The 71,455-nt window shown below is 41.7% G+C and overlaps 1 protein-coding gene across 1 annotated transcript; it reads left to right on the top strand.

Moving 5' to 3' along the window:
* The first annotated feature begins 23,228 nt into the window (after window positions 1-23,228).
* On the top strand, window positions 23,229-66,503 carry cdh18a (cadherin 18, type 2a). Its single transcript, XM_057333380.1, has 12 exons — window positions 23,229-23,536; window positions 29,387-29,865; window positions 45,223-45,517; window positions 46,764-46,883; window positions 52,508-52,675; window positions 52,974-53,161; window positions 53,326-53,579; window positions 54,698-54,834; window positions 55,707-55,828; window positions 57,898-58,012; window positions 61,472-61,723; window positions 65,706-66,503. Exons 2-12 carry the CDS (start codon window positions 29,626-29,628, stop codon window positions 66,188-66,190), a joined length of 2,376 nt encoding a protein of 791 aa, XP_057189363.1. The 5' UTR covers window positions 23,229-23,536; window positions 29,387-29,625; the 3' UTR covers window positions 66,191-66,503.
* The last annotated feature ends 4,952 nt before the right edge of the window (window positions 66,504-71,455 follow it).

Below are 71,455 nucleotides of genomic sequence, written 5' to 3'. Positions count from 1 at the left end.
GTGTGTGTGTGTGTCTCTGTGTCTGTGTGTGTTGGTGCGTGTGCGTGTTGTGTGTGTGGAGTGTTTTGTGTGTGGGTGTGTCTGTCTTCTGTGTTTTCAACCTTTTCTTGTTTTTGCAGGTACAACTTTGATTGTTTTGCTTGTAGTCAATGTGTCTCATGTGCAGCTGCTTTGTAACAATGAAAATTGTAAAAGCGCTATATAAATAAAGTTGAGTTGAGTTAAAATAGGGCTGCTTCATGAAATTTGCTTAATCAATTATCATAAAAAATCCTTTATTATCTTACACTGAAGCAGAATATGCATACCGTACTTATAATAGTGACCCCCGGCTGTAAGCTGTCAGCTCTTAATGTAGGTAAGTAGGTAAGTAAGTGAAGTATTCCTGTGGATATCATGAGGCTAATCATTAACAATACAACTGCAATAACCAACTTGTGGTTCTGCTTGCTCATTTATCTACATGATGGTATTGCAGGATTACCTCAAAGCATCAACCTTAATACATCATACACACCTCTGATATTTGGCCTGTGACAGCAGTCAAGATGAGAGCAGAAAGAGCATTAACATTCTCTATCAGCCCACCATCTCCTACATATCTGACAACAGCGCCTTGGGTTAGGACAAAGTGGAGTGACAATGGGTCGAAAAGGCAATTCTTTAAAAAGGAAAAAGCAGATGCACAAAACCGAGAACGGAGAAAAGGAAAGGTTTGATGCGACGAGTGAGTGCAAAGTTTCCCTGGAGATTGACATTCACAGCATCTTACTGCTGCTTTGCACATATTGTTGGGGTGCAGGCGGTGTGAGGATACGAACAGTGAAGGAAAGGGTAGCGAGAGATTGTGATGGAAACTCTCAGTGAAATAATCAGCACATGTTCGATGCTCCCAGCAACGGAGCAAGAACGTGGAGGAGAACAAAGCTTCGGAAAAAGACCTCTGTTCATGCGGAGGCAAGAGAGCAGAGAGGAAATGGAGTGGAAGAGAGGTCACTGTTGGAGTTTTCTTTTTCAAGAAGCGAGCATGCTGGGAATTGTCTCATACAGCCGCTGCTTAAACACACTTGAGTTTGAAGTGTAATGCAAGAGAAGGGCACATCCCTTGTGCCCCTTATCTCTATGTACTGAACATATACTGTTAAGCTTTTAGTGTTAGCTTATAGATAAATGTAATACTTATTATAAATTGCTGAGTTATTTTGAAACCAGTGTCAGGTCAAAAAGGGTGAAGAAAAAGCACCCAACAAATGTCTCTTTTCATTTTCTTCACACAGCAGTTAGGAAGAAGATTGCCTAGTGTGTTCAGAGATTCAAAATAGATGAAGTGTGCCTATACTGAATAAGTTTAAAGCCATTTTTTTCCTTAAAAAATTGTCATAGTTTCTTGTTATTTCATACAGTACTTTTTATGACTTAGGCTAACTCTTAATATAAACTGCGATTAACATGTACATAATAAAGTTTAATTGTTTCCATATTGGAATTGTATATTATAAATATACACATTTTTTCATGTTTGTCTGCAAAACAATAGATACATTAATATGTGTCCATAGTAAAAACATCTATACTCCATAGTTTTCTGCGAGGGTTAATCTGATCAATTACAACTCCACTGGATCTGTACAAAATAGAGCAAACTACATTCTCAGACCAACAAGAGCAATACCCTTGGAAAACAGGCAAGCAGTACAGAAATAAAGTCCTCCTTATATCCCTGTCAAAACACCTGACATTGGAATCCATCACTGTCAGCAAAATGAGTGTGAGCATCAACACAGTCCAAGGTTTAAACTCAAAATAAACAAGATATGTCAGCATATCAGTTGATAATTTCTCCTCAACTGAAGGTATTACCAGGCCCTTAGTTTGTGAATATATTATTTTAATACCTTTTATTTGACCTTACCTAAAATAGGCAAATGTCTTGCATACATTTTCATATTAAATTAGATATTTACTAAACAGATATTCAATACCTCCATTACTTTCATTCAATAAGAGTAATAGTGCACAGGAATATGTCATATCTAAAGCAGAGTTCTGCACACGGTGCTTTTAAAGGCTTGCCTATAATGAAACAATGCCATTTTAGTATATGTACATAATTAATAAGATGCTTACTGTCACGTCCTGCATTCTTGGTTCTTTATTTCTAGTCATGTGGCAGGATCGGGACGGAGCCCTTAGGTTCTATGTGAGAAAGCCATGAGTTGTTTACGTTTTTACTTCTCATGTGCTTTCTCGTGTCTTGTCTTTGGCCCCGCCCCTCTCGTTTCATGTATTGCTTCCCTGCCGTGTCTAATGCTTCCCACCTGCCCTGTGTCATTATCCCTGATTTGTCTTGCCTTTAAAATGCCCTCATGTTTCTTTGCCCTGTGCTCTTGGATTGTGTTTGTACCTGTACCTGTACCCTGTGCTTATGTGCCTGTGTTTTGTATAGCCTCGTGTTCGTGTTCGTGTTCTCGTCTTGATGTCTGTTCCCCTAAAGTGAGTTTAGTTTTGCCTTAGTTCTGTTTTGCCCCATTGCGGGAAGTTTTTCTTTTGCATTTTGTTACAATTAGTCCTGTCTGTGCTTTCCCCCATCGTGGGTGTTTTGTTTGGTTTTATTAAAGTCTTTGTGTTAACCCCTTCATTGCCGTTGCCTGCATTTGGGTTCTTCTTCACCGTGCTACCGTGACAGAATCCAAGAGCCAACTACGAACCCAGCAGGTATGGACAGTTCCCTGCGAGCCCGCCAGACCCGTTTACTGGCCGGACTTCGCCAAGGGGATCGGGGGGTACGGGAGTTTGCCCGCACCTTCCTGGATGCGGCGGCAGAGACGGGGTTCGGTGAGAAGGAACTTACCGTAATTTTTAACGGCTGTCTCACCGAACCCCTCAAGCCCAGTGAGATGAGGATGCTGAGTCCCCTGTACTTTGGTGACATGCTCAGGTACGTGGTCAACCGGGACGAACCATGGCCCACTACGCCATCCTGGGTATCCTCTCCGCTTGTTACCGTTCCAGAAGACCTCGTCCTGGCCACCGTGACCTTGGGGGACTCAGCTCCTCCATCCTCAAGCTCTGTCGTCCCACCCACCTCCAGCTCCACCGATCCATCTCCACTGCCAGTGAGCCTCCGTGGCAGGCGGGGACGCAGGGAGTCGTGGGACTCCCCGGTCGACTCCTCCTGCACGGAGCTAGCCACACCCCCTGTCGATTCCCTACAGCCGGCCACGCTTCCAGTGGGCCGGTCCAGGAAGAAGAAGCCAAGGAGGGGGAGGCTGAGCCCTGCCCAGTCACAGGTGCAGTCGGCCTCCCGTCCGGTGCAGCCGGCGTCCAGTCAGGCACAGCCGGCCTCCCGTCCGGTGCAGCCGGCGTCCAGTCCGGTGATCCCAGTCCGGTCCGGTCTTTGTCCCAGTCTGTCATGTCTTGTTTGTCAACCCCTTGGTGAACACCTAGGGGTGTTCATTAAGGCCCCTCCCCCTTAATGGCTCTTTCACGGTCCTGCATTCTTGGTTCTGTATTTCTAGTCATGTGGCAAGATCGGGACGAGCCCTTAGGTTCTATGTGAGAAAGCCATGAGTTGTTTACGTTTTTACTTCTCATGTGCTTTCTCGTGTCTTGTCTTTGGCCCCACCCCTCTCGTTTCATGTATTGCTTCCCTGCCATGTCTAATGTTTCCCTGCCGTGTCATTATCCCTCGTTTGTCTTGCCTTTAAAATGCCCTCATGTTTCTTTGTCCTGTGCTCTTGGATTGTGTTTGTACCTGTACCCTGTGCTTATGTGCCTGTGTTCTGTATAGCCTTTTGTTCGCGTTCTCGTCTTGATGTCTGTTCCCCTAAATTGAGTTTAGTTTTGCTTTAGTTCTGTTTTGCCCCATTGCGGGAAGTTTTTCTTTTGCATTTTGTTACAATTAGTCCTGTCTGTGTTTTCCCCCATCGTGGGTGTTTTGTTTGGTTTTATTAAAGTCTTTGTGTTAACCCCTTCATTGCCGCTGCCTGCATTTGGGTTCTTCTTCACCGTGCTACCGTTACAGCTTACATGCTAAACCATTAAAATAGTAATCGTTGATAAATTATTTGTCAATTACTTTTTGATTCACTTGGCTAAACCTTCTCTATGGATTTAGCTTCAAATCCTTTAATCTGTTGAAGTTAATTTATGCAACTTAGTTTAAGATCGACAATAATTGGGACCCCTACCAAACGGGACTGCAGACCCCCCCCCATTGAATTGACTCGTCAAACATAATGACAAAAAGTGGTGGCTGCTGAATCAGGTGGTGGTGAGGGATGCCTGATTATTATAATCATTTGTGCCTTTGCATTAAGTGCTTTAAAAGAATAAAAAGTGGCTTCATGCAGTGAGACATATCTTGGGTTATGCCTCATCGAACTCTAGATACATTGTCTATGAGAAAAGGCATAAATGTCTGGATGTTTTACGAGCAGGATTTAGAAGAGCATCAAGAAGACTTCTTAAAGATGAATTTGGTGAAAAAATGTAAATGCTTGTTTTTTTGGAAGCTTCATATCTTAGGAAAAGCTTGCTACTATGTATTAGTAACTGTGTTCTGATTTGTTTGTTACACCTGTAGACCAGTACACCTGTGTGTACTGTACTCTGTCATGCCACAGAGAACGCTCATTAGTGCGGTAAGCATTTGCAACTTTTCAATGGCCATTCCCTGAGTTCATTTCAAATGGAGGTTTGGTAATAAAGGATAAAGAAGCTTATGTGGGATAAAAGTTGTCATGACAATGCTGCTAACAGAACACCCAGCATCAAATGCAATCTCCCTTTGTGTTGACTGTGAATGTAAGCTGCAACCATGTTGTAATACTCCAGTAGGGGGTGAGTCACTTTTTTCCCTTGGGAAGCACGTGCCCGAATTCTGCTGCATTTCCCTCTCCAGAAGGGATTTCATTGCTCAGTGGTTTTGAATTATCTTCTCAGCTGTTGGACGTTGAATAAATGAATGGATTTCTTGAATGAATGGATTAGGTTTACTGCTAATTATTGCACCTTACTCTTGTACAACTTTAATATAAATCACATTATATGTTTGGGAAATTAAACCTTTATTGCGTGGTATATTGCTTTGGTCTTGAAGCTTTTACTAAGCGTATCTGTGCATTGTTGTCCCTTGTGTTTGTTTTGAAATGTCACGTTCAGTAAATATTGAACCTCCCCAGCTGAAAAAAACAGCATGCTGGTTTGATGTGTTGTGATGCTGGTTTGTGTTTGTTTAAGATGGTCATGTGCTTGTTTAAGCTGGTCATGTGCTGGTCCTTAGTTGGTTTAAGCTGGTCAAACCAGCATCAAAACATACCTAACCCAGCATATGCTGTTTTTTTCAACAGGGTCAGCATTTGCATAGTTTCTTTAAAGGGGGGATGCAACAGTGTTTCATGCATTCTGACTTATTTACAATGTTAAACATGCTGTCTTCTCATGCTTGACATGGTCAACTTGTCATAAAATGAGTTGGACGTATGACGTAGTATTTCTGTGCTCGATACACTCCCCCAGCGTTCGTATAGGTTTCGGAACATGAAAATCCATTTCGTAACAACTTTTCTTAGTCCCTTATTGGACAATTCTCCTGGAAAAGCACGCGGCACGCCCACACGTCAACGAAGGAGAGCGGGATAAGGAGCATGCGCACACATCTCTTTCACTTGTGTGCAGGAGAGAGAGAGCAATACGTTCACAAAGTTCAGCTGTGTTTGTGTGTTTGTTTGTTTGTTCACTGGATTTGGATATCGTTTGAAACTGATAGATGGAGAGGTCCCAGCGCTAAAAGATACTGGACATGAACCACATGCGGTAAGTCATATGTCTGTGTTTTGTTGGCAATGGGAGCACACATGCTTTAGGTCCGCTTACCCCTAACCCCCGCACATGTCGTATGTTTTCAGAAATAATCATACAGCTGTATCTGTTTTTTATGAATGTGATCAAACTAAAGACTCTACTGATATGTGACGGGTATGATACTATTCTGTAGGTACTCAAGATTAACATGAGATATGCAGAAACTGTCTGAGTTATGGCCACTTTAAGGTTTTGAAATTATTATTTTTTTTTTTGTCGTCTCGAGTCTTATCCTTTTTATAGCCTTATCGGAAACTCTCCATACCAAACACCTCTATATCACATATCAAGTTTATAACATCTAATCAAATCTCTTCTGATTTTAAAACCTTTTATTATGCCCATTTTTTTGAATGAACTCAAATTTTGACCTTGTAACTCAAATAGCCACGAGAGCGTCAGTGTCCGGATTAATACTTCCTCTTTAGTGATCTCCATCTCTCACAGGCGTTGGCCCGGCCATGAAAATAAATTACAAGTTGCAGCATCCATCCATCACGTTTAACTAATGCCAAAGTGTAGAATTTCAATGTGACACTTTTCCCCAAATTCAAAAGATATGAGATGTGCGGTCTCCCATCTCATTATGAAACCCCAGGAGAACAGAGGCCACGAACAGATGAAGGCATTTTCTTTCAACATTGACATTCAATCAATGTCTGAGGGTGTACTTAGGAAAAAAATGATTAAAGACAAACACAACCAAGAGACTAGCAAATAAAAAAAAACAGGACCAGCTGTATTTTGCATCCTTTACTCATTCATTCACTCCTACATTCATTTGTTCACAATTATTTTATATTTTTTCTATAATGCAAATGGAAATTTATGTAAATTTCTTTGGCCATTCATAACTTATTATGGGTATCACGTTTTACAGAATGAGTCTGCATATGTTGTTTTGATTAGTGACTGCATGTAGAATTATGGAAGCAGAACATTTGTGCTTATCATTTTACATGGGTTAAAAAAAACAGAAACATCACATTTCCATTAGTCACACTCAGAGCCGTTGAAAAACAGAGTTCCGACACTCGATATCGCCTGCATTTGGTCACTTTGTTCATGGAGCGCTAAACGTGCTCTGTACGCAGGTGAACAAGCTAACATGTGGAGTATAGAGCGATGAACAGCATGGAGCGAGAAACAACATCCGCGATTTAGAGGTATTTTACAACAGCTATGCCACTTTTGTTTTCTCAAGCGACATAGGTGAATTACTTCCCACACCATGGCAAAATTAAGCAAAGCATGCTAACTGTTCTGTTGTTAGCTGCACAGACCAGCACAGATGACTGTTTCCAGCCTCACAGGAGACAAGAGAGCTCCGTTCGCTTATAGACATATCTGTGAAAACTCCCGTTTTTCACATCCACACGATCGCGGGTCTCACTCTCGAAAGCTGTCGAGACCAGAAAACATTTGCGAATGGCCCCGGTGAAAACAGGTATGCTTATAGAAAACAAAGTGTTTGGTGTTTAACAACGAGACACAGCAATTCTCATTCGCTTTGTGTGACCCTTCTTTCTTGTTTTGTCATTGGAAGCACCGGCTCACAGCCCTGGCTGCGTTTTCTGCTGAATAGGGGGGCGGAGACTAGCAGCTCATTTGCAATTAAAGAGACACACACCAAAACAGCGCGTTTCTCCTCACATGCAAAACTGGGCTATTAGAGCATAATATAATAAAAGATCTGTGGTGTATTTTGAGCTGAAACTTCACAGACACATTCTTTGGACCCCTAAGATTAATATTATATTTGTGTAAAAGTAGAAAAAATCTTTCCTTTAAGTAATTCAGCACTTTAAAAAATGTACTTTAGTATCAGATCGGTACTCGGTATTGGCCAATACTGAATCTCAGGGATCGGAATCGATATCGGAAGCAAAAAAGGTTGATCGGAGCATCCCTAATATGAATATAAGATCTATTAATATAAGATATGTCCGCCAACATATTTGGGAGACATTGAAATGAATGGGCTTCAGTGCAGTGTTTGGAACTATTGGTCACTCCATGACACGAGTTACTTCCGCATTCCATTCTTCCAACGGACATCTATTCGAGTGTCATAACTCTGTTTTTCATCGGCTCTGGTCACACTACACTCTGAATTTCAATTTATATAGCTAAATTCTTCTGAAATTGATCAGTGATTTGTCTCAAATGCCATGTGATAAATGCTTAATGATGCTATTAAATTTCTCAGAGAGAAAAAGACTCTCATTCTGTGTTCAATTAGAAATGTGTTAAACTTGGAAAAGCAACAGATTGAGGTATTACGAGGTAGAAGATAATCTACCGGGGCGTGTGCTCTGTAGCCCTGTCTGAAATGAGAATCACACATCGGAATAAAATGTTTATTTGTTTGTGAACATGTAATGATAAAAATTCGATCTTTTTGTACCACGTATAGCTTATATACACGCTGATGTGCTCACATATACAGGCTGGACATTGACAGGAAATGAGGGGCTATCATGTTTGCATCTGGTGGCTTTTTTCCATCTCACTGAGGTGTAACAGACACTGTTGTGATTGTCTCAGAGGTTGTGTTTTGTCACAGCGGTATAGGGACCCGAGCGCTGTGACGCACTCTGAATGTCAATAAGCTAGTGGCCCCTGACTAGCCCACTGTCTAACGGACCATTACCCACTGTGATGAATTCTGTGTCTATGTCAACACTTTGACCCCACACGTTGTCTTGATGTTGCTCGTTCACACTTTGTGGACTTTACATTTATTGAGAATAAATGTGGTCACCGTGACTCGAATGATCAAGATGGTGCATAATTATAATGACATCTTTTTCATTTGGCACACGCCTTTATCCAAAGCGACTTACATTGCAATGCATTATACTATACATTTGTTTCTGAGTATGTCCAATCCCTGGGATCGAACTCATGACGTTGGTGTTGCTAGCGCCATGTTCTAACCAATGAGCTACAGTAAAGCATCTTTTATTGTTTCATCTTGGTCTTTAAGGAAGATTTATTTTGTTTGGATCTTTAAATTTAATGTGTGGTGCAGAACGTATTGCCATTTTCCGTGACATAACAGGTGCTGTTGGTTATTGGGGATCTGGGCTCAAGTCTTATCTGATGTCCTTTCACTGATTTTGCACTGTAGCATCCTAAAAAGTTCAGATATTAGAATTTTTGCTTTGCTTACAGGCTAAATACTCACTGACACAGAGTAACACAGATGCCAGATTTAGCGATCAGATAATAGGCCTCTGTCAAATCGACTCATTTTAAGTCATGGCTATTGCTGGAGGGTCTGGTTTAACTTCAATCTGGAAGTCTGGGATGTCAAGTCCCTTTATATTAGGGCTAGAACGTTTTCTGATTATGCAGCCAAATGTATTTACCATCACAGACTGCTGACAGAATCAGTCGTGATGTCATTTGTCACCAAATGCTGAACCAAACGCTAAACTACTCTTGCATTTCGATTTAATCTGTATTTCTTGCAAATTACTAAATTAAGCCTATTTGTTGGACATGTTTAAAGGTCCAGTGTGTATTTTCATGTCTTCAGAGATGACATCTTAGTCCTGTGCAGCCATCGTAGTGCCTCGAAAGGCAGGGGTGGAGTGAGACGCAACCTCACCGCTAGATGCCGCTAAATTTCATACACTGGACCTTTAAAGTGGTCAAGTGGCTATAAAGGTACAAAATAACATTTTAAACTTGACTGAACAGTGTTGCTTATCAAATGAAGAAACACGTTATACAAAATATATAGGCCTACTATATTTGAAGTAAAGTAAACGGGTACTTTTTTACAATAATGTCTAAATCTTAAGGCCATGTGAGCTCACTAAAATGCTGAAACTCAGGGGCAAAGAATGACTGAAATACGATTTAGTAAAACGCCTTTTAGATCTTCTGATGTCAAGTGATTTATGGGCTGTCGTGCCACTATCTTGCTTTAGCTATGTAATGGAAAAGACTACAGCAATTAAAGCCACAAGGCCTGACAACTCTGTTGAAAATTCATTCACAACAGATTGAGATAAATTAACTGCCACAAAAATCTTGCTGCAAGAGGCTTCTAGCTGTGTGAAATGTAAGCGATGTCCACCTGTTTGAACGCAATATGTGCTGCTTGAAAGCTTATGGCTCGACTTGTTTACATAGATGCCTGTAATTGCTGGGATAAGTGATCCTCAAATCAATATAAAAAAAAGGCAAATGATGTTGTTCCTTTTCCCCATAACAGAAATGTATAGTACATCAAGTGTCCATAAAAGAATATATTAGAATTAAGAATGTGTTGTTCCTTTAGTTTGGTGGATTGTAGTTTATTTAAAAAGATGCATTTGTTCCTTTAACCATTACATCCAGAGACAATTTGCTTTTCTGTCTTATAGTAGACTGCTACACATGTAGGCTATCAATAAAGAATGGTGTTGCGGTCCAGGACCCCCTGGAGAGACCTGAGGTTAAGTGCCTTTTATAAGGACAAGAAGGTGTTAGCTTTAGGAAAGCACCTTCCAAAGTTTAAATCGAAAACCTTTTAGTTATCAGTTTAAGCACTAGCCTACCACACCAACAAAAAGGGGAAAACAACACCAGGCATGAAGAAACATGATACTTAAACTACTGTATGCTAGGTATGAAAATTACATGACGATAAACAGTATAACAAAATAGAAAAAAGCTAATCATATAAGGTAAGAAAATGAACTCTTTACGTGTCCACATTAAATTATGCCCAAGTGAGTGGTTGAAGTGTTTAATCCGGTATGGAGTGAATGAGTTTTCACTCCTGTCTTGACAACACGGGTCATTAACCAGTTACCTGTTTAATGGAGAGAAAGGAAGAGATATTTTTACCACATACTACAGTATGACATATTAGATTTATATATTAATGCTTTTCTGTTTATATGTGTAGATTATGCAGATGTAAATAATTTACAATTGAACATATATGGTTTCGCAGACAGGCTTAAGCCTAGTCCCCAGACTAAAATACATGTTTGAGCTTTCTTAATCTTAAAATAGTCATCAGGCTATTGGCATCTTAAAATCAGTGCCAGTATGTTATCTCAAGATCAACACAGAAATGTTTCTTTTCTAAGGCACATATAAGTTACTATATGTCCTTAAGGTCTAATCTTGGCTTAATTTAAGCCCATCAAATGGATTCAAAATGTTAACTTTTATAGTTGTTTGACCCAGAATTTCTTGTTAATGACAAAGTTCCAAATGTCAGGAAAATCACGCAAATTTGTTAAAAGTTGTCCTTTTATATCCGTTTGACAAACGCTACTCAGCTAGGGTTCGTTCCCACTCAAGAACTCAGTCTTCACTGCTACTAAAAGCAGCTCAGGTCACTAGACATACCCATAATGCATTGCTTTTACCGTCATTATCACACTGACACAGTTATTACTCATAGTTGGTTACACCAATATAATGCATCCTGTTGTGTGCTTTGGTGTTTGAATAGATAAAAAGGAACAAGGGATGTAATTGAAATTTTGATGGTCTTTTTCATTAAGTCCGATCTCAGGCTGAAAACCCCAACAGCCTAGAGACTGCAGATAATTTGTTTAAGAATAATGGAAAGAGAAGCAGTCCATCAGTCTTTAAAATGAGGACTTGTTATGAGCCAATGGAACCTTCATGACAAAATATATACCTTTGTTAGCAGTAACTGTTGTTCATTTCATGTGTCATGTTCATTGAAAAACATCATTGGACTTGCTTATAATGGTGTCTTCTCAGAGGGAGGTGGTGCCTGCTCGAAAATCAAATTGAAAAATTAGCAAATGGAGTAGAAAACCTAAGGTTAACCGTTTGTTAATCATGGATTTTTTACAGTAACACCGTCCAAGAAGGACTCCAGTGGATTATTTTCTGAGGGAGGCAGCATGTGAATGCAATGAAAGACAGGCAAAACATCACATGAATTTCTTCTTTTCTTCCTAGCAAGGCCGTCGTACTATATTGCTGAAATATGATACAAAAGAAAAAGAATCACTAAACCCCGCCCAATTCACCATGCATCTCATTTGTTCTGTCAATGAAGATAATCAATCAAAAATCAAAATTTATTTATAAAGCACAATAAAAACAACAGTAGTTGATCACTGTGCTGTACAAACCTTGCTAAAAAGATGCAAATAAATAACAAACTGTTTTGACCGCAATGCACAAAAAGAAAAAAATGAGAAAATCAAAAACAAACACTGATGGGTGACAGATCCTTATACTCTAAGGAGAGTCATAAGCCTTGGATAAAAGGTAAGTGTAGCAAGGAAGGAGGGACAAGAGCCGTGGGGCAGGAAGGCGGGGCCGGTGGCGTGAGTGATAATGAGTATCAGCTGTACGAGCACCGGTCCCGCATGCCTCACGGGGAGCTAGGGAGCATAAGAGGACGAGCGACGGGACTGCCGACGAGAGAGGACCGGGCACGGAAATGTTAAGTTTTATTTATGTTTGTGTGGCCGGCAGTCGACCGTGAGGTGGCTGACGGCCTTTTACTTCCGTGTTTTTGTTTGTTTATTTTTTATTAAAGTTTATTGTTTAAATGTTCGCCGGTTCCCGCCTCCTTCCTTCCCTACATTGAACTTTGTTACAGTAAGTTTTTATTTTAAGATAAAACCATTGACTTGAGATGTTTCAGTATAGTATAGTATAGTATAGTGTGGCAAGGTAAGAGATGACACGGACACAAGACAGCTAGATTTTGAAACCCCGGAGGGATATTTATTCACAAACGTGCTTTAAGAGTGTAAGTGTAGATCCCCGGGATGCCGTAGTGCAGTAAGTCCTTTTCCGTGCTCGTGAAGTTCGTGTAAATCCTCAGCCGCTTGACTCTGTTGAGCAGAGGGAGAAAACACAGCCTTAGAACATGTGTGAGAACAAGCTTGTGGAGTGCTGTGCTTGTGCGGCTTATATGCCCTGCAGCTAATCGGCTTCAGGTGTGTCGAATCAGCGGGAGCTGCCGGGCTGGTTTACAAGCCCACGCTGATCCTGGATCTGTACCCCACCAAACCCCCCCCAGCATCGTCCTGGTATCCAGGTTGCCTCTGTGGTAACATAGGGGAGATAACAGGGGTGGGGGGGTAGTGTTACCTGACAGACCTGCCCTGCCAGACCACATACATGATAACCCGTCTGCGTGGCCGTTGACGGCTCCGGCCTGATGTTGTATTTTGAAATGGAAATCCTGGAGTGCTAGAAACCACCTCGTCACTCGAGCATTGGTATCTTTTGTCTTGGCCATCCATTGTAGCGGGGCGTGATCTGTGATGAGGGTGAAACTGCAGCCCACGCAACTCCAGGATTGCCCACTTCACAGCCAGAGCCTCCTTTTCGACAGCGGCGTAATGAGTTTCCGCGGGTGTGAGTTTCCAGCTGATGTAGGTCACCGGGTGCTCTTCTCCCTCTTGGATTTGGGAGAGGACGGCTCCCAACCTGACACCTGAGGCATCCATCTATAAGATAAAGGGGCAGCTGAAGTCCAGAGCGTGCAGGACAGGTGACGTGACCAGAGCTTGTTTGAGGGCCTGGAATGCAGTCTCCGCTTCCGCTGTCCAGCACACTTTTTCAGGCTGCCCCTTCTTGGTCAGGTCTGTTAGGGGGTTGGCCATAGAAGAGAAATGGGGAATAAAGCATCGATAGTAACCCGCCAGCCCTAGGAATGCTCGTACTTGTGACTTGGTGGTCAGTTGGGCCGCCGTCCCGACAGCTTCCACCTTCTTGGGTTGTGGCTTGATCAAACCCCGGCCAATCTGATAGCCCAGGTACTTGGCTTCATAAGTCCCAGATGGCATTTCCTTAGGTTGGGAGTGAGTCCAGCCCATCGTAATTCGTCCAGCACCCTCTGGAATCATGCTAGGTGGTCCTCCCAGCTCTTCAAGTGAATGACCATGTCATCCAGGTACGCTGAAACGTAGTTTTGATGGGGCCGCAACAGAATGGGAGGACCAGGTACTGCCAGTGGCCACTGGGAGTGCTGAACGCTGTCTTTTCCTTAGACTCGGGGGACAGAGGCACTTGCCAGTAGCCTTTGGTCAGGTCTAAAGTGTAAATATATTGGGCCCTGCCCAGACAATCCAGTAGCTCATCCACCCGGGGCATGGGGTACCCATCGAAGGAGGATACACCCGTTCGGTGATGGTGTAGGGCCCTTGCCAGGAGGCCAGGAGCTTGGATGTAGCAGTGGGAACGAGGACGAGCACCCGCTCTCCGGTTTGGAATTCTCGTGCCTGGGCAGGCCGGTCATACCACCTCTGCTGCGCTTCAGCCAGATGTTCCCTTATGAGTGGCATGATTCGGTCTATCGGCTCCCGTATCTCCCGTATGTGCTCTATCACTCTCCGGTGGGGGGTAGGCTGCTGTTCCCAGGCTTCCTTCGCCACGTCCAGCAATCCCCTACGCTGTCGGCCGAAAAGCAGCTCGAAGGGTTTGAACCCTGTAGAGGCCTGGGGGACTTCCCGGATTCCAAACAGGACGTACGGCAGCATCAGGTCCCAGTCGCGCCCATCTTCGGCCACCACTCGGCGCAGCATCCGCTTCAGCATCTGGTTGAACCGTTCTTCTAGTCCATCCGTCTGGGGGTGGTAGACGGACGTGCGGAGCTGCTTTACCTTGAGGAGCTGGCAGTGGTCAGTCATCAGCCGGGACATGAACGGGGTCCCCTGGTCTGTCAGGATCTCCCTTGGAATTCCCACCCGACTATACATCATGAACAGCTCCTTCGCGATGTTCTTGGCGGTGGCCTTACGGAGGGGGAATGGCTTCTGGATAGCGGGTGGCGTAGTCCACAATGACGAGGATGTGTTCATTGCCCCGGGCGGACTTCGGCCCCACCAGATCCATGTCGATGCGGCCGAAGGGTACTTCGATGATGGGCATCGGGATTAGCGGAGCAGAGGGAGAAAACACAACCTTAGAACATGTGTGAGAACAAGCTCGTCGAGTGCTGTGCTTGTGCGACTTATACGCCCGGCAGCTAATCGGCTTCAGGTGTGTCGAATCAGCATGGGCTGGATTCCAAGGGCTCGTTTCCAAGGCAATGCTGATCCTGGATCTGTCCCCCGCCACAATAGGCAAAATCAGAACTTTCTTTTACTGCAATGTATCCGTAAAGGTGTTTTTACATTCATATGCTGCTGTTTGAAGATGGTAATCTTCTTTCAGGCATTTTTACACTCAACAGCAGTCAACAGGTACACTTTATATATTCACAAGTTCCAGAAATCCAGATAATTTCTTGGTTCCCTTTCTGTCGGTCTCTCGACGTTGTGTCGAGCCGACAGATGGGGCTTGACTTGAGAACCTATCGTCTTCTGATTATTTTGAAAAGGCCAATGAAAATTGGCGAATGAAATTTGCATGCCGGACTCCGCCCTGGACATCCGGGTATAAAAGGAACATGGCATGTAGCATTCATTCACCTTTTGGTCTTCAGAGCCTACGCATCTTATGATCTTCTGCGGATCTTCGTTGGTCTTCTTGCGATCTCACGATCAACCTTCCTGCTGGAATCTACGACATGGTGCAGCGGACAGTCCCTTCCTGCAGCTACTCTCCCCTGGGCGTCTCGGCAGTTCCGGAGGTGTCAAGAGCAAATTTTCCTTCTAAAAGAGCAAATTTCTCCAGCGTGGCATGGCCCGCTGCTCTCGTGGGTGCAACGCGCTCATCGAGGAGGGGGATGGACACGATGTCTGCCTCAGGTGTTTGGGTCTCCGGCACGCTGAGGCAGCCTTTGTGGATACGTCCTGCCTGCACTGCGGGCGGATGGCGATCCAGACGTTGCTGTCACGGGTGGCTGTGTTCTTTATGGACACAGCCACCAACCCGTCTGCTACCCGTTCCGAGACTGCAAGGGCTACGGCCCTGCCATCCGCTTCGGTTAGCACTGGGGGTGATATGGGGATCACTGTGAGCATTAAGCCGTCAGCCGCAGGCTCACGGACCGTTCACACCCCGTCTCGCTCGTCTGATCGTCCCCCAGGAGACGGTTCTACCCCGTCTTGTCCAGGAGCCCAGGAGGAAGCGGACGTCGAGATGTCATCCATGCTATTCCGGGCCGCCGTGAGCATTGGGTTGCAGCCACACTGCATTGGGTTGCAGCCACAGTTGTACCACACTGCCTCCTCCCCAGCGCTCGCGGCTGGATACGTGGTACCTCGGGTCTGAGCGCGGCTCCAAGCCGTGCCCGGCCCCGGTCCCGTTCTTCCCAGAGGTGCATGAGGAGCTCAGTAAGACGTGGAACGCCCCCTCACGGCCTGTTCCCGTCAGACCGGATCTGTCGCCCTTACCTCCCTCGATGGTGGGGCAGCCAGAGGCTATGTCGAGCTTCCCCAGGTGGAGCGTGCTGTCGCGGTGCACCTGTGCCCGCAGACAGCGGCCACCTGGAGGGCTTGGCCTAGATTTCCTTCCAAGGCGTGTAAGTTTTCAGCATCCCTGGTGTCGAAGGCTTACTCTGCTGCGGGACAGGCTGCCTCCTCCCTCCACGCCATGGCCATCCTGCAAGTCCACCAGGCCAAGGCGTTGAAGGAGCTATACGAGGGTAGGACCGACCCAGTGGCAATGCAGGAACTCCGCACCGCCACTGACCTCGCTCTACGGGCGACTAAGGTGACAGCGCGGGCCCTGGGTCGGGCGATGTCCACCATGGTGGTCCAGGAGAGGCACCTCTGGCTAAACCTTGCGCAGATGAGGGAGTCTGAGATAGTTCGCTTTCTAGATGCCCCCATCTCGCAGGGTGGGCTGTTTGGTGACACCGTCGAAGATTTCTCCCAACAGTTTTTGACGGTGAAGAAGCAGACGGAGGCGATCAAACACATCCTGCCCCGCCGCGACTCGGCCGCCTCCAGGCCTTCGAGATCCCGAGCGGCATCTGCTTCCCAGCAGCCCCGGTCCTCCTCGACTCCGGTTCCAGGGCCCCCTTCTCAGGCTGCCTCCCGGAAAAGGACGTCGAAGAGGAAACTGCCACCCCGCCAGCAGCCGTCGCGGAAGCAGAAGCGGCCCTGACGGGGGGGACCCCATGGAGATCGAGCTACCATCGGGCCCAACCCCAGCGACATCGCTGGGGGATCAGACAGGGACAGTTCCTGCCCCGTCTCACCATCTGCTGGCCTCCTCCGGGGGGCCAGCGCCCACTTTCTCACAAAAAGAGTTTCCTCTCTCTCTGGGTCGTTACAGCCGCTCCCACTCTCGACACGACAGTGGACGACAACTCGACGCTGCGCCATGGCGAAGCGCAATGTTGAATATAAACACCAGCCCTCAGCACTCTCAGTCAGACAGTTCGTTGAGCTGCACAAATGCCAGGCAGGAAAAACAGCACAGCCGATCTCCTCCCTGGGGGCTCTCCCCCGGCAAGGGATCTGCATTGCTGGCCATCGAACCACCCCCTGCGGGGGCAATGAGGCAGATCGAACCCCTAGTCCCCCTGTCTCAGTTCCTGGGAGCATGGCTTCGGCTTCCCAGGCCGTCAGATTGGCTGAGGAGGACAATCCGTCTCGGCTACGCGATCCAGTTTGCCAGACGGCCGCCCAAGTTTCGGGGCATCCTCTCTACCTCAGTCAGAGGCAAGGATGCTCCCGTGCTTCTGGCGAAGGGAGCGATCGAGCCCGTCCTACCAGCCGAGATGTCCAATGGGTTCTACAGCCCGTACTTCATTGTCCCCAAGAAAGATGGGGGGCTGCGCCCCACCCTAGATCTGCGTGTCATGAACAAGCACCTACACAAGCTGCCGTTCAGGATGATCACGCAGAAGCGCATCCTGTCATCAGTCAGATGTCAGGATTGGTTCATGGCAATCGACCTGACGGATGCGTACTTTCATGTCTCGATCCTCCCTCGTCATCAGCCGTTCCTACGGTTCGCTTTCGAGGGGCGGGCATATCAGTAAAGGGTCCTCCCCTTCGGTTTGTCCCTGTCTCCACGTGTCTTCACAAAGATCGTGGAAGCCGCCCTCCTTCCCCCCAGGGCAAGAGGTGTGCGCGTACTGAACTATCTTAACGACTGGCTAATCTTGGCACACTCGCGAGATCTGTTGTATACACACAGGGACCTGGTGCTCCGGCACCTAGATCGGTTGGGGCTACAGGTCAACTGGGAAAAGAGCAAGCTCTCCCCTGTGCAGAGCATCCTCTTTCTCGGTATGGAACTCGACTCTGTCTCCATGACAGCGCGACTGACTACAGAGCGCGCCCAGTCAGTGTTGAATTGCCTGAAGCTTTTCAGATAATCAGCGGTCCCCCTGAAACAATTTCAGAGGCTCCTGGGTTACATGGCATCCTCGGCGGGGGTGGTCCCCCTCAGGTTGATGCACATGCGACCGCTCCAGCACTGGCTACAGAGTCGAGTTCCTTGGAGAGCGTGGCACACTGGCATGGTCATCACGCCTTTCTGCCGGCGCACCCTAACCCCCTAGTCTTCCATGACCTTTTTGCGGACAGGGCCCCCCCTAGGGCAGGTGTCAACGCACGTCGTAGTGACGACGGATGCCTCCCTGCAGGGTTGGGGTGCCGTCTGCAACGGGCACGCAGTGTCGGGGCGATGGACGGGCCCCCGCCTGCGTTGGCATATCAACTGCCTAGAGTTGTTGGCTGTGCTACTTGCACTGAGGAGGCTACAACCTTTCATACAGGGCAGGCACGTGCTGGTCCGGTCAGACAGCACAGCTGCCGTGGCGTATATCAATCGTCAGGGTGGCATTCGCTCACGGCAGCTAACACGACTCACCCGGCGCCTCCTCCTCTGGAGTCAGCAGGTGATCAGCTCCCTGCGAGCCACACACATCCCGGGCGTCCTGAACCAGACAGCAGATGCGCTCTCTCGTCAGTCGACGCCTCGCGGAGAGTGGTGACTCCATCCCCGCGCAGTCCAGCTCATTTGGGAGCAGTTCGGCCAGGCACAGGTGGACCTGTTTGCCTCCCCGGACTCCACCCATTGTCCGCTTTGGTACTCCCTGACCGAGGCACCCCTCGGCAAGGATGCCCTTGCGCACAGCTGGCCGCAGGACAAGCGGAAGTACGCCTTCCCCCCAGTGAGCCTCATCGCACAGACCTTGTGCAAGGTCAGGGAAGGGGAGCATCAAGTGGTACTAGTTGCGCCTTACTGGCCCAACCGGACTTGGTTCTCAGAGCTGATGCTTCTGACAACAACTCCCCCCTGGCTGATTCCCCTGATGGAGGACCTTCTTTCACAGGGGAAGGGCACGTTGTGGCATCCCAGGCCAGACCTCTGGAACCTCCATGTCTGGCCCCTGGACGGGACGAGGAGATCCTGAGTGGGCTACCCCCGGCTGTGGTGGAGACCATCACCCAGGCTAGGGCCCCTGCCACTAGGCGGTTATACGCCTTTAAGTGGCGCCTCTTCTCGTCCTGGTGTGCCTCTCGCGGAGAGGACCCACAGAGATGCTCGATCAGGCACGTGCTGTCCTTCCTACAGGAGAAACTTAAGAGAAACCTCTCCCACTCCACACTGAAAGTGTATGTTGCCGCAGTAGCCGCACATCACGAACCAGTTGGTGGCAAGTCTCTGGGACAGCACGACCTGGTCATTAGGTTCCTTAGGGGCGCGAGAAGGTTGAATCCACCTCGCCCGCGCTCCGTACCCTCTTGGCCCCCCTTTGAGCCCCTGGGAGAGGCCGCTCTTTCTCACCTTCTCACCTAAAGACGTCGCTCCTAGTGGCGCTCGCCTCCATCAAGAGGGTGGGGGACCTACAGGCATTTTCTGTGTCCACGGACTGCCTGGAATTCGGGCCTGGAGATTCTCACGTGATCCTGAGACCACGGCCCGGCTACGTGCCCAAGGTTCCCACCACTCCCTTTCGGGACCAGGTGGTGAACTTGCAGGCGCTCCCCACTGGGGAGGAAGACCCAACCCCGTCCGTGTTGTGTCCAGTACGCGTACTTCGCCTCTACTTGGACCGCACGCAGAGCTTCAGAAGCTCTGAGCAGCTCTTTGTCTGTTTTGGAGGTGAGCAGAAGGGGAGGGCTGTCTCCAAACAGAGGCTGGTGCACTAGATCGTTATGGCCTACCGATCACAAGATCGCCCCTGCCCGTTGGGAGTGAGGGCACACTCCACCCGGGGTGTGGCCTCCTCGTGGGCACTGGCTCAGGGCGCCTCTCTGCAGACATTTGCAGAGCTGCGGGTTGGGCTAAGCCCATCACCTTCGCGAGGTTTTACAACCTACGCGTGGAACCGGTGTCAGCCCAAATCCTCAGCGTACGCCTGCGAAAGCCCTTCCCCCTTCCTCTAGGGGGAGCAGCGGCTATTTCGCCTCCCTTCTTTCCCTACTGGGTAAAGAACAGGCATTCCATCCATCACTAAGCACCTCCCTGGGGGGCAGGCTGGGCAGAGCAGCCCTGCCCCCTTAGGCCGGGGAACAGCTGAGTTATCTACCACATAGCTCTAACCAGACCTAGTGCTCCAGACGTGGTAACCCCCCCCCCCCGTGGGCGGTTCTGTCTGATGTATCCTCATGAATGGTTCCCACCTTGGTAACCCATGACCTCCCTGGGTGGACTTCCACCCTGCGGTTAACTCCTTCAGTCCGCACGTTTTCCCATGAGTTCTCCCCTGATGGTGAGACCATGTGGTGTCTGCACTAATTCCTCCCTATGGTAGGATAGTGCTCTCTGTAGCGTTTTTCCCCCAGGGGGGATTAATGCTTACCCAGTGGCCCTTACGGTGCCGGGCGGCTTCTCGCTGTTAGAGAATCTAGGCCTCCGTCTGTGACGGCCGGTGGCAGGGGCTTCCCACCTTTTTCCTCAAAAGCTCTGGGGCCCCCTCCCTCTCCACTGGATGGTTACAATTCCGAGCTAGCGCTCACGTCTGACTTGCCCAGGCCAGTCAACGTCGCTCCTCTGGAAATTGTGACGCGGCGCAGCGCTGTGGCGTTTTCCATAGGGACCCCATCTGTCGGCTCGGCACAACGTCGAGAGACCGACAGAAAGGGAACGTCTTGGTTACGGATGTAACCTCAGTTCCCTGATGGAGGGAACGAGACGTTGTGTCATCCTTGCCACAACGCTGGCCGCCCACCGTAGTGGTCGGGGGATGCTCAGGCTCCTCAGACCAAGAGGTGAATGAATGCTGCATGCCGTGTTCCTTTTATACCCGGATGTCCGGGGCGGAGTCCGGCATGCAAATTTCATTCGCCAATTTTCATTGGCCTTTTCAAAATAATCAGAAGATGATAGGTTCTCAAGTCAAACCCCATCTGTCGGCTCGACACAACGTTTCGTTCCCTCCATCAGGGAACTGAGGTTACATCCGTAACCAAGACGTTTCACTGTGAGTTCAAGTTGTTTGGTTGAGGAATCTTTTCAGCTTTTACAGAAACTTCAAAAACTGTATTTCTTCTCTAAAACTCTTTGAGAGGAAAATTAAGTCACAACACTGGTTCAGTTTATATCGTTCAATACATGCAACAGAAATAAATCTTTCAAGGAACAGTTGGCACAAACGAGCTATGAAAACCTGTTACTGAATGTCATTCATCTCCCGTCCTTGCCACTCTTAACACCCACTCACAGTTAAAGGGGTCGTATGACACAGCTAAAATAAATATTATAATTTGTTTTAGTTGTAATGCAATGTGTATACACGATTTAAGGTTCAAAAACGCTGTATTTTCCACATAACATGCATGTTTGCCTCTAATCTTTGCCCCGCCTCTCTGAAACGCGCAGATTTTTTACAAAGCTCATTGCTCTGAAAAGCGAGGTATGCTATGATTGGCCAGTGCGTAGTGATTGGTTGAATACTGCAAGTGTGTGACCGAAATGTAACGCCTCTTACCATATTTGGAACATCAGGTTCCAAAGCAATTGTACTGACAGGTACACCCACTTTACTTGTGTATACATTTGGGCGGTCTTAGTCAACTCATACCATGAACAGACGTGGATTTGTGGGGGTGTGGTTACACGAGGCATTTCAGGCAGGTCTGGGTGAGCATTCGCTTTTAGATAGAATGCATCTTTTGTTGCGACACTTTAATTTTTGCAATTTTACGTGTCTAATACATGCATGGGCAACTTATAACACACCAAAGACACAGAAAAAAAAGTGTTCATGCCATATGACCCCTTTAAACTCCACCTAAGACTTTAAGATTAGATTTATCCAAGTGCATAATATATTTTCTTTCATAATTTGCTGAGCAACGGCAATTCTTTTTTCACAAAGATTCACAGGCAGAGACTGCATGTCCAACTGATTATAAGCACTTTTCATAATAGTTGGTGTGCTTTTACATCTGTTTCACTGGTTTGTGAAGTGAAAGTGACCTATTTGTCAGATATGGTGACCCATACCCGAAATGTGACCGCTGCATTTCAGCCATCCAGTGAGTAGTGAACACACGTACACCCAGAGCAGTGGGCAGCTATCACTGCAGCGCCTCGGTCGTTACCCGCCAGCCCTGAGAATCGAACCGGCAGCCTTCTGCTCACAAGTCCGACTCTCTAACCATTAGGCCACGACTGTCCCCACAACTTAAACCTAAACAAGATACAATTTTGATTTATTAATTTTAACAAATGACATAAAAATATGCGCTTATTGTAGCATAACTTTAACACCTGGTCATTTGTTGTTTTATAATTCTGTTACAGCTTTATATATCATGCTTGGCTGGCGAAAGTAATTGCTTTTATTTTTACAAATGAGCAAAACTAAAACATACAATTAACCAAAGCAGCACACAACACAAATAAATGCAATAAAGAAATTTGTAAAGCTCAAATTTATTTTTCCTACTTCTGAAAGAAGGATTTTAAAAGCAAAAGCTCGGCGCCAGACAGCTCCATTTTACATAAGCTCACCTGCAAGGACGCTGGCAGAGCTGAGAAAGGGGAAACATGTAAATAAATAAATGGAGTCGAAAAGATAAATCATCAACCTGTGCCGAGGCTGAAAGGAAGAGGGAGACCTGCAGGTAAATGATGGATCGCCTCAGAGAGTCGGCTGAGGGTTTGATGACTGTGAGTTGCGGTACATAAAGCTTTTTCTTGTCCCTCAAGGCCTTTGTTTTTATCACATTTTTATCTTACCTTGCACAGAGCTACTGCCCTGTTCCTGAAGCCCTCTGTTATGAGCTGACAGGATAGCCTTTCCTTTGAAAAAAATGGCCCACGGTCTTGAGGGGGCTTATAGCGCACGTGCCTCGCATCATCCCCCGCCCCACCCGCATCCTCCGCGCTCCCCCTATATTATTAATTAGGTTTCCTTCTGGAGCCACGTTATTGCCTTAAACCAAATACTGCCTGCGCTTCTCTCTGAGAGAACCTGTGTGCCTCTCCCAGCTGCAGACAGAGGGGATATAAAGAGACTGGAAGATAAAGTGAGAGAGGTAGAGTTAGAGATGTAAAGCAAGAGAAGAAGCGATAGAGAGAGAGAGAGAGAGAGAGAGAGAGAGAATAGGAAATGTGAGGGTGGGAAAAAAGCACGGCTGACTTTCGATGTATGTGTGTGTGGATACGACAGTGTGCCGAGCCGGCCAATCAAAACACACCTCCCGAGCTGCAGCAGGCTGGCAGATTTTGGAGCTAGCGGACTGTTCTGGGCTGGATTGAGAGCTGCAGATACACTCAGCGTGACTTTAAACATGTGGAGAAACATTGGGAGCACTCGTCCATGTTCCAAAGCGCTGTGTTCTTTTAAGGAAAGACTGAGAAGGTAAGACAGTCTTCTGTGTCTTTTTTCTCTCTTTATGATGATTGGCTTTCTCATCTGCTGATTGAAGGTTCAGTGTTGCCATTTGTCTGGCTGGCGGAGAGGCAGCGTTCAGAAAGTCTAAGAGTTGGTCTGTCTATGCATGTGGTCATAGACAAAACAGAGCAGCTGCTTTTAAATAGGAAGGCGTTGTTTGTGTGTTGATCAGTTTTTTTTTCAGTACTACCACACTTCATCCGGGCTGTGTTTTGTTATTTTTCTCACTTACCTACAGTATGAACAATTAACACAGCAAGTGAAGCTGTTGAAACAGCTTTTGTTTGATTGTACAGCCCTTGATAGTCTCATAAAAAATGTATCGTCTTTGTTTCTTTGAGTCCCCAAGTTTTTATATTACAAGCATTTTGCTTTTCATACCCAGGGAATGCACATACAATTACAGGAATGCTTTATCTGCATGTTGGAAAATAATTCAAGCATTCAAAGCAAACTGGGGATGCATAACAATCAGATACTCTTGTACGATTGAGAATGATAAAGTGATTTTCTAAGCCTTCATTGAATGTATGGGGGAAGTTGTCTGATGTGCAGGGTCAGTCGTGTCTGAGCTAATATGTCCCTCATGCCGTGCACATGCCAAGGTGACAAACATGCATCAATGCATTCCTGGAGTCCCTCCCCTGATATTATTAATCCTGTAGCAAGCAATCAGTCTCGGCATCACCTTCTCGCGCCTCTGAATTGAGTGCAAATGCAGGGAGAGGCTGCACGGAAAGTGCGAGGATATTAAACCACTTCGCTTCTATAAAAATATCTGCAATTTAGTGCTGAGAAGTGAAGAAGACATGAGAAATAGAAGCAAAAAATAATAAATGAAATAAAGCGGGCAGAACCCACCACACTGGGGATATTGTAATGCTTCATGTCTCTAAAAGATTTCTGCAATAGGCCTAGTTATTTCCGATGCGTGAGCTAGTTCATAGACTTCAACATTAAAGGAATAGTTTTCCAAAATAGTTCTCTAAAACATTAATATTTACACATTTTCCAAAACGAAGTGAAGAAGTTTTGTTTTATATTAATGTTATAGTTATATACATAATGTTGATTCTGGTGTTTTCTGTATAATGAAAAATTAATTATGATTGGTGTTGTAAATGACTTCAGAACGCATGTAATATGTAAATCATGTGGATTACAGCTAAAATATTTTTTTGTGCTGCTTATTTTGTTGTTTTTAGAAACGTACTGTCTAACAATTCTTTTCTTATACACTAAAATGTTGAGTTGTTTCAACCCAAGGTTGGATAAAATATAGACAAGCCCAACCACTGGGTTTAAACTAACTTCTGGTTCATTTCAACTCATGGTTGGGTCAAATATGTGCATTTTCTAAATTTATTTAAACCAAGAGATCAGTTTGTTCCTATTTTACCCAACCATGGGTATTTTTAGAGCGTAATCTACAAAAAAAAGAAAATTATAATACTGACATTGAATTAAATTGTATGAATATTCAATCATTGATGTTCTTTTACTTGCATGTAAAAAAAAGATAAATTCAAGCAATGAGTGAAGCGAAGAGCCAACAGGAACAAACATGGAAGAACGACCCTAGCCAGGTTTCTATTACCCTTCAAAATGCGCAAATTTAAATAGCGCAAAAATACACCCAATGGAAACACGTCAATTTCGCAAAAACTCCCATGTATCGCAAACAAGTTCTCACGCTCGCATGAGGTGTTTTTTCAGGCAATACGATAAAGGCATATTTCGCAAAACTCCAATTGAAACGCTTTTTGTCGTATTTACAAGTCACGTGACGTATAACAAGTCACATGACCATTCGCGGTATGTTTTGTCAGAACATTTGGAAAGATAGGATGTAAGGCATTCACATTAAGTAATATCTTATATGATGGCCCAAATGCAGGAAAACGAGTGAGTGCAGTATGGAAATTTATTAGGAACAGTGAGGTAATATGAAAATACTGTATATAAGGAAATATAGACATTTCTTCTCACTCTTTCATCACAGTAGGTGGCACTATGCACTGAAGTTGGTTTGCAACCTGCCATAAAACGTACAAAGGAGAAGTACGGCCAGAATGACTTATCGCGAGAAGAATCAAATACACTTTAATAGCATAACATAGTTCAATGGAAACGCATTCATTCCGCAATATTGTTTTTATCGACATTTAGAAAACATCACTCAAATTTTGTGCGAATCTGTAATGGAAACCTGGCTACTGTGAGAAGACGCCTCTCAGCCACTGTTCCATCCCAACTCCACTCCATTCCAATTAGCATCCTAATTAGCTTCACTGGATTCTAATCAGTATTACAAATTTGTTTTGAAGACCTCAAGAAACCTGGGCGAATCAGTCAAGACACCTTTGCTCTTGAAATGCTGAACAAGGGCATGCAAGCTATCTGTGCCTCCCAGCTTGCTAGAACAATTCTTCATTTACATATGTAACACCCTTTGCTTATAGTGCATGTTCATTAACCTTTAGCACAATACAGGTTTTGACAGTATCTACACATCTCGGCTCAATTCTGTTAAGTAAGTTCATGCTTTTATTCTTCATTATTTTGACTTTAACAAGCCCATGTTGAATTTGGTAAGCGCTGTATATACCACCCTAATAGTTAATATATTACATTTTGGTATAGAAAAGCACCAAATGAGGCATGTTTGAAAAACTGGAAAAGATCTCTAATAACACATTCACGGAGAGATGAAGTTTGCTTGACACACTGTGAAGATGAGGTTTTAGCGGCAGAACATTTTCAACTGTTTATGTTTAACAGAAAACACTGGAAAAAAAAGAAAATGGAGCCGTCGTCTAGTATTAGTCAAAAGGCACTCGAAAAGCCATTTCTTTTCAAAGCAACACAAAAAGCTTGAAGAAAGTGCGTAGAGGCACTACCCTCCCTTCTCCTCTCGAAACATCTTCAGCGGTCCTCAGGAAATAAATAGCATTTCTGATTGAGCAGATGGACATTATTTTAAATGAGAAGCATAATCCATTCCCTTCAATATGAGATTCAGGCCTCTGCGTTCCAACAACGGTAACATGCGATCATATAAAAAAAAATGTTTTAAAATGACAAATGTGTAAAAGCTGAGCAAAACGTACAACTGGCTTTCATGACTTGCGGATTTCTTGAACAAAATTAAAAACATCACGGGGAAAAAACTTCCTTCGTTTGCATAATTGGAATATAATTTGCGTGTAATTAGCATACATTGATGAAAATGGGACTTGTACGCGGAGTTGTTTTGTTTCGTTCAGGGATGGTAGTGTCCAATCCAACATTCCTCATCCTGTTTTCGCTTTTCAAGGTACAAATGTCAAGCGTGCAGACATTAAAAGCTCAGGCAGCTTCTATGCAATGAGCTACTTCAGGCTCAGCACCATCCAATGACCTGAGGTCATTCAACTGGTAATTCCTGTTGCTACACAGAGTTGCATCAGGACCGGTGGGTCCAGTCAGGCATGCTGACATCAGTTACGTTTCATCACACAGATGAAGCCAAAAACCCAGCTGCATTTAGAGATGTTTATTCAGAGCTCTTTTCCAGTCAAAGTCATTTCTGGAGGTAAAAATGTGTAAGAACATGTATGTCTGTTTAGATTGGTTGGAGAATAATATTGGATGACACAGAGGAAATAGTTATTGGGGTGGTTGCTTAAAAGGGGCTGTGTGTAATTTTTTGGTAGATCTATTGACAGAAATGCAATATATTATACATAACTGTGTCTTCAGAGGTGTATAATGACCTTACATAATGATATATTTCTATCTACATACACCGCGGGTCCCCTTACATGGAATTCTCCATGTCGTTTCTACAGTAGGCCTAAACGGACAAACTGCTCTACAGAGCGCTTTTCGTAAATACATTATCTCCTTCGGCAAAGCAAACATGACATCTTAGTCCTGTGTCAGCCACCATAGTGCTTCGAAGGGAGGGGTGGAGCCGTTGGTTGCAATTCAAAATATTTGTTTGTGCATTCATTCTAACCTTTGTCTCTGCCATAGTCTTTCATAAAAAACATTTAAAGATATCATAAAGACCGGCCAATCCATGTCACTTGATCAGTGTCCATATGTAGTTGTCTCTGTTGTCTGGAAAAACACAAATACCCAAATTTCCACGAACACTACTACAGATGCTCATAGTTTCAAAATAATCAAGTTTCTAATTAGTTTGGCTCATCAGTTGGTTAGCCTTTGCCAACAACAGAAAGTGTTGTGCTGCTTAATGTGTATCTTATCTAAAAGAGGCATGTGTGTCCAGTGCTGGAAGAAAATAGACGAACATGAAATGCAAATTCTAAAATGACTTTGGTCTTAGAAAAGAATCTTCAACATTTGGCAGTTGTTTTTAAATGCCCCACTGTTTCCATATGACAGATAAGGGAGTGGATCTTTCAAAAGTGGTTTAAATTACAAAATACCCCAATAACTTCGAATCAGTTGATTTTGACAAACTTATGTGCTACCTAAAATACAATAAACTGTTTGTGACTGCCATAGAGTAATGGCAAGAAAGCTCTTTAGACTGGATTGGTGGTCTTAAATTATTCGGCGTGCTTTTGATATATAGTGGCTCTTTTGATCTTTTCAAAGATATTTGAAGACTATATCAACAAAGGCACTTTTATAGAAAAAAACAATTCAGTTGCTTATCTTGACTTTGCTTATGACTGACTTATTGAAATCACATTATAAAATGGGTCTCATGATCAAATTAAATTTCAGGAGAAATGAGTAAAAAAGAACAATAACAGTGCTGTACTATGGCAGAGATGCCCTGTTATATTTTAGAGATTAAATATATATTCACATGTCATATCTTCCTTGCAAACAAAAGATGTCTTAGACCTCACTGTCAGTTTGTGATACATTATGAAATACGTATTCTGGTCATATGTTAGAGCCCTGGGACATCACTTTCCATTTCTGTGAGTATTTTTAACATCTTCAAAATGAAATGTTCACATAGAGCTAAGGTGACAGGAAATGTCCACCCTGCAGCATTTTCATTGTTGTTTGTTTTTTGCTTTTTGCTTTACTCCACCATGCCGTATTACAATTTCTAAAGGGGAAAGTTCACCCAAAAACGAACATTCTTTCGTTATTTATTCACCCTCATCTCATTCCAAACCTGTATGACTGACTTTCTTGAGCAGAACACAAAATAAGATATTTTGAAGAATGTTGGTAACCAAACAACATTGGCCCCCATTGACTTCCATTGTATGGACACACAAATCCACTGAAGCATTTCTCAAAATATCTTTTTTTTTGTTCCACAGAAGAAAGAGGTTAATATATTTGTATTCTATGCCTTTAACACAAAAACAGTAGGTATTTCATTTATTTGTGTCAGTATCCCTGCTGTCTGAGTATGAGAGAGATTCTCCTCAGATGATAGATCAGAATGGACAGGGAGACAGAGTCGTCGAGAGTTATCGGCTACTTTTCCAAGAATCAGGGGCATGCATTGCACACCATTGATCTTCAAAAAGCTGTTCAGCCATTTGGATCCCCTTGCCAGGCTGAGCTCTCATTACACGCCACCAGTCATGATCCTGCTATTATACTTGAACAGATGTTCCATCTAAAATGTATCAGATGTTTCTCTGAAGGGAAAACGGCTAGATTGTGAAGGGCTTTGACTAAAATAAAAGTGTTTAGAAAAGAAACAAGCCAATTTTCAATTTCAGATCTCCACAAGAAGAGCTTATCCACAATTTGATGAGAAATTAATATAACCGTTGGCTGGGTTTTGTTTTGTCCTCATGAAAGTACAGCTTGTCCTATTCCTTCACACAGATGTTCCGTGGCGACCTGCCATCGCCTCAAGTGAGCCTACGGTGTATGCCATCTCCCCAATGAATCGACATATCTTGTTCTCGGTCCAGGATGTGAGTGTTGCCCGGTCGGTCTCAGCGACAACAGTATTTTAACCATGGCCACCGTTCAAGGCTTGCGAACTGGTCTGATCGGAGTCTAAAGCCGCCCACTCTGGGAGACCTCTGGGTGAGCTGACCTTGGAGCAGTAACTCTTTAACATGAGAGCAGCCAGCAGCCCTGCCTGTCTTTGCCCTCTGCTGCTGTGCCTGTGCGTGATCCAGAGGAGCCACGGGACGCCCTCCCCATCCAGTCCAGTTAGACCCACTCTCAACCACAACCAGACCAAATCGGCCGACGGTGAGAAGGATGCGCACCATCGGCCCAAGAGAGGCTGGATCTGGAATCAGTTCTTTGTTTTGGAGGAGCACATCGGACCAGATGCGCAGTATGTGGGGAAGGTAAGACCTATTCATTTTATTTGAGCTGAATGGTTGTTTTTGGGGCCATATGTTTATGCATGTGCAGGTGATTATCTGTAACAAAGTGAGCTGTCCTTTCTGGGGTAGATTAGGGTTTTGTTGAACCAATTATTCCTTGAAAAAGTGTCACCCTGATCTTTTAACTGGAGACTTTACAATGGACGTATTAGTGGTATTAGGTAAATCTAGGCTTTATAATGTCAACATGTTTTTGTAATCATGTCATTTTCTTGGAACTGAGCCAACAGTGGAGAAGACTAATCAGTATCCAGGTTTCTTTGAACAGCATGGGGTTTTTTTCAGAGAAAATTGATTTGGCTTGTAAGTTACCGGCTGACCCATAACATCCGTCCCACTAATAACAGCATTATTATTTTGACTTCCGCTAAGGAGAAAATGAAGGATCCTGAGGTATTTTTGCGGGGAATGATGAGAAATGGAAACTGTTTTAATCTCAGTTTATTTGTTTGTCTTGATATACAAGGTTGCAGACAGCGAACATATTCTTATGCTAATCACTGTAAGGGCACCATATATTTTGTGACTGAGCAAAATACAAAAATCCCTCAGTGAATTCTAAAAGTCAAAAGCGGTAGAATCTTAGAAACTCAATCTGTTCTGTGAAGACTGGCCAGCACTGTCAAGATGAAACCACAGTGTTTCATGAGTTGGAATAATCCATGGTGACACTGACAGCATTTGACATTGCCTCAGTGAGGTGAAGGTTAAACTGAAGATGACAGAATTGATAAAAAAAATGGATTAGCAGCCATCAATTGTCTACACCTAGGAACTGAGTCAAATGTGTGTGCTGTGTTCCCTTTATTTGAAAGGTTGCTTAATATCTACCCAATTAAGTGGGCACATATCATAGATTCTGTTTTTGATATACTTGAGCTGCAATCAATAAGTAACCAGTTTGTAGGGGGTTAAATGAGGAACAGTATTATTTAAACACTATTCTCCACCAAATGTGTAAGATTTATCATGAGCTTTGATCACAATTATAAGTAATATATTCTCCACCACCCTGAGTAAGGGAAACAAATATAAACCCAAATTGGGATTAATTTAATTGATTATAATCAATTATACTTATCTGAATCAAATTCATGATTTGGGGAAATCACTTATCATTACGAGCAGGTAGCAAGAATCTGCATGTTTAGGGACTCCGGATTATGAGCATGAACTACAAACAACGTCACGTGTGTCACTAGACACATACTAATCTAACATATACACAAACATACAGTTTAGCATTGGAAAAAGGTTGAAGTTGAAGCAGAGAGAAGAACAGAGCATGCATTTATTGCAGTATTTGATATCAGGCGATCAATAGCCTGAACAAAACATCAGTTTCCTACTTGTAAAGCACATTTGTTAAAAGGATTAATGATGCTCTATGCATCCATTAATAAGGCTGAGGCCCAATCCCATTTCTACCCCTTACCCCTACACTTTCCCTACCCCTCCAACCAAAAGAGAATTGAGACACCCCTACCCCTTCACATGAACGCGCCAAACGGAGGGGTAGGGGTGTCTCAATTCTCTTTTGGTTGGAGGGGTAGGGGTAAGGGCCAGATAGCCCTTCAAACGAAGATTTTTCGGGACCTCACTTCAAACGAAGGGCTAAGAGAAATTTCCAACATGGCTGCTCACTCGAGCAAGCAGACCCAAATGTAAGTAATTTTTGCCGTTAATGAGGATTTTTATGACAATTTTTCATTTTATGTATGTTACATTCAATCTTGTATTTGTATTTATGGTGATGTTCTATTAACATTTGCAAAAAAAATCGATAAAGTTTGCTAGAGAACTGAACTGATTGCACGATATTAGAAAATATATTTTCATGTCCTCTGACGTAACGTTAGGAGCTAGCAACGACGTATGATGACGTATACCAGTGTAGTTGTGGTGTCCCATTTCTTAGCGGAAAATTTGTAACCCTTCCCCTTGCCACTTTGTTTCGACGGGCAAGGGGAAGGGGCGAGGGGTAGGTGAAGGGGTAGAAAATAGAATTGGGATTGGGCCTAAGTATGATACTTGCATGTCTTGCCCATCAAAAGAAAGAAAGTGTCCTGATACAGTTTGTTGAGGCTCCAGTTGATCTTGGCTGGAAGTGATCAGAGAGAACCAGTTTTATGCAGAGGATCTGTATCTGGAAAGACGAGGCCGCAGACTGGCACAAACTTGGAGGTCCGGGAGAAGTCTTCTTCTAGTCCATCCTTTAGAGATAGTTCTACCCTTATAGAGGTGGCACGGACAGAACCCGAACAAAAAAAAAAGCAAAACGCAAGAAGAGAGAGGAGAGAAAGAACCAGCTAACGGAAGAGAAGGTGGTCTCTTTTAAGATGTAAGGATGTCACATCCTACAGACGTGACTGACCCAATCTGGAGATGGCACTTTTGGAGGGAAACTTAATTGTCTTTGTCTTCCAACATGGTGTTTTGAATGTGGAAGCTGATTGGATGTTCACTAAGAAAACTTCTAAGAGTTTAATAAAACTAATATGAAAAGAGTTACCAAAACACATTTAGACATTAACATTAAGGAAATCACAAATGCAACTTGATCTACATATCATCTTGGTGAAATGAGTTACTACAAATCGAATAATTCTAGTAGTTATACACATTCATTCAAACTAATTTGGATTAATGTTTAAGGCAGACAAAACAACAAGAACATCAATACATGGAAAGGTTATAAATGAAAAAATGTACATTTCTATATAAATGTACAGTATATAGGACTGTATGTCTGTACCCAAAGTGAATAAAGAGAGTGCATCTCTTTACACATTCCATTAGATCATAAAAGAGTCTTATCTTGATGGTTTGGTGTGGGTTTCTATGGTCACCAGAGTTCCCTATCGATACTTCACTCGTACTGCGTAGCAGGACGCTATGGGAAACCTCCTTTTTCTCCGATGACTGAAGCTTTTTCCAATAACGCAGTTAAACTGCACAGCCATTGGTTTGTGAAAAGTAAAACTTTAAACCAATGGCAGCGAAGCTGCACGGACCTAGGGCGATGGAGCCAGCCAAAGGGGGCAGGGCTTATAGCTATATAAGCAGACACATCGCCGCAGTGTCCTCAGATCTCTTTTCCTTCAGCGACGACTCTTCGCTACTCGGGACCTTCGCTACTCGGGACTGATTGCTTCGCCGTCAAAAAGCACCTGCTGCGGATTCGACCTCCTGTTCAGCAGCTTTGCTATCCAGCAGCACTGGTCTTTTCCCTGCCGCCATGCGGCGGCTCTGAAAGAGCATTTTTCTGAGCAAATTTCCAGCTGTGTTGTAAAATGCCGCGCCGTACTTGTCACTCGTGCAGGGTTTTTCTGCACGCTGCTGATAGTCACGGCGAGTGCGTCTACCGCTAGCGCTGGCATCGGTTAAATGCATGGGCAATTTACAGGCGCTCTCTGTGAGTCCTGCCTGTCTTGAATTTGGGCCTGACGACTCTTAGTATTTAAGTTTGAAGATTGTATTGGTTCCCCATAGCGTCCTGCTACGCAGTACAAGTGAAGTATCGATAGGGAACGTACTCAGTTATTTATGTAACCTCGGTTCCCTGAGATACAAGAACTGCGTTCCTGGCCGTGCTTACAAGCTGCATGGTTGTCACTTCAGCCGAAGTAACCTAAGGACACTAAGGACACACGCGATGTATCTGCTTATATAGCTATAAGCCCCGGCCCCTTTGGCGGGCTCCATCGCCATAGGTCCGTGCAGCTTCGCTGCCATTGGTTTAAAGTTTTACTTTTTTTTTTTAAATGGCCGTGCAGTTTCACTGTGTTATTGGAAAAAGCTTCAGTCATCGGAGAAAAAAGGAGTTTTCCCATAGCGTCCTGCTACGCAGTACTCGTTCCCGTATCTCAGGGAACCAAGATTACGTAAGTAACCGAGTACGATTATGTCCTGTGCGTAGGTGTTATTTTACAGTTATTTTACTGTAAACATTGTTAATATACACTTATTTGAAGTTGTTTTGATATTTGGATATTACACCTTTGGTATTTTTATATATTTGATTTACTGTTGACTGTCTTACAGATGACTTATTAGAGTTGATAATAAATGTTGTGAAAACAATTGATACACAGGCTTATTTAAGAGCGCTATGATTATAACAATACGATTGTTTTTGTGGTTGGTACATATACTTGTATTTTGTAATAATACCATAGGCTATATCCTAAATGTTTCATGCACTTTTTACATTGTTTGCCAATATTGCCCTGTACAGTATGTATGGTAAAGCTGCTTTTATACAATGCTATATTGTGAAAAGTGCTATAAAAATGTTGCAAATGTTGGGTTGTCCTAAATTTTCCTAAATTTTTTTAAGAAAACAGTCACATCCAAGACCACTAAAAAGTCTCTAAATTAAAAAAAACTCTTCAATCAGTGGACTAAATTCTGTTCCGAGTTGAGTCATGATCAGAATTTGGCGAGTACTTATTGCGCCATTTTATAATTTCTGCAGAGTTCCTGTGTGGACTAATATTGTAAAGAAATAATACAAAGTGTGAGAACACTTTTATTTATATTGAATAGCGGAAGACAAACACTAACAGAGCCCTAATTCTGCTCACATGGGTGCCACTTAATTTAGAACAGCCAGGGCTCTAGACTAACTTTTTGCACTGGTGCGCCTAAGTTTTTTTCTTAGGTGCACCAGCACAAAAGTTAGGTGCACCCAAATTTCAGACCGCATCGCATTTAACACTGCAGTTTTACCAGTTCATTTTTTTTTAATCGCTGTCCATATAGGCAATATTGACTTGTAAATGATCAACTAACAATCTGGTCAACATAAAGTTCTTTATTTGAAGCACAATTCTACAAAAAAGGTAACTTACTGAAAAAGTGATGGTGCTTAAAGTGCTTCACTGAACTGAAACTTGAACTTAAAACATCTCAAGATAAATGGACCAGGGCTTGACATAACCTGGAAGGTTGATGGCTCCGTGTCAGAGCATTGCTTATGATTTTTGGACGGATCAGGCCTTAACTTAACATTATTCACGAAAAAGTTGTCAATTGTTCTTTTCATCTTCTCTCATCATCCGCGGCTACATCCACTCTGTTTAACTGAAGGGCCTATAGGCTCCTCCCCTCTCTGTCTGACTGCAGCACACGCATTTTCACACGTACACACCAGAGGTTGCGCTAGACTTTTTATTGTCCGTTATTTTGACTGACAGGCTCGTAAAAAATCTGTCATAATCTATTATTACCCGTCACTATGGTGCAAGGTGGCTTTACGTGGTAATAAGTATGTTCGTGACGTCATCACGCTGTACTTGCATCTCGAAACTTGTTGTATTTTAATACTGAATGCTCAATAAAGCCATTGTTGTTTGTATTCATCTATATATTTAATGTTTTAATGTTTATGTTCATATGTGATTCGATCTGGGAAAACCCAACACATGGTGCAAATTTATATATTACAGTTTTTGATACCATATTCAAGCCCTTTCCAAATCAGTTTTTATTTTGCTCATACCTTGTGTATGTAACAAAAGTTATGGCTGAGGTCGGCTGAAGCGCTAGGATTTTCAGGAACGGAATTTGGAGAAAAACGGGTTTAAAGTTAAGTGATGAAATTAAAAGCACAACAGTCCAGCATCACAAGTAAAAGTCACTTTACAGTGGTAAAAGACTTACTCTAAAAACAATTTAATAAAAAAACATTTCCTAGTGTTGAAGTCTAAAAATACTGTACAAAACCGTTTGAATAAAACGAAAGTAAGGAAAATGGTGCACGGCACACTTAAAGAAAGAGAGCTGCCATTATCACTACACAAGGAAACTAGCAAACATTACGGACAACAACTAATAAGCAGTGAAGCAAGTTTTACCTTGTTTATCATGTGCATAGTGTCTGGACTTTTGATCATCCCTTGTATGTTTTGCGATCGCGGTCCGGCTCTCATGAGCAGCTGACCTGGGATAACTCCCAGTGCTGCAGACAGGGAGCTCTGTCATCTCACGAAAACATTGTATAAAAAACTTTGCATGCCGTAGTTTACACAGGACTGGCGGGAAATTTGCATGGATACTCCCTTATTCTTCATGTTATGTGGTTTACTTCGATAGGTGATAAGGTGAACTGTCTTTCCCGCATCCCAGCTCGACATCCGACGGGTTTTCCCAGATCGCATCACATATGTCTAGTCGGTAACAATGACAGGTGAAAACACGCATGTCCCTTCGCGAGCATATCATGCTCTAATGAAGGGAAACGGGGAGTTACAAATTGCCCTCTTCGTAATCCGTCAAAATGGCTGACGGACGGACGACCTTCAGATTTTTCCGTCACTGGTAAAAAAAAATCTGTCAATGACAGAATTTTCGGTGAACTCGACCTCTGGTACACAAACGTACAGGAAAATCTGGACCACGGCCAATCAGAGGGGGGTCCGCCCTTCACTATCTCTGATTGGTTTAGACCACGATATGGGACTAATGTGTGTCTGTTGTTGAATCACAGGGAGACTTTCAGAGTCGCGGAGACTTTTTTTCCTCCCTTGAACGGCTGGTCGCACCGGTGCGACCTCAGATTTTTTTTAGTCGCACTATTGAGAAATAAAGTTGCATGTGCGACCAAATTGGTCGCACTCTAGAGCCCTGACAGCTGCCGTGTGACCCCTCTGTTGGACAGAGAAATTTGAATGAACTCAATATTTTCTCTGAGGTCTTCTTAAACTGCGTTGACATAAATGGGTTAAGGCACCAGCTTGCCTTCCACACTTCTCTTTCAGTTTCCACACCTCGTCCTGTCTGGTCCCCCCAGACCACCATCTTTCCTCTACACTTCAGTGGTCAGACAGGAAAAGATAGAAGTAATTGGGACCCAGATAGACCTGTTTTAGTAAAACCCTGTCTGTCCTGAAATATAAAGTGATGAAAACCTAAACTGTGTCACTTTCAAAAACAGATAAAAAATCTCAGCAAAGATTTAAAGAGCGCCTTAGTAGAAACTGCGCCTCTGCCACGGGTCCACAATGCGCTTTCACTTTACTTGTTATACAGAGGGAAGGGCAGGAGCACACAAACATGCCAAATAAATATAAATAAATGTATTACAATGTAAAAGATTATTATTGTGTACATAAAGATAAAAATCCGGCTTGTCCTGTAGATGGTCTGCTCGCGTGCTTTAACCTCACGCACGAGCAGATGCGTTTCCTCTCTGGGGAAGCGTCCAGTCTTTGCTCTTGCAAATTCCACCATGTAAATAGCGAATCCGCCATGGCGTGAGTGCAACTGGCTCTTAAAGCGGCAGTCCGTAGGATTGGCCTCTTTGTCGCCATCTCAGTTTGTAATTGCTACTGCAGGTGATGTGCGGAGATATTTCTTTACGTGAGTTGCGATTCGGCACTGCTCAACTGCGCGGATGAGTCTGATGTTTTGAGTCGTGGCCTGTGACAGTGCAGCGGTGAGAATCTTAACTGTACATCAGTAGCGCATAATAAACACAGATAACGGAGTTCCCGCCACCTTTGAAATGCTTTGCCAATATTAATTTTCGCACGAGTCCGATCACATTCCCTGTTTCTTTGTAAACCGTCTTCAGTTCGTTCTTTCTTGTTTTTCACAAATGATGAATCCCCAGATGTCAACACTGCTTGGCGTTTAAAAGTAAAAGTACTAAACGCCGCCATAAATAATACTAAACGTTGTATGAAATCCTACCCAACAGTTGTGAGTACATGCAGCATACATGCGCTGGATCTTCGTTCTTTGTACGAATGTGACGAAATGACGCACAGACGAAAGACACCATATAAGGATCTCCGGAAAAGTCGACCCTACAGGGCAAATTACAAACCATTATTACAAGCTTTCCGTAGTGAATCCAGCAAGGGTAGTGACACAGTTTTAAACACCGTTCTTTCAATGTACTTGCTCAATAATTGGTTTTAGCTAATTTTTGCTCCAAAAAACTTGCGGACTGCCACTTTAAAGGGAATGAGAGATGAGACTCTGATTGGTTTACTGCACGTTAAGCCCAAAAAACACCCATACTCATTAAGAGACGCGGGACAACCTGTTTAGACCATGCGCCCGGGCGCGCCGACTGTTCTCCCGTCGTTAAACTAGCAAAAGTTGACTTGGTCACGCCCTGAGTGCACCTGCACCATGCGGTTTAGACCATGTGCTTATTAAAATAGGGCCCTGAATCTTCAAACAGCAAGTTTACAAGCCACAAAGAATAACCCAAGACCCCTCCTGTTACCATACTAAAAATAATACAAGATCTAAAAATCCATACAGGAAACAAGATGGCATTAATACACAAGGGTTAATGAAGCTAACCAGACACAGGTAAGAACAATCAGGGGAAACCGAAAAAAATGTGAAAACAAGCAAACACATATATCTATGAATATCCAAATTGACCGTCTGAAATCTTTTACATTGAAAGTAATGCTGCAATATATAACCACACAATGACATGTATGTAAACTCTAACTCGTTTTAGGTACCATTATAAAATATTTGACTAGGGATGTCAAAAAACATCTAAAATCTGCCTAACACCATGTCTACGTGAGCAACGAAACCAAATACAACAGAACCTGTTTACAACAAAGCATTTGTCGTGTTGCATCGTGCCCCATATCCAGCATGGACACCATCATTGATTTTAATGGGTTCTGTTATCTTTTATTGTGTCGTGCCACTTGAGTGCGGTGTAAACACAGTGTAATTTTTTTACATTTATATGGGGCTTTTTGCCTTTATTAATTACAGGACAGTTTAAAGAGACAGGGAGTTATTGGGAGGAGAGAGGGGAGCAGGAGCAGTAAAGGATGCCAAGCCAGGACTCGAACTTGCATCTCCCAGTTGCACCACATGTTTGGAGCACTGTCCAAACAGCCAGAAGATCTGACAACACGGTGTAAGGTGGTTGGCTGGTTTAAGCTAGTCTCTCAGCCTGCTTTCAGTTGGTTTAGCAGACTGGTTTTGATCTGGTCAGGCTGAAGGACAGTTTCAGTTAAACCAGCTTTTTCAGCAGGGAACCTGTCAACTATTTTAGCAGTGTTTGTTTGAGCTATTGAAAGGAGTTAGATGAAGAACACGAGGGTTAATAAGAAATGTTGAACCATGAGCTGTAAATTTCTAATGACACGGTCCTGGTCTCATTACTGTACCTTTGAGCACTAATGAGACCAACTGTTCAAATTACTCTGTTGTGATGTGCAGAAGAACATCAGCCATATGTAAGTACTGTAATTTCAAATTAAATTTAAATTATTTTTTGGCATCTGTCATAAAACCGGCATTGTACAAATCATACATGTACTACATCTGTGGTATCTATGGGTTACTGACGTACTGTCAAATTGCAGACAAGGTTTCTGGCTGAATGAGAAATATCAAAGATATTAACATTAACAAGATGTGCCACTGCCATTACAATAAATGACGAGGAATGCAACGATCAATATGGCCGCTCTAGTGAAAAAAGTCCTGCCTTCCAGTAAAACAAGCCAATCGTCAATCAATAAAGAATGGTGATTCTCTGGGGCGGGGCTCTCGTGAGGCGCTTGCCAGCCTGTGCGCAGTAGATGAGGCGACCACAGAAAAGGGTGATTTTTAGCACAATTTAGCAAACCAACATTGTTATAGTTCATGTCATGTTTAATTATTGATTGTAAATATGCTGTTTAATTGTCATTTTTGCCAGCGATTTTAGAAATATCTGCCTACCCCATTCACGTAGATGGGAGTGTGGACATGCTATGATGTGTACAGTAAATAGCTGCCCAGAGGCGTTGCAAACATGGCCGCCGAGTGGCACGACTTCCTTAAACGGACTTTGGAAATGCCCACTCTCCCGGTGCTCGATTCACCTGTTCTTTGATTTTTGTCTCAACTCTTTTATATTGAATGAATAACGTCAAAATGTTGCCAGCGAGCACTCCAGCACTCTTTTAGTCTGAGAAAAGATGAGAGAAAATATTTGTTTAGTGTATTTTTGCCTAGCAGATACAATTTGTTTTTATACTGTAGACTACTGCTATGGTAAATATGCTCCCTTTTCATGCGTTTTTTTTGCGCACACACATCCAAAGAGAGCGAGAGGGAGAAAAAGACAGAAAGAGATGCACACATACACAAACAGCTTAAGCTTTGATCTGTAATAAAGAGCAAGCAAGCTGCTGACACTCAAGAAGGTCTCTCTCTCTCTCTCTCTCTCTCTCTCTCTCTCTCTCTGTTAATCAGAAGATTGATTGCACATAGTGTGAACGTATGATAAATGGTCTAGTTAGAGAAGGTCTGCAGTGAAGAGGACATCGCTATAGAGGAATACATCGGTCCACTGCACTGAACTGGTCAGAGTCAGTGTGGTTGATGATTATGTGTCGTCACAGATTTTAAGATGGAGGATTACATAAAACCGCTCACCTCCCTCTCGCTAATGGCAAATTACCAAACTCTGTGCTGCCCAGGCACGTTTCCTTATATTATTCTGACGTGAAGGGCTCTTGGTGCAGTGTAAAATTGACCTTTCCATCAGTACGCCGGCTTTAATTTGCGGTTAGCAGCAGAGGCTGAGTCCTGATTTAATCAGTCCCTTCCTTCTCGTAGCGTGGGCAGTTTATCAAGCCGCGCACGAGGCAACCTGTGCTCTCAGGTCTGCAGAGGCCGTAACCGCCAACCCTTTGTCTCAGCCTTGGCTTTTGAGAGTGTGTCTGCTGTATTCTTAATGTAGGCATTGTTATGATGTTGATAATGTTGTCAAATACTGCTGGTCCCAGTCTGAAGGTAATTCTTATGAGGGACTTATTTTGACAATGTGGGGTAATAATTTTTCAAAGTCTCTTTACATTTTCATACACACGCAAAGACTTAAAACCGAATATCTGTGGATTATTCCACTTAAATAGGCCATGCAGAATGTTATGCAGAAATAAAATGGCTTTTATTCAATAATTACAAAAGGGATAAACCCAACAAATTCTTTGTTTTTGTTTTTATATTTGACTCAACAATGGGATAAAACATCACTGCATAGGTTAACTGTATGACCCAACGTTTGTTAAAATAAACCAGCATTTTCCTTATTTCCTGAATCCCAGATTTTTAATGTGGTCTTGTACTTTTGGATATCAATATTCTTTGTGTATTCCAAACAGGACTCGATCTGCTTAGAATGCAAGGTGTTCAACATGCCTAGTTTGTTTCCTATAGATTAATGAGTTTTCATTGTGATCAAGTGTTTGCTCTCATTTATAATCACATTTGATGTGTTGTGTTTTCTAGGCTGTCTGCATTCACATTTGAATCTATGTCTGTCAGACAGGTTTCTCCTCTTTTTCTTACCTGGTAGTGGTGTGTTCGGTATCACCGCAACTTTTGCTGGACCAGTCAATGCACTTGTCTAGTGTTTACTCAATTCTGCTCTCTTTTTCTATCATCTTGACTTGCAGCCTCTTTAAGACAGATGAGTGCTCGTTTATGTGTTAATTTACTTTCAATTGTGTGTTTAACAGTAAGAATAAATGAACTCGACAGCCAATATATCATTTGAAAGTTTAAGGACTTAAAATGTTATATGAAAATGATCTTTTATAATAGCAAAGTATAGCAATGACGTTTTCATAATTTGTGTCTTCAGTCAATATAAAAATGTGAAAATGAAATGGCATTTTGTACTCACTAAGGGGTCCTTCACATTGTTTGGGGTTGCTGTTTTTACCCATAACTTAAACCACGTTAGTGTTTCCATGTTAGTGCCTAAAATGGGCTGGGCTTCAATTTATCATCCTCACGATGCATGTACCAAAATGATACACCTTTCTGTTAAAGACAAAGGGATTGTGCACCTTTAAGTGCATAATATTCTCAATCATTGTAGTTTGTAAAAAATCATTTGAAAATGCATAATAAATAGAAATAGGAACATTTCCATGTAGTCTCTGTTAATTAATCCTCTGATTAAAGAGTTGAATAATAAACTGTATCCTCGAACAGAATAATCTGCTCATTAAAAAAAAGGAAACTGTACTCAAAACATTAAAACGGTTCATTTGAGGTAAAACTTTTATGTATGTTCATCGATTTAAACGATTTTAGCAATTTGAAGTGTTAATGACATAATTTCATTACCACAAAGAATGCAAATTATTATCCTTAAAGCAAACTAATGGCACACATACAGTAAAGCTGTGGCAAAATAAAAGTCTTCCATTTCTTGGAAGATTCTTCATATTGCAGCAGGTGAACATGACAATACACTAACACAGTAAAAGGCGTGGAGTCTGGGTATAGATCTGTGTGTATACAAGTGTGTTAATATGTGCATTGCTGCATTGCAGCTGTGACCAGCTTTGTAGATAAAGTAATAACCCCAGAAACAGTGGAGTATCAGGTCTGCCTGCCATATATATCTGTGAAGGTGAATGTCCCTCTTAGCCAGGGGGGAAAGGTTTGGAAGGTGAACGTCATTCTGACTAATTGCTCACTGCAGTGGGATTACAGGAGCTGCCAAGAATTATGGGAACACTGTGGGGAAAAAGGAAAGCTGCTTGAATAGCAACTCAGAACATGCCAAGTAATGTGTTTTTTTTATTTTCACACCAAGGGCCATGCTCTGCCAATTCCTGCTGCTCCGTATTTTTTCTTCCTTTGGCTCAGACTCATTGCCTTTTTTGTGAAGCCACATTAGTGATCATTAGTGACTGAAATGACAGCATTTATTGTTGGATAAGTGGCCTGAAAATAGCTGTTTCTCAGACTAGGTGGGGCTCATCCAACATACATCTTCACTGCCTTACTCAAGCAGTTAAATAGAACTGCCCCTTCATGATGTTCATCTGTAAACATAAGTTACAAATGGGTATCATAAATATAAAACAAACATATACCTATATGTACCAAAAGGAATCATCAGATACATGGGAAAAACCATTGTAGTCAGTAACCAAATTATAACTTGCTTGGGTTTATGGCATTACAGTAGATTCTTAGCTCAAGGCAGTGAATGCAATATTTTGTAAGGGAATCTCCTATTTCATAACTAATTGAATGTGGTGGGATTAGGAAATATGTGAACCTGGACAACAAAACCAGTCAAAAGTAGCATTTGTAGCAATAGCCAATAATACATAGTATGCATCAAAATGATTTTTTTTCGGTTTATACCAAAAATCGTTGGTATATTAAATAAAGATCATGTTCAATAAAGATATTTAGTAAATTTCTTATTATATAAATGTCAAAACTTTATTTTTGTGAGAGGATGCAACAAAATCGCGAACAAGAATGGCCAGAAGCACGCCTACAGACTTCACTTGCTTGCTGACCGCTTTTTGGGAATTACCCACTCAAGTTTGGTATCTATGTAAAGCTTAGAATATCGGCCTTTGGGTTCATCTACTTTCCCCAACATCATTACAGTGGTAAGCTGCAAATTGAAGGCTGCACTGTTACTCCAAGAAATACAGTTAAAGACCTATAGGCGTTATATTAGACAACAACCTGTCATTTGGAAATCACATCTCAAATGTCACAAAAACAGCCTTCTTCCACCTTAGAAATGTTGCCAAATTACGAAAAATTCAATGTGTTGCTGACGCGGAGATGCTTATTCATGCATTTGTGACCTCAAGACTTGACTACTGTAATGCACTAATTAGTGGTTGTCCTGCATCATCAATAAACAAACTACAGTTAGTTCAGAATGCAGCTGCCAGAGTTCTAACCAGGTCCAGAAAATACCATCACATAACCCCAGTTTTATCATCCCTTCACTGGCTACCCATTAAGTGTCGTATTGACTTTAAAGTTCTTTTAATTACTTATAAAGCCCTAAACGGTTTAGCCCCTACCTACATAACAGATCTTCTACCACACTACAACCCATCACGCTCTCTAAGATCTCAAAACTCCAGACTTTTGATAACACCTAGAATAACTAAATCCACCAAAGGGGGTAGAGCTTTCTCATACGTAGCACCTAAACTCTGGAATAGCCTTCCCGATACTATTCGAGGGTAAGACACACTCTCCAAATTTAAATCTAGATTAAAGACACATCTTTTCAGCTAAGCTTTCACTTAATACATAATATGCTAAATAACCACCAGGAGACTGCATTTATTCGATATTATTTGCTAGAATAATCTTGCTTGTTTTATAAACACCATGCACTGTGCTGTGTTTGACCTTTTTTGTGTTTTTGTGTTTTTCTTATGTTGTCCTGTAAAGCGGCTTTGGAACAATGCACATTGTGAAAAGTGCTATATAAATAAAATTGAATTGAATTTTCAAATAGATTTACCTCAGCCAAATATTGTTCTAGCCTAACAACCATAAATCCACGAAAAGCTTAATTTTCAGTGTTTAGCTGAAACTTTAAAAAATTGCCTCTTATGACTGGTTTTGTAGTACAGGGTCACATTTCTGTTTACCATACAGTATGGTTTACATGTTGTAGACAAGAGCAAAAGGTTTTAGTCTCAAATATCAATGTAGCTGAGTACAGTGCCATTTTTACAAATAAATAAAAACATCTTTCATAAATATATAGTGTCACAGAAAACAGGAATAATAGCAAAGGAGTGTACTATAGGTTTAATTTATTTATATAGTAATTTCTTCAGAAATTTTTCTCAGAATATAGGACATTCTCATGTTCAGCATGTAACAGTCATGAAAAATCTTTTAACCTTAATAATTTATCTCCTTTGATTTCTGATTTTCTTAAAATCATGAAAAAAAAATTGTCTTCACTGTAAGTTTTACAAAAAGGGCCCGAAGCATGGGCAACAGTTTACCTCCACAATGGAGGAAACTCCCTGTCCAATCAATGCCACCAGCATGAATAAGAGCATGTAGTGCAGCGATAACCCCCCTTAGGGTAAACGGAACAGAACGAACATGTCATTACTGTAGTTCTTAATGACATTTAAGTGTAAATCATAATTGAAATGCAATTGAGACTTATGAAAAGTAATATCAGAAAGTCGAGTCCTGATTGTAAATGTGAGGTGGAGTTGGGACAGAGGAGGGTCATTTGCTCCTGAGCAATGCAATAAGCTGCTGGTAGCTGAATTAATTTGAAACGTAAGCTGTGATAGCGTCATATTTCTTAAAGTAGATGAGATGATATAAACCGATGCGAGCTTGACTGTGCGAACGAACGTTATCCGCTTGATTTTTTATTTGGCTTTGTTGTTTGGTTTATGCTAGTATAGACAGTGATTTTGTCAAAGTAATTGTGTCCTTTAAACACCACAGAGCATTTACATTTGAACAGTCCTATTGAGAGACCATAAAAAATACATCTTCTCTTTTCTCTTACAGTTACACTCAAACTCAGACAAAGGTGATGGCTCGGTCAAGTATCTCCTCTCCGGAGAAGGTGCCGGTACCATATTCATAATCAACGAGATGACAGGCGACATTCATGCTAAGAAAAGTCTTGACAGGGAAAAGAAGAGCCATTACGTCCTCCACGCTCGGGCCATCGACCGCCTGACCAACAGAGCTGTGGAACCGGAGTCTGAATTCATCATCAAGGTGCAGGATGTGAACGACAACGCCCCCAAGTTCCCAGACGGCCCCTTTTCAGCCTCTGTGCCTGAGATGGCAGACACCGGTGAGCCAACAGTCAGGAACTCTGGGCTTTGGGAGGTGTAACAGCAGAACATTTTGTCAGAAAAGCGTAGGTTTTATTTGCTGGGTCATCACTTTCAGAAAAAGCCCTGCAGTGTCTCATTTCTGGCCTGGGTCTGAAGTCATCTCATGCTGCTGGTTGGCTGAGCTGGATTTATAGTGGGATTTATTAAAGCTATTGTTTCTCATGGAAAGCCTCTCAAGGGGATAGAATGTATTGTCTGTTGTTCTGAAGTTGAAAAAATACTCACAGCGACCCTCTGGTTTCTGTGTATCACACTTCAACCTAATAATCTAAAATTTGTACCAATATCCTTCATAAAAACCGTTAATCGCATAGCTTCCAAACCAAAAGGAACATCAGCGCATTATCTGCTGTGTTTATCTTCACATAAACGTATATCTTTGTGTGAAATATCAATGTAAAATAGATGCTGTCCTACCTAATATGGAGAGTATTCCACATGCAGAGCTTGCAAGTCTGCATCAATGTCCATGCACATCAGTAATGCAGAGAATGGACTGTCAGGGAAGTTCTTCCTTCCAATCCAAATCAATCGGCTGGACATTAGCCAATGAGCTGTGGAATTATTATCCCTCAACCTGTCTGCTCAATCTTTCCACTGGGAACAGGTCACTTGTGGTCTAGAATCTCTTTAATCTCATTCCCTCCTCATTTCATTATCACAATGATATAGCGCACTATTAAATCCTATGAAATATAACACAAACATCACCACTGAGCTGGTGAGCTCGCTGTCTCCACTCGCCAACTGGTGATGGATTAATCACTGGCATCATAGATATAGGCTGACCTCTGCACTTTTAAGAGTGGCTATTCTAGAGCCAGATTCATTTCTTCTTTTGTGCTCTTCTTTTATACACCAAGAATGTGGCTTGGTCTATAGCAGTGCTATCTCGACCATCCAAAAGCCACACTTCATAATTGCATTGGATGCTTCAAGGCTTGAAGCAGAGGCTTATGACAGGTGAATTCAACCCAGTGCAGGTCAATGAGCCATGAGATGAATCACTTGAATAGTGAAAAAAAGCCAAGTCATACAAGAAGTGAATATTGCGAAGGAAGTGTAGTGTGCTTGCGATATGCATGATTGAAGCTGGGTGAAAATCTTTATATTGGCGTGATAATTTGAATGATTTTGACCGTTTGGATTTTTGTTACTTCGAAAAAGGAAATACTTGTACTTAAATGTTTTTTGTGCAAACAGGAACTTCAGTATTCCAAGTCACTGCCACAGATGCTGATGACCCCACCTATGGAAACAGTGCCAAGATTGTCTACAGTATTCTACAGGGGCAGCCTTTCTTCACTGTTGACCCCAAAATTGGTAGGGAAAGGCTTATGTTATCAATGTATATCACCTGTTTTAAAGATTTATTTAAAAGCCAAGTTATGAGCAAGACAAGAGATCTTTTTTATATCTGCAATGTTTTTTTTCTTTTCACGTTGTCAGCTGGGAACACTCCATTAAAGGGAGTTCACCCAAAAATGAAATTTCTGTCATCATTTATTCACTCTCAAGTTGTTCCAAACCTGTATGACTTTTATGGAACACAAAAAAAACAAAAGAAATTTCTCAGATTCGAGTCCATAAAGTGGAAGTCAATGGGGGCCGATGATGTTTGGTTACCAACATTCTTCAAAATATCCTCTTTTGTGTTCTGTAAAAAGTCATACAGGTTTGAAATGACACCAAACTATCCCTTTAAGTGTCCCGATATCTTCTCTGAGCGCTGAATGCAGTAATGATGTTTTGAGATGTCAATGAATATGAAAGCCTCCAGTAGAATATTTCCGACTGTCTCTGCAAGTACAAAGTCATCAGTGCATGAGTCACTCCACAATAGCCCGTAAGAAACGCAGATACAGTTTCATAAAACAACATTTTGGCTAACAAAGGAACTCCCAATTTATTGTGCAACCCTCTGGAGACCATAATTGAAGCGCCCTCATTTTGTTGAAAAGCTTTCATGCTGTCTTTGACAAAATAAGAAGCGTAAAAAGTGCGAAGGGAAAAACTCCTCCCTACCAGTAACAGAATCTTTTGTTGCGCTGACATTCGAAAGATCCAAGTCAGAATTAATTTGGATTTGCATCTTAGACTGATGTGAGGGACGTGAGTGTATATTGCTCTCTTGAACGAGGCGTGGACTTGGAAATTCCAACAAAGCAAGTGGGAAATATCTCTCTCAATTGTATCTCAAAAATAAAATCAATAAACCTACATTCTGAGTGATAAATATGGATGCTTCGCTTCAGAGACTCGCACGGTACACTCAATTACCCCGGTGGATAAACAAATCATTTTCTTAATATTATCAATATGTGAGTGAATTGTTAAAGTACAGCTAGGCTTGAGCTGAACTACTCTGCGGTGAGCTTAAACCGTGTCCTACTTGTTATGATGTACCGCTCGTCTACAGTGTATATCCCAATTTAACGCCCCCCCCACCCCCTTTTGCCGCTCTGTGCTTCGTAACCATTTGCTTCAATTTCCACAGAGGTGGTGTTTGTTCATGTCAAGTTGAATTCGGCTGGAGGGTGTTTGTCCCAGTTTGAATGTGCCAAACTGCAGCGTGCTTGTCCCAGGATGGAGCCTATTTGGTGCAGGATAAATGTGCCGTGGTTTGTCTGCAGTCGAGCGTTCCAGAGTGTGTGATTATGTGTGTGCGTGTGAACATCTATATCATCATTGTAGAGGTTAAAATGGTGACTAGCATCTGTTCCAGCTGTGTATACGGTTTGTTCCGTAGTGCTCCGTCAGCAACAACAGAAGCCGCTGACCCATGAGACTCAACATAGCGCCAGTATACACCGCCATCCCTCAGATATCCAGCATGAAACCCAGCCAATTTACACAGAATTGCTTCATGGATGCTTCACTGTGCGTTTATTTATTATGTGTAATTGCTCATTAAGTCTTTCTCCCACTGGGCCCTCTGGGACGATTGTGCCCTCCAGTGAAGCAGTGGATCTCTGATGGCGGTTTGTCTTCCTGTGGTATCTTCAGAGTTGAAGTTTTTAGGTTGGATAAACAGTAATCCCCCGCATGGTCATTCTTTCAACTCTCTCATCTTTCTCTGATCGCTAATCCTCTGTTTGTGTGTATCACATGAAGGTTTTGATAGGATTACGATGCTATGTAATAATGTTTTAGCACCGTGTTGTGTGTCTGTGTTGCACTCTTGCATATCGGTATTGCTTCCTAGGTTTAACATAAAGTGCTGTGTCCTTAGCACAAAGAGTAGAGTTTTCATATGTGTGATTGAATCATTCTCAGATAATCCTATACTCCAGGTTTAGAGAGCCACTTTCGCTCTGTAGGAGAGTGGTAGTGTCGAGGATTTAGGCTAGAGGGCTGGTGGAGACTCATATCTTCTGCTGTGAGCATCACAGTTATAAAACCCAGAAAAGTCTTACAGTTTAAAAAGATAGTTCACCCAAAATGAAAATTATGGCGTAATTTATAAGCAATCACAGTTGTATTAAGGTCCAATGTGTAATTATCTGGAGGATCTATTGACAGAAATGCTATATACACTAATATACATAACTATGTCTTCAGAGGTGTGTAAAAACCTTACATAATGAAGGGTTATGCTTTTATTATCTTAGAATGAGCTATTTCTACCTACATACACCGCGGGTCCCCTTACATGGAATTCAACATGTTGTTTCTACAGTAGCCGTAAACGGACAAACTGCTCTACGGAGCACATTTCGTGAACACGTTATCTCCTTCAGCAAAGAAGCGAAAACATTGACGACATCTTAGTTCTGTGTCAGCTACCATAGTGCTTTGAGAGGGAGGGGGAGCGGTGAAGTTAGCCGTTGGTTGCAATTCGCAACCTCACCACTAGATGCTGCTAAATTTCATATACTGGACATTAAAATAATATCTTGGCTCTTCCTGGCTTTGTAATGCTATTAAATAGCACCAGAGCACCAAAATGTGCATCCAACTCCAAAGACGGTTAATAAATGTCTTCTGATGTGATCCTTCTGATGTAAACCATACGACTCCAGAGGGTTAGTAAATGTTCTCTGAAGTGAAACAATTTCTTTGTGAAAGAAGAATTTATATTTTGAGATTATTTAGATGTTTGAAATACATTTGATGTCGATAACTTCATTTTTTTCTTGTGTTTCACGATTAGTCATCATGCATTTCGTCGAGAACCAATGAGATTCGATGTGCCACCATAGTCAAGTGTAAAACAAATCTGAAAAAACGGTAATATCCTGGCAACTGGGGCGTCAGAAAAATTTTTTTTACACCCAACTTGTAAATTTGCAGTCTATTTCTGTAATTCAACATTTTTACCACATTTCAAAAGTACATGAAAATTCCATTTTAAAAAATCATTTTTTTTATTGTGCATTGCAAACACTACATAATTATCGTTAAATACATTTAACATTTTCTTACCATTTTTTTAACAACTTCTTTTAGGTTTTAATTTTTCATCTATGCTTTTCTATAAAAATGTAGTATATTGTAATGTTGCCAAGTCTTATTCTTGCAGAATAATTGTAGTGTAATATAGTAGAAATCTGCAGTGGGCTGTATTTTGCCTTTCAGCATTGTAGTAGGCTGAATTTGTTTTTCTCTTCCTTGCCGTGTAATGCCTAGGTGAGAAATTGCCCCAGGCTAGTGTTCCCTCCCATCTCTATTAAAGTATAATACTAACTTGCATGATTGTGTCTGATCCTCTTAGCTGAGAATTACTCTGCACATTTGTGCACTTGGTAGACTTCCCCATTTAAATGTGGCTGATGCTTAACACAGCCAATGTTTCACACCTTCACTAGAAAGGGCTGACTATCTGTTGTTTAATAGAAAATCAACCCAGAGTACAAAAGGAAGGGCTTTGCCCGGTTCTGCATCAGTGTCTGTTTCAGTTGGCTTTATTTACTCCCCGTCTCTGCTTTGTGGCTACTAGCTGAATACTAAGAACCTGTTTAACATGAACATTTTGCTTTTTTTGAAAAAATGAATGTGTCCTGGCAGGTGGTGTCTGCTCTCAATGGGCTGGGTGCAATCTCTATGACATTCTCTGGGGCTCAACACTGCCGTGTGTTTATTTGTTTTGGCGGATTGAGGTATCTGTTTGCATATTTTCTCTCACTCCCACTAGTCTTGTCCGTTTAAAAAGGGAACATTGTATTTTCGAATAATAAATCTGTACGTCTCACAGTTTCACACATCATATGCAATTGAAATTCCCCCGTTGTCACTAGCTGGCAGGTTCTGCGTGGTATTTATGCATACACGCGTGTTTATGTCTGCATATGTGTATACATCTAGAGTGTGTTTATATAGACGTAATCATTAGGAATGTCTATATAACATAATAATTATGAAAAAATCCAAAAATCACACGTAATTTTAAACATTTATTAAAAAAACATTTTAATACAGTTTTATGGAAAGTAATTATTATAAAAAAGTAAAAAGGTTGAGTGTTTATTTAGTTTATAGTGTTTAATATAACCTGTAGACCGTTACAGTATGTATATAAATAAATAACTTGTATAGTTATATAAAGTTATTTATTTTAGCATTGCAATAACAGGGCTTCACCTTTTACAGTACAGAGCAGTTGATCATCGGATTAAGAACATTTATTTGAAAAAAATATATATAGGATGGGTCTTTTATTAATTTCTTCACATTCATTTTTTTCTTGTATAAAAACAAGAAACATGAGAATGATGTCTGCTCTATAACATGTCTAATCTAGATTTCATTTTGACCTGCATTTGTATGTAGCTTAGGTCGGATGTATTCTTTTTAGTATTTTATTTCCAAAAGGAGGATTGGTAACCTTGGGTCTGAAAGTATTAAGGCATTGCATATATTATTACATAATACAACTACCTAACCAATTCTTTAAATTAAATATATTCCACCGGGTATTTGGATATTTACCCTCTGACCCAACTGCCCTACATTTTTTAGCTTAACATATGCTGGAGCTTGTCATAACATAAAAGGTTGTGCATGACATTGATTTTAATAAGAGGGTACAGTAAAGACTAAACGAAAATGCTTGGGTGTAAAAATCAATGAATATAATTATAATAATAAACACCTTCACCTTCAGTTAACTGAAATGCACCCACCCGACAGAGGCCTTGCTGTTTCAAATGATAACGTCAACTTCTCATTGTCATTAAACATCCCATGTTGCAGCTTATTGCTCACTAAACATTGCTATGGGATCCAATGGCAAAAAGGGGCACAAACACAAGTTCACATTGCAAGCTCAAGCTCAAGCAAGCAGCAAGCTCAAGCTGTTCTGCTCTCCAACCATCGCCTCGTTTCTCTGATTTTTTTCTCCTTCATCTCCTGAGGGGAATGGTTGAAGCAGATGGTCGACTCTGCTGTAGAGCTATGAAGTATGCACGAGATGATGGCCAGCACATATTGTGCCAGTGTAGAAGTGAGTTTGTGTGCATGCAGCCAGACAGAAGGTTCATGGTAAGGGCTGGAGTCCCTTACTACACCACACACTCTGTCATCCTAATGTTTCTTCAGTGGAACACAAAAGTCTCAGTGGTTTTGTGTCCATACAACAGAAGTCAATGGGGTCCAATATTGTTTGGTTACCAACATTCTTTAAAATATCTTCTTTTGTGTTCTGCAGAAGAAAGAAAGTCGTACAGTACATGCACAGAATGAGGGTGAGTAATGATGGAAGGTTTTTCATTTGGGGTGAACTATCACTTTAAGAACAACATGAGATTGAGGAAAAATGATGAAACTGTCCCTTAAAGCCATATGTCTGATGTAGGAACCAGACATATGGCTTAATGTGAGTTATAAACTTGTACTTGCAAGACTTTAATTTGCAGGAAATGGAAATCACATTTTCAACATGCGGTAATGGGATGTGGGTTATGTAGGTCAGAGGGAACTATATTTATCTTTATACCCCTGGGTCACAGGTGTCATCAGGACTGCTATGCCAAACATGGACAGAGAATCGAGAGAGATGTACTTGGTCATCATCCAAGCCAAAGACATGGCCGGCTCTGTAGGGGGTCTGTCTGGATCCACCACAGTCAACATCACGCTGACCGATGTCAACGACAATCCACCAAGATTCCCTCAAAGTACGGCTCTCCTCTTTTCTAGTTCATTACGAAAAGTGTGGATTTTAGGCACGTCTTTACAGAAATGCTATAATCCCTAAATCCCTTTGAATATACAGTGAATTTATTCCAAATGGCTGCTTTCCTTTCAGCTTTATTTTGTAAAAGTAAACAACTTTTATTGAGCTAGCTCGAGTTTGTCCTGTATAAACCTCTTACAATTTGCTGAGCGCGAGCAACTCTTTGTAAGATGTGAATCAATAGCTTTCAACTGTTTAATAAAATTGCATCTGTTCTGTTTGTTTATTCTCCACTCCAGAGAACTATCAGTTGTACGTGCCAGAATCTGCTCAGGTAGGAAAAGCTGTTGGCAAAATCAAAGCGAACGACGAAGACCTCGGCATTAACGCAGAGATGACATACAAAATCACCAATGAAGAAGGAGCCGCCATGTTTTCCATCTCCACCGACAGTGACAAAAAAGAAGGAGTCATCTCCCTCAAGAAGGTCTGGACTAGACTTTACCCGTCCTCATATATACTGTATATCATGATTTGGGATCCCCTGCCAAATATATTCATCTCTGTTCTTCCAGCTATGTTGTATCTTTTCCCAGGCTGGCCTAATGTCATATCTGCCTCTCCCTTGATATTCTTTCTGATGTTTTGTAGCCTCTGGACTATGAGAAGAAGAAGGCTTATTCTTTGAACATCGAAGGTGTCAACACCCATCTGGATCCTCGCTTTTCTTACCTGGGCCCTTTCAAAGACACCACAACGTTGAAGATCATCATCGGGGATGTTGATGAGGCTCCGGTCTTTACTATGGACTACTATATCATGGATGTGTATGAAAATGCCCCAGCCGAGACAGAGGTTGGCATGGTTACTGCTCAAGACCCGGATAGCACCAGGAGTAAAATCAAGTGAGTTTTTGACAGCATTTGTCTTGAGATCACAGCAATGCTTGATAAAATAACTGTTTTGCCCAAATCAGTGACCATAAATGTCTAAAGAATCGTAGCACTGCTTTCACATTCTGTATATAAATATTGATAGGTATAATTATATGAATGATTTCTATTCTATCCTTTGAATGCTTATACATTAATACGTTTTTGATGCACTTGTATATTCTTCACTTTTTGCGGATGTGATTGCTTCCATTGTTCGCGTCATTTTGTAAGATGCTTTGGATAAAAGCGTGTGCTTAATGACTAAATGTAATTGAAGGTGAATTCTCATAAATAATTACAATAATTACAATTACTTATAATTAATAACAAATAATTATAATTACAACTACTTATTATTGGCTAAAATGTTGTGTGAATAGTATTTATGTAAAACAAGTGCTGATCTGATTCTTAAAAGACACAATAATGTTAATTCCAGCACAGTAAAATGTATTAAATATAAACAACATGTATGCATATTTTTCAGATTATTTTTCTCCAAACTCAACTTTTGACATGAAACTCCTCCTTAAAGTATAACATAATATGTACAGTATATAGCTGCTGTTGAAAAGACCATTTTAAGTTTTTCTGAACTTACTATCTATAGGTACTGTACGTTTAGGTAAAATTGTTATTTTTGTTTAAGTTTCTGTGAACTACTAACAATATTTACCCCAAATTTCATGCATTTATTTGAAAATGAAAACTGGAGAAACGGGTCAAAATAACATGTATTTTTCAGACCTCAAATGCATATGAAGAAAACAAGCTCATATTCACTTTAAAGCAATGGAACAGTAATGTTTGTACATGTATTTAGAAAAAGTTAAAAAATATTATTTTATATGATAACCTGGATTTTTATGACATTTTCATGAGTCATGTCATGCTGTCAGTCTTTCACATTGCTGTTGGATGACTTTGTCTCTCCTGAGGTTTGATTTTGTTCAAATTCAACAGACACTGGACTGGAATGTCCAAATACATTTAGAAATGCTGATTAAATGAACATTTTGGAATTGTTACGGCTGTATGTGCACCTTAACATGACCGTAAAAATTAACTTTTCCATTTTGCAATTTTAGGTATTTCATTGACCAGAATGCTGAAGATGATACACTTTTCAGCATTGATGCCAAAAGTGGACTCATTAAAACCACCAGAAGTCTGGACCGAGAGGAAGCAGCCTGGCACAACATCACTGTTATGACCTCAGAGCTTGGTATGTACTACTCTAAGGACGGAATTCTCTCTGAGCGCATTGATTTTTGACAGTGTGTGTGGGTTTCGAGAAATACACAGGGAACCATTTTACCACTGATATCTTCTATTTTTGATACAAGCATTTGTCTTTAAGTATGGATTTGGAAACTCCTCGTCCAAGAGGAAATCATTGGCCTTGAAGTCTGAATCATTGATATTGAATGCAAAGAATGGGTTCTTAAAGGACTGTTGCATTCTGGGATTGATGCCGAGGCTACACGTGGCATGCTGGTGTGGCTTTGAAGGTGGACAGGGTCCATTTTTCTTCTCTTTTTTCCTATCTGTATTTTTTTCTTTTTACAGATGCTCATCTAAGCAATTATCTTTCCTCTACCTCTCTCTTCTCGATGGTGTTCAGCTAATGGGCGAAAAGTTTCCTCTGATAATGCCCGCTAACAGTGGGCTGATAATGTTAATTTCAGTGCAGCCACTCACGACACACCTCTTGTGAGAATCCGAAAGGCATGTACTTTGATGTTCCCACACCAACTTAAAATACCTGGAGCATTCTACAGTACATCAAAGCCCGTGAATCTTTTGTAAACGTGCAAGACCAATAAGAGCAAATAAAACCATGACATTGCACAATATAACCAATATACATGCGCACCATGATACTGAACTTTAAAATGTTACATTTTGATTTTAAATGACATCACTTTTAAAGTTGATATTATCTTGAAAAGACAATGTGATATTCAGCAAACCTCACGGGCAGGGTGTCCTGATATGGCGTGACTTCAGTCATGTGAAATTCCTCATATGTCCGTTTTATTCATATTCAAGCTCTTGTTTTTTAGTCACATAGACATTTGTCATATTTGTTTTCAGACAATCCAAATCTGGTGAGCTTTGTACCAGTCACAGTGCAGGTCTTGGATGTCAATGATAATGCGCCCTCTATTGCCACAGACAGCGCCCTCATTGTGTGTGAAGGCTACAAGGCAGGCCAGGTTAGTTATCTACCCTCATTTCTCACTTTTCTCTCTCTGTCCTTTTCTTTCACTTCCAGCGTCATTCTGTTTCAACCTGTCACAATCCCTCTTTTCATCTCCCTCGACAATCCCTCAATGCTCGGTTTCTCCTATCACTACTGTGCCGCCTTTCTCCTCTGCACTATTTTTTCTGTTATCTTAAACCCTCTCCCTTTCCCCATGCCTTAATGCAGTCTTTCTTTCCTTTTTGTATAAACACCCATTCCCACCTATACACCCACGCCACGGACCTGTGCATAAACACGGGATAGCGTACGCTTCCCTTGTGCTAGGTCTGACACTGTCAGGAATGGATTTATCTGTGGACTGACAGATTTGGAAAGCTTTTAAACCTATAAATAATTCAGCGTGTTTCAATGTATTCACCAGCAGATAGCAGTTTGCAATGAGCGGAATAGAAATGGCTCGCAGGAAATGTTAATCAGCACACGTTCGCGTCCAGGCCCACGTGCCGCGATGGATAGCGGCGGAGTGGCATATCTGGTAGAGCTTTACCCTTCGATGAGATCGCTAAGCAGTTGGACACATACAGTATAATGCACATGACGTGGGAAGCTGAGTGGTAGTATCATATATTAAATATCAAGGGTCCTCTCCAATCACTTCTGTCTGAGGTAAACCTTGGAGGCTATTGAAATAAAGGCATTAGAAATTATTCTGACTGAAAGAGGACGTTTAATATACAAGTTGTGCCTTCTTGGACCTTTGCTTAATTAAAGCCTTCGTTTAGTGTGCTGTGCAGCTTTTTCATATTTCTCTTCTCATGAGTCAAGTAACCCATTTTATGTCCTTAGAAGGCAGAGTTCCATTCGTAAGTGTAGAAAATGGCTCTTTTTTAATGTGGCTTTTGGTCTGCCAGGCTAGAACTGGCCTGTCTAAATAAATCCTCTTTCCAAGGCCACAATACATGATTGTACGATAATCAGGGTTTACTGTCGTGCCGTGGCCTTTATTAAGTGTTTCCACAGAGATAAGACAAAACCAGACTGGTGTCACCTCACAGGAAGGTCCACAGGACTAAACCGCATGAAACACGCTGTAATTTGAACAACAACAAAAAAACTGCTACGCAGTATCATACTGTAGGCTTTTTTCACACTTGGCTTGATTGCTTGGTTCGAACCAGGGTTCAATTCCAACTCATTTCACATTGTATTTTGTGTCTGAACCGCAGCACATTTGTGTCAACAGGAGCACCACTGCTAATATGTCTACCACTGTTTATGACTGTTTACCATAAACTGTTGCTCGGTCAAGGAGGAGAATACGCAATTCTCACTGTGCTTCTCATGTACTGTATTTTTGGATTTACAACTAAAACACACACAGAATGGCAGTTGCATTTGTCTGCCGCCAATGCAAATTTGTAAGAAATGCAAAGAATGTGGGCAGCTCTCCGCCCGCAATTTATCCAGAGACGAGCAGCTACAGAAATGCATTGTAGTACAATAAGTGTGACCGTGGGCGATGACATCAATGGCATTTCACTTCTGCGAATTACGACAGACCACTTTTTGACAACACTTGGATGTGGAAGGTGAGCACCTGAGTTCCCGAAACCGCTTTCACACTAACCAAATGAACCACACTTTGATGTCAAACGGACTGGGGTTCACGGCAAAGACAGGTGAAGAGCATCAATAATGGTCTATAAGATTCCCACTTGCTGCTGATGCGCTAGCAGTGGCCAATTGGATTAACAAGCTGACAGAACTTCATGGGGCTGAGCAATCCTTGAAACCATCTATTCAATGTCTGCGATCCACACATCCCACTGGGCAAGAGGCTTTACTGTAGGTATTCAGTCTGAAGTTAATGTCTTTCAAAAGCAGAGAGGAAAAAGAAGCCCAGGTGGTCCAATTACATTTCTAGGTTGACCAGATCCTTCTCTAGGAGTTGAGCGCCCAAAGGGCCTCTTTTAGATATTTTTAGTGCCACTTTTAATTCAACCCTAATTTTTAGAGAGATGAAAAAATTAAGCTTGTTTTTCCTCCTATTTCTCTGGTTCTTCATTTTTCTCCATGTAGGTCATTCAGACCATCAAGGCAACGGATAAGGACAACTTTGCCAATGGTCAGTTCTCCTTTGCGTTACCAGAGGACCTTCCAGTGAATCCAAATTTCACTCTGAAGGACAATGAAGGTAAAATGCAGTGAATTTGACACCACAACTGTGCCCTAGAATTTATTTTCGGTTTATAGACGGTAGCACCTGTGTTTGGTAATAATATATATATTTTTATATTAATATTTTATTGTATATTAATTGTATGAAATTAAATTAAAACTACTCAACAGTTATAGATTCTTTGCGGAAGGTCTACTGGAAGTTATGTTTGGGCACATAACGTTTGTTTATGATGTTGCCGCTGAAATCATCTTTTAAAAAAGTTAAATGATCCACAAGCGTGTGGAAATAGTAAGACGTGGAAAGCCTGTACTTTAGGATTTTGTTACGAAAACAAATTCTAGATTCAGTGCTTAAGTTGTACACAGACTCTCATGAAAGTCAAATAAGCCGATCTAAAGAGCCTCTCCAAAGGCATCTCAGTAATGGAATCCTCTAATGTTTTCCAACTGATTTCCTGATGTTTGCTCAGGGCAATCCCTCAGTGCCTCTCCACAAACATATTTAGTACCACATGTTGTCACACAGATCACCCTCATTTTCTGCCTTCTCCTCCCCTTCGCGCTCTTATTTAATATCATTGCGAGGCCAGTGCTGCTGTTTCCCGGGAAACCGGCTCCGTGTTTATGTAAGCTCAAGGCTCCCCGGTGGAGACGGCCAAACTCTAATGACTCCTTCTAATGCTGGACGGCTGACTTGGAGAATCAGGTGTGAGTGGGGATCTGCAGGTGGACTGTAGAGTTTAACCTGGCAATCAGGGAGATTAGAGTTTAGAGCAGCTGTGTTTTCGAGCTTTATTTTAGTTTGTATCAAAAAGCACGAGCCAGGCTTTCCTATAGTCGGTCCCGTCCTTAAATATCATCCCTGTGGATGGACCATTATTGACTGTTTTACGAATTGGGCATTCCTCAACAGGGGCTCAAGGAGCGCTCTGTCGCGGCCGCTTGCTGATTGGGTGGGTGTGTAGGACTGTCAACCTCGATCACACAAACGCTTCTCTCCTTGAGCTTGTGGCGCTGCAGTGATTGTGTTTCCGTCGTCCACCCGGCCAGACTGTTTGGCAGGGTGAGGCATTAAAAATATGATGGAAATTCCCTCTGGAGGTATTTTCATTTCCCTCCTGGGAAATGGCTGCGGGTTGGATTGAATAATATATTTTTGACGGTTATATTTTATGACGCAGTTTATTTTTTGAATCTAGAGAAGGTTTTTACCGTTTCTGTGAAATGGGTAATGAAGGGCATGGCGCCCCATTCCACAAGATCCATGATAACGTTAAGTTGTCATCCAAATATGTTGATGATCACATGCGCGTGTGCCCGTCTCATCCGAGAGCTTGTGAGAGGTCTCCTCCCAGACTAATTCTCTGGAACTGAGGCGAGTTGTCTCGAGCATTTAAACACACACATTAGGCTATAACAGCTACAGCGATCAGGACTCGTGCCAGAACTGCAGTATTGGCAGTATTTGTTGCTGTTGCCATTTTCTATTTATTTATTTAGTAATAGATTGTTTATTTATTGCGCAGCGCATCTTACAAAGATGAATTTATCTACAGTGCATGCACGCTTCGTTCTCGTGTGTCCTAGCAGGAAAATGCTTACGATTCACTGCTATTTAAATCAGCTGTGAATTAGCCACCCATGTATAATTAATGGTGCATTTTTAACTTTGTTTGTCAAGATTCGCTAACGATCATTCCACCCTCTGCCATTACATTTTTCATAGTGTTTGTAAACATTAAATACCTGCAGACCCCAACATCATTAAGTCCAATACAAATGTATAGAGGTCACTGCATAAAGGGCTGATTTATGCTTAAATCTTTTAGACATGCTAATTTGTGTTGTCCTAATCCTGTCTTTGAATTGTTTTGTTATGACACTTTCTTTAATATATGCATACACGTTCGCTGCTAGTTCTGGATAAATTCGCTGTAGATGAATAGCTCTGCCTCTCCCACATGGCCATAGATTTCGTAAAAGACAAAAAGGAAGTAAAGTGACTACAGTGATCACATTTGTGACTGATTGTACTATAATATAGGTTTTAAAGGTGCAGTGTTTGAAATTTACCGGCAACTAAGTTGCGAATTGCAACCAACAGCTCACTCCACCCCTCCCTTTCGAAGCACTACGGTGACTGACACAGGACAAAGATGTCGCCACGTTTTCGCTTCTTTCCCGAAGGAGATAATGTATTTACAAAACGCGCTCCGTAGAGAAGTTTGCCTTTTAGGGCTACTGTAGAAACAACATGGCGAATTCCATGTAAGGGGACCCGCGCTGTATGTAGATAGAAAGAGCTCATTCTAATGTCATAAAACCATTACGCTTCATTCTGTAAGGTCTCTATACACCTCTGAAGACATAGTTATGTATATTATATTGCATTTCTGTCAATATCCTCCAAAAAATTACACATTGGACATTTAAATGGAAAAAGCTTGCGTTTTCTCGAAAAGCAATTTCTATTGTCAGTGTATGGTTTGTATGTTTTTATTCACCTGCAGGGTAGGTATAAAATATAAGTTCTCAGTATATACAAGAACAACTGATGAGTTGTAAGAAAGAAGCTGTTTTAAAACCAAATCCACCCCATTGATCTCCAGGGAGGTGATACAGTAACTAAGTACGATTTGTACCCAAGTTAAACATTGATGAGGTAAACAATGGAAGCAATTGGAACAACATAAGGACAACAAAAAGCATAAGTGCAAACTGGTCTCGTATAGCCTACCACAGTATACAGAGCTAAGTTTTAGAAGTCAGAACTGATCGGTCAGGTGTTGACGGAAGAGATGTGTTTTCAGACGATTCTTAAAGTTGGCTACAGAATCTGCTGATCTTGAGGCAGCGGGAGGATGACACTACCCGCTCAACATGCAGCTGTAGTGACAAAGCTACATGACTGTGCATACGCTGAGGTGCTTAGGACCTGCCTGTGGGTGGGAGCGTATGTGAGAAAGAAAGATCGAAGTCTCAAAAATTAGAAACGTTGGTGCACCGTAGAAATGAATAAAGCATGACGCTTGTCACTGTGTGTGTGAGGTTTAAAAGCTGTCAGCACACCAGTCCTCCAGAGCTGGTGTTTGAGAGGTGCAGTGAGAAATATTTCTTTAAATCACACTCAATCGAAATGTGAGTCATGTGCCAGTGTGATTCAGAAAATCGTGAAACTTGCATTCATTTGTTTGATTTTTTTCTTCTTCAAAAATGACCTATTTTCTAAAATTGTAATTGTCATTTTACTTTATAGGGAAAAAGAACCACAAATGAGCAGAAAAACACTACTACTTAATAACTCTGTATTTTCTTAAGAATGAGCACTGTAACAATGTAACATTCAAAAAAGTGTTCTCTATTCTCACTGGCAACCGCCGAGGATGTGGAGCGAATTGTTTTGTTTGGCTCGTGTTGCACAGAGTCCTCACGCAAGAAGCCAGAGAGAATAAACCTCTGCTCTTTCTGACAGATAGCAGCGCGAGCGTGTTGGCACGTCGACAGGGCTTCAGCCAGGCGGAACAAGAGCTGTACCAGCTGCCCGTGATTGTGTGGGATGGAGGAGAGCCCCTCCTCAGCAGCACCAGCACGCTTACACTCAGGGTGTGTCCATGCCAGCATGGAGCCCGAGCTCCTGTGTGCAGGGCACAAGCATTCCTGTCCTCGGCTGGTCTGAGCACCGGAGCTCTCGTCGCCATCCTGCTGTGTGTGCTCATCCTCTTGGGTAAGACAGAAAACCCAGTGGCCGAGAGAAAATATCTTTTTGTATTCATTTCCAATGAGTGGCACAAATTAAGGAACACAATTAGGGCCAAAAACACATTTAGTTATTTAATAAGAAACGTTATTAGAAATGATATTATAATGACTTATAAATGATCAATTATGATATAAATCATAATTCATGATGATGTACCCATCTTAGTTAATGTTTTAATTAAGATGATGTTCTTTCATGAAGTTATGAATGGAAGACTGAACTCAGGTTACTTCCTGATAATTCATGAGGTATTAATGCGTCAAGTAATGTTTAGTCCATGCATGAACGTATGCCTGAATTCATGATCATTCATGTACCCTTAAAATGAACACAATGATCTCTTTTCTTAGTTTTTAGCCTGTCTAGCTTTAATGGCAGCATGTATTTAGAGAGAGTTCACCAAAAAATAAAAATTATATTATTGTAATTTACATCCAAGTCTAATCACTTGTGGCTTTCATTTCACCACGGAACAGAATAGGAAACATGTTGGAGTAAGCTCTCTTATCATTCAATGAAAGTGATAATGGACTTAGGCTGTCAAGCTGTTCTGGCCTTATCGATTAGCTTTTACATGTTTTTAACAACATAATGTGGTAATGACGACATATTTTTTTATTTTGTCACTGGCAGGCTGTGCATACACTCTTAAAAATAAAAGTGCTTAAAAGGTTCTTCACAGTGATGCCATAGAAGAACCATTTTCGGTTCCACAAAGAACCATTCAGTCAAAGGTTCTTTAAAGAACCATCTCTTTCTTGCCTTTTTATAATCTGAAGAACCTTTTTCGCCACAAAGAACCTTTTGTGAAACAGAAAGGTTCTTTAGATGTTACAGGTTCTTAATGGAAACATTTAGACAAAAGAGGTTCTTCTATGGCATCATGAACCAACTTTATTTTTAAGAGTGTACCAAGATCTGTTATACCAGCAGGACTGTAAAACATTCTAGATAAAACTGTAAGCTAACTGTCACTTACATCACAACTTACATTTTCAAAAATACTAGCTTTGTATTACAAGCATTAATTAAAAAACAAAGATTTCTTTTGATCAGGAAATGCAAAAAATTATGAGTTGAGATTAAAGGAATGAAGTGATTCTGATTTTTAAAAAAAAAAATATATATATATATACACTCACCTAAAGGATTATTAGGAACACCTGTTCAATTTCTCATTAATGCAATTATCTAATCAACCAATCACATGGCAGTTGCTTCAATGCATTTAGGGGTGTGGTCCTGGTCAAGACAATCTCCTGAACTCCAAACTGAATGTCAGAATGGGAAAGAAAGGTGATTTAAGCAATTTTGAGCGTGGCATGGTTGTTGGTGCCAGACGGGCCGGTCTGAGTATTTCACAATCTGCTCAGTTACTGGGATTTTCACGCACAACCATTTCTAGGGTTTACAAAGAATGGTGTGAAAAGGGAAAAACATCCAGTATGCGGCAGTCCTGTGGGCGAAAATGCCTTGTTGATGCTAGAGGTCAGAGGAGAATGGGCCGACTGATTCAAGCTGATAGAAGAGCAACTTTGACTGAAATAACCACTCGTTACAACCGAGGTATGCAGCAAAGCATTTGTGAAGCCACAACACGCACAACCTTGAGGCAGATGGGCTACAACAGCAGAAGACCCCACCGGGTACCACTCATCTCCACTACAAATAGGAAAAAGAGGCTACAATTTGCACGAGCTCACCAAAATTGGACAGTTGAAGACTGGAAAAATGTTGCCTGGTCTGATGAGTCTCGATTTCTGTTGAGACATTCAAATGGTAGAGTCAGAATTTGGCGTAAACAGAATGAGAACATGGATCCATCATGCCTTGTTACCACTGTGCAGGCTGGTGGTGGTGGTGTAATGGTGTGGGGGATGTTTTCTTGGCACACTTTAGGCCCCTTAGTGCCAATTGGGCATCGTTTAAATGCCACGGCCTACCTGAGCATTGTTTCTGACCATGTCCATCCCTTTATGACCACCATGTACCCATCCTCTAATGGCTACTTCCAGCAGGATAATGCACCATGTCACAAAGCTCGAATCATTTCAAATTGGTTTCTTGAACATGACAATGAGTTCACTGTACTAGAATGGCCCCCACAGTCACCAGATCTCAACCCGATAGAACATCTTTGGGATGTGGTGGAACGGGAGCTTCGTGCCCTGGATGTGCATCCCACAAATCTCCATCAACTGCAAGATGCTATCCTATCAATATGGGCCAACATTTCTAAAGAATGCTTTCAGCACCTTGTTGAATCAATGCCACGTAGAATTAAGGCAGTTCTGAAGGCGAAAGGGGGTCAAACACCGTATTAGTATGGTGTTCCTAATAATCCTTTAGGTGAGTGTATATATATATGTATATTTGTTGCAGATTTTTTATTAGAATTGTGTATAATACAGAGGAATGCATTTTCAAGATATTCTTCCGAGTTGGTTTTGTTTACCTGACATTCTAAGAAACATTGCTTGAAAGTTCATTGGTTGAAGATGAAAGATTTCACCCTGCAGGATGTGTGAAAACCCCTTCTCCCACTCTCGTCCACTGACAAGAACAAATATAGACACTACTAAGGAGTGCTTGGCTACTGCACAACTATGTGGGCTGAAACAATGAACTACAACTTCAAAGTGTGCACATACCTTGACAGACGAGAAGGATGATTAACAACACATTGTAATTCACCAAAACAATCTGTTCAACTGATTAGATTTAGAGGCCTATAGCTATGGTCCATAATTAACACGGAACAAGTAGCAAATAGCAAGTTTAAAATGTTATTTTTCATGTTTATATTTTAATACAGTCTAATACTTTATTATATAAAAACATAAGACATTAGCTGCACTTCACATGTGTTATACAACAATTTTGTTTATTTAGAAGTTCTTGGCTGCAAGTGACACATTTTTTAACAGATTATCAAGAAAAAAATTCCATTGTCATATGCCATTTTATTTATTCATTCATTAATTCTTTGATTAAAAATAAACGAATGCCTTCTTGGGGCTGTAAGTTTTTGTCAAAGAGATTTTTGTTTCCCATTTTCCATCATAACTGTGTATAACCAGCATTAATTGAAAAAAGAAAACAAATAATTTTTGGACATGACTTGAAATACATGCGAAAAATATGATTTGAGATTGAAGGAATGAAGCAATTTCGAGAAAGACAATGGCAAAAATGTTTATTGTTGTAGATGTTTTAGAATAATTCCGTATAATACAGAGGGATGCATATTCCAAATATTCTTCTGAGTTGGTTTTGTTTACCTGATTTTCTGAAACATTGTTCATTGGTTATAGATGAAAAATGTTTGTTATTCACTCTCCATTTGCAAGTGTGACAGACATTCTAAAACACAGTACAGCTGACTTCTGATCAGTTCATACCACAATCTGTCTGAGGCCAGTTTAAGGCTGTCAAACGATTAATTGAGATGAATCGCATCCAGAATAAAAGTTTACATAATATATGTCTTTGTAATGTGCATATTAATTTTGTATTTATTAAAACATACACATACATCTAAAGTATAAAAAGTAACAAACATTTATATATATATATATATATATATATATATATATTATAATTTAAATGGTTTGTAAGTAAAAATAAATACATGTAAATATTTCTTAAATATATATACATGTATGTGTTTATAAATAAATAAATTATTGTGCACCGCACCCAGACATACTGTATATTATGTAAACACAAACTTTTATTCTGGATGCGATTAATCGTTTGACAGCCCTAGGTCAGTTCATGGCTATTTATTGCAAAACATCATTGATTATGCACCAGTGAATAAGTGATTATTAGTGATTATAGTGACAGATGATTGTGTTCCTGCGGCGTACAAATCATGATTACAGTAAAGTTCATTTGCATTTACATGGATGAACAAACTGAACTCGTGTCTCTTCTGTCGTAGCCATCGTGGTTCTGTTTGTCACCCTGCGTAGTAAGAAGAGCAAAAAGGAGCCTCTGATCATCTCAGAAGAGGATATCAGAGAGAACATAGTGACGTACGACGACGAAGGTGGAGGCGAGGAAGATACGGAGGCTTTTGATATAGCAGCGCTGAGGAACCCTGCGGCAGCCGAGGAGATGAGGTTGAGGAAAGACCTGTGGAGAGCGATAGGCATGGAGGCCCTTAGCCCTTCTTTGACCTTACCGGATGAGGACATCCACGATGTGATTAAACTGAAAGTGGTCAAGGCCGATCGGGATATGAGCGGGCCTCCGTACGATTCTCTTCAGACGTATGCTTACGAGGGCCGTGGCTCCCCTTCTGGTTCGATCAGTTCTCTGGACCTGCCTGAACCTCTGGACCTCAGTGAGGTCGACGACTGGGGTCCTGAAGTGCAAATACTCAGCAGACTCTTTGAAGAGAAAATCAACCAGCACACCCCATAATGGCTGTGCATGTTTCGTAAACCAGAAGTTGTGTGTCGTTTTCCTGTCTGGTCAAATGGCACCGCAGTCGAAACGTTTTGTCGTCTGGTTTTGCTGTGGGATTATTTGACTGTTGTTTTTCACCGGCCTCTTCAAGTGGAAGAAAGTAAGTTGATTTTTGAAGAAAACGTTGAAAATTTAGAAAAAAATCTAAACTCATAAAGGAAGCTATTTTCCCTGGTGTATATTTTTTATTGCTTAATAAAATTCATGATTCCAGGTCTTGAAACTTACATCTATTGTATATTTCTCCATTCTCACCACATAAAAGGCAGCAATGACTCAAAAAGCATACCACTTAAATGTCCTGGCTGGTTTATGAAGACATTTTTCATACTAAAATGATTATTTACCTCTCAGAATAAAAATTGGATTTTTGCGTTTAGAGCCGGTAGTCTTACGTTGCCATTTTTCACCCCGTGTGAAGTGCACCCTTCTATGCCAGACCAACATTCAACATAGCACCTACAACATTCAGTATAAATCACATCTGTCAAAAGTGAGAAAATAATTTATTATAATTCTCACGAGCAGTAAGTTTTAATTGGATAACAACCACATTCTGCGAAAGATAATTGGATTCAAATGGTTGAGTGGGCACCTTTTATTACTTTCCTAGGACTTATAAATCAACTGTGAAAAGTCTGTGTTGCAATCCAGTCATGATCAATTCCCACGAGCCTCACAACATGCAGATAAAGAGCCCAAAGACTGTTTTAATACCCACCTAATGATGATGATGCCTTCCGACCATCAACAGCTTTCAATGATCTGAATGAGCTCAGCTGTCTGAAATAATGTTGAAGTGTTTAGGAGGACAGCTTTTTGAATGCCGGGGGAGTTTCACATGTGTGTTTTTCCTCTGACAGCAACAATAGTTAATTAGAAAACCTGTTCGGGAAACCAACCCGCTGACAGATAAACCAATGATCTTTAAAGAGACAGTTGGGTACAATCATGACAAGATAAAATCCCTGTTTCTTGGCAGGCTAACATGTACTGGTTAGCCAATCACACAAACTGTCTTACAAGACTATATATCTTTACAATACAAACTATAATTAGATGCATTTTAGTGAGTTTGAAAATCTTTTTTTTTTAATGAAACCAGACCTATTTTTATAATGTAACACTGCAACAAAGATGATGACAACCACGAATAATGCTTTGCCATGTAAATGTTCGTCTTTAAACTGCATGTATTAAATCAAAATATTTTTTTATTCAGGCCTTTAATAGTAAAAACTACCTCTTTTGTTGTCTTGACTGTTTTGGAGGTGTGTGTAACAATAATGATTTATTTTATTACAGTAGTGTTTAAGACCGTGACATTTAATCAACAAACGCAATTATGATAATAATAGCAACATTGCTCTTATTTTCAACTGAAAATGTTCATTTTCATTCTCTAATCAGGTCATTGTGCTACAGACATTTTTAATCACTGGTCTGACTGTTCATAAACCACAACATAACACTTAACAAACAACATCAGATGTGCTATGGGGGTATGAATAGGCTACCACACTCCACCTGCGTCGGGTGGTTCTTTGCCTCCACGTCGTGCATTAAAATCCTAAATAAATATTTTTTTATTTAGCTGTACTATTACAGTTTTTTTCAAATTGCTTACACATAATTTTTGAAACTATGGCTCCATTACTCAAAACTCTACACACAATACCACCAAACACAGACACAAAATGCAAAATGTCACACACATCTTGCAAAAGCAAACACGTCATTAAAAACTATTTTAACGCTTCTAAAAAATATATTTTTGCGTAACTCTGCACACAAACATAAAATATTTAGCCACATACACACCAAACTACACACAGATGTGAACAATGTAAAACACTACTCTCTTGTGTCTTTTGCTTGTCCAGTGGGCAGTGGAGTGCACACGAGTTTGTAATAGCACTCACACATACATTTGTGACCCTGGACAACAAAACCAGTCTTATGGGTCAATTTTTCGAAATTGAGATTTATACATAATCTGAAAGCTGAATAAATAAACTTTCTATAGATATGAGTTGTTAAAATAGGGCAATATCTGGCTGAGATACAACCGTTTAAATCTTTGGAATCTGAGAGCGCAAAAAAATCGAAATATTGAGAAAATTGCCTTTGAAGTTGTTAATCAGGGGCACTGTGGCAGACCATCCACTCACAAAAATAAAGTTTTTGTATATTTAAGGTAGGAAATTTACAAAATATCTTCATGGAACATGATCTTTACTTAATATCCTAATGATTTTTGGCATAAAAGAAAAATCGATAATTTTGACCCACACAATGTATTTTTGTCTTTTACTAAAAATGTTCCCGTGCTACTTAAGACTGGTTTTGTGATCCAGGGTCACATTTATATTCACAAATACGCTATGCAAGTGCATTCAATACAGATGTTCACTATAAAAAGAAATGGAGGGGAGGTAAATATTTTATTCTGAAAATATTGTATTTTGTGATCGACAGTAACAGACAAAACAAATACATGTATACTGTAAACAAATATGCGTTTTATTTTAATGTAAAGGGGAAAAAAATAGTTCTTTCTGGCTAAACCGCGGGGGAAGGGAACGTCTGGAGTGGCGTATCCATCCCTGGCATGCCCCCTCATCTATGTCACCACACCACAGTCGTGGGGTCACTAATAGGTCACTTTCACAGGCCTCCTCCATGACTTGCAGAAGGGTTATGCGTTGGCGATCGTATACCTTCCAATGCCACGCCGAAAAGAACTGGGTTTAAAAATGGGGAATGTGGTGGCAGGTTAAGCATCAAAAATCGTTGATGGTCATTGAACCAGTTGCAGATCAGAAGAGTCCGGTGGAAACTTACATTGTCCCAGATGACAACAAACCTTGACTGCTCTGCTCCACTCCTTTGGTCATTGGGAATGAAGATATTATGCAGAGTATCAAGAAAAGTCAGAATGTGGGCAGTATTGTAAGGACCAAGAGTGGCATGACAATAAAGGACACCATTGTTACTAATGGCTGCACACATTGTGATGTTTCCATCACGCTGTCCAGGGACATTGACGATGGCCCGGTGTCCTATAAGGTTTCTTCCCCTATGTCTTATTTTGCATAAGCTGGCCTGATCAACATAGATGAAATCATAATGCTCTGCAGCAGCTTCTAGTTCCATAACTCTCTGAAACAGACAAGACAAAACATTGTATGAAAGTATGAACACACATTGAGCAGTCAATAAGGACATATAGCTTACTTGTACGTATTCATAGCGAAGTTGTTTCACTCTGTCAGAATTTCGTTCAAATGGTACTCTGTAGAGCTGCTTCATACGAATCTGATTGCGTTTTAGGAGATTGCTGAGTGTGGATAAACCCACCCTATTTATGTTACTAAATGTTGAGTTGTCAGTGATGATGTGTTCTTGCAGTTGTCGTAAACGTATGCTGTTGTTTGCTATGACCATATTCACTATGTGTTCTTCCTGCTCTGCTGTGAAGATGCACCTTCTTCCTCCAGTGAGGGGTCGTCTATCAATTTTGCAAAATCACAAAGTGACTGGTTAGTATGCAAGGTTTCTTTTAGTATGCAATGAAAAGTTCATGTAGTGCTGTAAGTACAGTAGCATGTTACTGTATAAATTGTATGTTTACTTACCTGTTGTCATTTCGAAATGTCCGGATGATAGTGGCTACAGTGTAGCGACTTAAGGTAGGCTGGACCCTCTGCCCAGCATCCCTGAAATTCAAACCATGGTTGACAACATGATCAACCAAAGTGGATCTCATTTGTAATTGTTCTCCTCTGTCCTCTTCCTTGTCTTACCCCTCGTCCTCGTTGTGCTTCACTTTGTCCTCTTCCTTGTCCCCTTCTTCCTCTCACTCCTCTTCCTCTAACTCTCTCTCCAAAATTGGCCTCCATTGTTGTCCAACCAAGAAAGGCATCCTAAAGCATATATATAGCGCTGAAGCTCTAATTGTTTTCACGTGTAAGAACTTGGTGTAGGTAATCAGTACATGAGCGAGTCATTTTGAATGGCAGTGTTTCCTAATGAAAGTTAGTTTTAAAAAAATGTGTCAAATATAAGAAACTGTGTTTAGAGTTTTGAGAAAAAAAAAAAGTTTTACAAAAGCAAACTGAGTTTAAAGCACGTAATGTGCTTGTAGTTTTGCTGACTTGGTCTAAAGATTAGGTTTATGAGTGAATGGTTTCATTTAGTGAGTATCAAGTTTAGTGTCTAAGCAATTTGGAAAATGTAATGAAACTGTAATGATCAAGATGAAAGAAATGAAATGAAAAAAAATGAAGAAAATATTAGCAAAGTGTTGATTGGGCCCTCTTATGTTCTGGTGGGCTCATATGCAGGGTTGCCAGATTTGTGCAACAACACATGCCAAGGGACCCCAGACCTAATACAAAAACTGAAGATTTGCCTCTCCTATACCTAAACTGCATATTTTACAATCACTTTTAGGCATCACAGTTTCTTTTTGATTATTACTTTACAGTAGTAATCATAATGACAGTGGTCCCTACACTCGGCACAATGCGGAGCCAGGCGCAATGTAAGTGTTTTTTGCTCATTTCTGCCCGACGCAGTTTTCATTTTCATGTCCTGTGCCACGTTGTTTAAATGGAAAATGCATTTGCGCCATGGGCGTGCTGGTCTGAAAACGAGCATTGTTCTATTTTGTGTGCTATTTTGAGGCAACTAAAATAGACTGCGCAACTGACCAACTGAAACCTGGTCTAAAATCAACGTTATTTAAAAAGCGCGTTAGTAATATGCACCTATAGGTGGGTGCACAGCGCGCATACATTCTGCTTATTACACACAGAGGGATGCGCAGGGATGACCTTTTAAGACCATGCGCCTGGCGCTGACCATTTTTCCCATCCTTAACCTAGCAAAAGTGGATTTGGCACTTGCACCCTGCACTTTAGACCATGCGCTTGGATCGTTAAAATAGGGCCAAGTCTGTTTTATAAATAACTTAATTTTACCTTCAAAAATGACACCTCTGGTGTCAGTAGTAATGTTTGTATGTTTTGGTGCCTCTATACACTCTGCCCGCCACCATCTACACAAAGTCACAAAAAGAAATCAACGTTTCTGCATTTTCATGCTTTTTTCTTGATTGATAATTTGTTGCTTGTTTGCACTGAAGAAGAGGCTATTCTGTGTTAAAGATGATGAAGGTGGTCTGTTGATTAGCCTCATCGTTGAAATGGTCTTTTC

This window comes from Triplophysa rosa, linkage group LG5 (genome assembly GCF_024868665.1).
Source record: "Triplophysa rosa linkage group LG5, Trosa_1v2, whole genome shotgun sequence".
In the NCBI taxonomy this organism is placed as follows: Eukaryota; Metazoa; Chordata; class Actinopteri; order Cypriniformes; family Nemacheilidae; genus Triplophysa; species Triplophysa rosa.
This window is presented reverse-complemented; position numbering and strand designations above follow the sequence as displayed.

Coding starts and splice junctions, on each gene's coding strand:
- cdh18a (XM_057333380.1), top strand. CDS start 29,626: ATGAGAGCAGCCAGCAGCCCTGCCTGTCTTTGCCCTCTGCTGCTGTGC. Junction 45,518..46,763: donor GCCTGAGATGGCAGACACCG/GTGAGCCAACAG, acceptor TTGTGCAAACAG/GAACTTCAGTATTCCAAGTC. Junction 46,884..52,507: donor CACTGTTGACCCCAAAATTG/GTAGGGAAAGGC, acceptor CCTGGGTCACAG/GTGTCATCAGGACTGCTATG.